The sequence below is a fragment of the Ptychodera flava genome, chromosome 2, assembly GCF_041260155.1.
Source record: "Ptychodera flava strain L36383 chromosome 2, AS_Pfla_20210202, whole genome shotgun sequence".
Classification (NCBI taxonomy): domain Eukaryota; kingdom Metazoa; phylum Hemichordata; class Enteropneusta; family Ptychoderidae; genus Ptychodera; species Ptychodera flava.
Genome location: NC_091929.1, coordinates 11,362,519 through 11,434,607, shown reverse-complemented (window position 1 = coordinate 11,434,607; position 72,089 = coordinate 11,362,519). Strand labels below are relative to the sequence as shown.

Here is a 72,089-nt window from a genome sequence, read left to right as displayed (position 1 = left end):
AGTATGTAAAGAAGAAGGTGTATTTCATTCATGTGACATGTGTCAATGGAGGGATATTTTATTAAGGTAGTACGAGCCTAGAAACTAAAAGACTTGAACTTTTCCTCAAACTTAAACACTCAACCGTACTCCTACAAAATCAAGAATGAAAATAGTCATATTGCAAAGTCTGGTACTCAAGAATAAATTACCTAACATATATCGATATTTGAAATTTAAAGTGGACGCCATTCGTGAATTAAATCTATGGGGATGCTAAAATTTTCGATTTTCGCAAAACTAGGAGTCGACAATTGTTTTTAGTCCAAGAGCTTCAAGAAGAGTCCCGACAAGCTATAGACCAGAAAAGTATTGTAAAAATTTGAGTCCAGATAGCTGTCCTCCAGGCAAATTCTCCCTTAAGGGCATGTTGTGAGTTTGAGATATGTAAACTTAGGGGCGGATCGCGCTCAAAGTATTATGACCTGACGTGTCAAAGCTCGCCGGTTTTTGACGTACGTCTGAGCTCTGAACTCACGCCGTTATCACAAATGTACTTTGCACTGCGGTATTTATAAACATAGTGCCCTTTGTATTTTCCTCGTACACATTGCACGTGAGAGATATTTTGTAGTCAGTATATACTAGTACCAACTATTCTTTTGGTACCGCCATTCTTGACTGACTGTTGCTCGTTAACACGTATGGCCGGTCGTTTCGTGCTCAACCGAAAGTTTCGGTGTCCAGCCGATAGTGAACAGCTTTGTAGCGATCGATGTGCCACCCTGGTGTCCAAACCTACATACTACTACGTACACTGCAAATATATTGCGATTTGTTAAATTGAAGCAGACGAATTTCTGGAATTCAAGTCTGTAGCGAGCAGGCGGTTTGACATTAAAACATGAGTTTGTTTGATTGAAGTGGCAAACTTGTAAACCATATGTAAGAAACGAAAACGGTATCAAGGCAAGTATATGTAACGCTGTCAGTCATATTTGATCTGAACAACAGCACGCTTAGCTGCGTGGGCGATGAAGCTGGTCTTGCTGTTAATGAGGCAAAGCTGTAGTTATCTGACAGATTTTTGCGAGGCATTTTGTAAAGTCAATTAATACACAAACATAATTAGCACCGAATGCAAGACGCCCCCTTGAATCTTGTACCTGATTGGTAGATCCCAGGCAGTGAATGTGAGAGGGCGTCTGTCGGACCCAATTCAGATCCACGGAGGTCACATCTGCGCCCATTGTGTTTCTTTCGTTTGTTCTGCCACTTTTAGGGGTTACAACTTTACACAATATTTCTGCTTCAGATTGTAAAAGAAAATGTTATAAAAGTTGTTTGATCTGTTTGTAACCATTTTATCTAGCCTTAAAACTATCTACTGTTGATTGACCAATCAGAGTGCTCAATTCAGGGTGTTTTATCTACTCATAAAGCCTTGGTCACCAAATTCCAGAAACGAATGACAGCGCCGTAGTAAAGTACTGTCCAATCAAAAGTGAACATGTCATATTCTGTAGACATCTGGTACGTTTTAATATTCAAATTTGGCAACACAGTGGAAACCAGCTGCAACACAAAATCTGCTGTGCCCTAGGGCATTTATATAATGTGCCCTAGGGCATTTATAGGATGTTCCATTACATTGGAAGGCTATTTCACAAATAAAAGTTTTAATTCATATCCTAAACATGTTACATTGACAAAGGGGATGGTTGACGTAAACACATTGAAAACGAAAATATATCAGTTAGGGGCGATAGTTTTTAAGTCGGATAAAACCCTCGTCCTCGGGCTCTTCTGGTATATAAAGTCCAACCCTACGATAAAATGTCTCGGCCTGCGGCCTCGACATTTTATCGTTGGGTTGGACTTTATATACCAGAAGAGCCCTCGTACTCGGGCTTTATCCTATACTAGGCTCTTCTTTCTGCAACAACGTTATGTAGTTTTTTTCTTTTTCAATAACACCCTCGTGTAAGTGCGAATGGAGATATGACTTTTAACTTGTGTCGCAGTTCGAAATAAGTGGATAAATAGATAGATAGATAAATAAATAAACAAACATATGATAAAATAAACAAACATATGATAAACAGATAAATAAATTAATAATTTAACATATAAATAATCTAACGGCATGGCTGACTAGCCAACGAATGTTCTTAGCAAAATGTAACAATCTACGGGTTTGCTGTGTGCTGCTGATTTGCTTCAACTTCCGAAATCTACAAGACTTCGTCGAGGTTCAACTCAAACCGTATGAACAACACTAGAAGAAAGATGACATGCGTTTTTGACTTTTCAGTTGGCAATTGGACAAGATAGAAAGGTTCGTAAAAGGTACACGTAAAAAAGTATACTTATTTCAAACACGATGCACTGTATGCCCCCGTCACTGAAAATATCTACGGTTTTGGGAGAGATATTTGGAGTCTCAAACTTTTCCAATAAATTCTATTATGATTTTCCACTTGCTAGGGCTCACTTTAAGAAACATTGTCACCATCTTAGTTTTTCGAAAATCATAGATTTAACTTAGAGATTAGGGGCATTTTCAATTTCAAATATTATCTGGTAATTTGTTTTTTCCTGCCAAATTTTGCACGGTGGCTCCTGATTTTTATTCTTATTTGTAAAGAGAATGATTAAAAGTTTTGTTGCGGAAGGTTTGAGCAAGAGTTGAAGTGTTTTACTTTCATACGAGGTGTGTGCTGCCTTAACTCGACTTTTTAACCTATTGATCAATATCTATATGCTTTAAACTTAACAAAACTTGATGCATTATGCACATACTGAAGAAGATCATCACTAATGACGTCATCCCCACAACCCTGATCCTAATTAGTGACAGGCCGCAACAAGCAAGTGGTCCTCATTAGTTGTAGGCATATTAGAGTATTTACATACGCCATTTATCTGTACACGAAATAAGCAATGCTCTACCACACATAATAATCCTACATCTTCAAAACAAGGTAAGTCCGTGCACCTCTATTGAAAGGCAAACCTCACGAAATGTACCAAACAGAGCAAACACTAATGAATGACTCAAATGATTTGGCCCTGAAAAGTCATCAACATTTTAAGAAAAGGTGAAGCATGACATATCGTAGGAGGGCATCTTAAGAAAAATGTGTCGATTGTGTCTACAGTTTGACAATCTATAAGTACCATGCTGATTATTGTAGAGTTTATAGGTCAACGAATCAATCTAAAGTGGCTGCTAATTCTGCTCCTTTCACATTAACAAGGACTTCTTGAACAGCCTTTCGTTTAGCATACCTTCTCGAATTAGGCATTTGGACAGTTATAATGCACAGTGTTTTTCACGGTACAAGTAATTAGGTACAGCTCTGAGAGGTTTTAATACTGGACAGAAATCATACAATAGGTTTGAAATCACGGTAAAGATCTCAACTATCTCGGCGAAGTTTATTCGCATGAAACATGTCAACTCATAAATAGAAAATCTGTGTGTACTCTTATAGTGAATATGTTGATTTGAATATAAGTTTATGAAAAATGAAGTTTTGTTCGCCTTTTTTCGCTCAAGTATTTTAGAAGGGTTGTGATATTTCCTACATGCTTTTTTGGGGGTCACCATTTTGGGAGCAACGATTAGAAATCAAGGAGAAAGGGGTTATTTGTCACTTTTGGCATTGTTTTCAAAATACGGTTAAATTTAAGAATAAATTATGAATCTTAATCTCGTTCCTTTAACTCAAGACAAAATGAACATTAACACCATAAATGGAGACGATCATAACTACAGTAATATCATCATAATGTCAGACAAATGTTGAAAGGTCTTGCTGTCATTTTAACTCCATTCTTGTACGAAATACATAATATGACACAACAAATGACCAGTCTTGGCTTGATAAACTATACATGTACAATGATTTTAATGGCTTGACCTTATAATGATTTAACCAAGCATGGGGTCTGATTAACAGCAACTTTCAATCACAAATATAATGGGTCTATATTATTACCAAAACTCATTTTGATACCGCTGCTCTGGTGCCAACTTCCTGACATGTATTAAATAGACAGCTTTCAAAGGATAGCTGTAGTTTTATTTTAGCCTTCCACATTTTGTACAGAAATTCAAGTCTTTAGCTTTGTAATGCTATGACTTTCCAGCCATCATATCGAGTCTCAGTTTCATTTAAGGTAGAATGCATCTTCGAGACGGTATTTTGACTCTCAATTTTTTACAATGCTTTTCTTATCTGCCACGTGGGGGGGGGGAGGGGTATTGAGCAGCTCATGGTGTTCGAAAAAAATCAATTGTACAGTCTTAATTTATGAAAATCGAAAATTTTTAGTTTTCTTTACAGTTAACAAAGGGTTGGTTGCAATTTTTTATTTCACATATCGGTAAATCTTGTGTAATTTGTTTCTCCGTTAAAAAATTGGCACGGTGACCCCATTTTTATTCTTGATTTTGAAAGAGAATGGTTTAAAGATTCCTTGGTCGACTTGAATGTGCTTTCTTAGCGTTGTATCGGCTCTCCTTACTTGTAATCAATAAATGCAAATGGGAATTACGATTGGGTAAAATGCTAAATTGATGTTGATTTTCTTGAATGCTAATTGCGACGTGAATGACGCAACCTCTACATGTACAAAGATAACACTGCACTGCGGTGGACTTCGCACTCAAGCCTTCAAACAAGTCAAAAGACTGTCCACTTTGTCTTACTGTATGACTAAGTTCTACGTTGATCCAGCTTAGATGAATAGCCTGTAGACTTTAACAGTTTGTACTTTATCCTTTGACTTAGTGAGTAGTGTTATTTTTTTAAATCATTTTATTTCTAAGGCAAACTGCTGAGTTCACGGTTTTTTCACGTTTTACTGTGCAAAAAATGACCAAAAATTACGGTGGCCCAAAACTACCTGTTCTCCGCATTCAAAGTCTGCGTCGCATTCAATTGTTTTTCTCTCACATATGTCTCCGCATTCAAAGTCTGCGTCGCATTCAATTGTTTTTCTCTCACATATGTCTCCGCATTCAAAGTCTGCGTCGCAATCAAATGTTTTTCTCTCACATAAGCTTATGTCTCCGCATTCAAAGTCTGCGTCGCAATCAAATGTTTTTCTCTCACATATGTCTCCGCATTCAAAGTCTGCGTCGCATTCAATTGTTTTTCTCTCACGTATGTCTCCGCATTCAAAGTCTGCATCGCAATCAAATGTTTTTCTCTCACATAAGCTTATGTCTCCGCATTCAAAGTCTGCGTCGCAATCAAATGTTTTTCTCTCACATATGTCTCCGCATTCAAAGTCTGCCTCGCAATCAAATGTTTTTCTCTCACATATGTCTCCGCATTCAAAGTCTGCGTCGCAATCAAATGTTTTTCTCTCACATATGTCTCCGCATTCCAAGTCTGCGTCGCATTCAATTGTTTTTCTCTCACATATGTCTCCGAGGTATGCCTCAGTGTACGTTATTCCGCGAAGCATAATTTCTATCGAACAGCGCTCTCAGACGGTCGCTATTGACAACGACGAACATTGTATCAAGTTATTTTCAATAGATTATCGATCGAAAATTTGTTTGGACGCCGCTTGTGCCAGGCGCTCGTGTGTTGAGGTCACGTCATAAACATTTCCACAATAACCCATATATTGACTTATACACTTAAATATCAACATTGAAGGTATCCGTTGGTAAGATCGCCATTTTATTGAGGGCAAGAGCAAAAATTCAGCGATCGGAAAAATAAAATAGAAAACTTGTTTTAGTTGCATTTTATTTTTCCGATCGCTGAATTTTTGCTCTTGCCCTCAATAAAATGGCGATCTTACAGCGTTTGCATATGCAGAATCAGGGTCTAATATTGACCCATTTTAATCGGTTAGCGTCTCTTAAATTATACAGACCAAATACCAGTCAGGTTGTTGTAATTTATACCAAATTTTGGCGAATATTAACTATGAAAATCCCAGTAAACTGCAAGAATAACACAGAACAGAGGCGAACGGGCGTAGAGTCTCCACTGTAATCGTGCAGTGAACGTTATCAATCGATATCCTTTTGTCCGAAATTGATACATTGTTGTCTCGCTCACTCGCGTGTAGTCCCCCGTTCACAATGGCGCCAAACTACGCCGAGGTGCGCCAAAATGTGCCGAAACGTACGTAAAAGTATCACCAAAACTAAAAAAATTGTCGTCGATTTAATTTCAGTACAGGAAACCAACGGATACCTTCAATGTTGATATTTAAGTGTATAAGTCAATATGTTATTGTGGAAATGTTTATGACGTGACCTCAACACACGAGCGCCCGGCACAAGCGGCGTCCAAACAAATTTTCGATCGATAATCTATTGAAAATAACTTGATACAATGTTCGTCGTTGTCAATAGCGACCGTCTGAGAGCGCTGTTCGATAGAAATTATGCTTCGCGGAATAACGTACACTGAGGCATACCTCGGAGACATATGTGAGAGAAAAACAATTGAATGCGACGCAGACTTGGAATGCGGAGACATATGTGAGAGAAAAACATTTGATTGCGACGCAGACTTTGAATGCGGAGACATATGTGAGAGAAAAACATTTGATTGCGACGCAGACTTTGAATGCGGAGACATATGTGAGAGAAAAACATTTGATTGCCACGCAGACTTTGAATGCGGAGACATAAGCTTATGTGAGAGAAAAACATTTGATTGCGACGCAGACTTTGAATGCGGAGACATATGTGAGAGAAAAACATTTGATTGCGACGCAGACTTTGAATGCGGAGACATAAGCTTATGTGAGAGAAAAACATTTGATTGCGACGCAGACTTTGAATGCGGAGACATATGTGAGAGAAAAACAATTGAATGCGACGCAGACTTTGAATGCGGAGACATATGTGAGAGAAAAACATTTGATTGCGACGCAGACTTTGAATGCGGAGACATAAGCTTATGTGAGAGAAAAACATTTGATTGCGACGCAGACTTTGAATGCGGAGACATATGTGAGAGAAAAACAATTGAATGCGACGCATGCAGACTTTGAATGCGGAGACATATGTGAGAGAAAAACAATTGAATGCGACGCAGACTTTGAATGCGGAGAACAGGTAGTTTTGGGCCACCGTAAAAAATGTTTAAGGCTTTCATTTTCTAGGACCGAATCACCTTAATACACACGAATTTGGGACCATTTTACAAATACAGTGATTTAGGAGTGACACTAGATATAAAGTCAACTTTTAAAGCACATGTCATTCCATTATAACCGATGGTTGAAGATTACTGGCATATCCCGGATTCGGTAAAAGGTTGGCTGTGCTTCTCATTGTTAACAAAACTTTTGTCAGAACGAATCTAGTGCGTTGAAATGTATCGATAAAGTGTATTCTGATAAGTGAAAAGCTGTTCAGCATAAATTTATGAAATATTTGCCCCAAGATTCATAACTCCGATTTGATGAGTATTCGCACAATGGTTTGTGTGTAAATTTTAAGTAACCAATACTGAAGGGGGCGCTGCACCCAACACAGCGTATTTTGCTCAAAATCACTTTTTTTGCAAATATTCATTCACTTTTAACTAATTTGTTGACCCAAGAATAAAAAATTGTTTGGGTTGACTTTTGAGCTTGTAAAGCAGTCATAAGCTACATCATAAATAAGTGTTATATGCGAATGTATGTAAATTTCAGTATTTCAATAAACTTTAACTCCCCTCTGGCTAGGTTAAATTTTCTGAAATTTTCACATTATGTCCTTCAAATAACAAAAAAACACTTTTTTTGTTTGGCAATGAAGTTCTTACATTATGTATCAGAGGCATTTTGATTTTCCTAGTAATGTTTTAATCACTTTTTGGAGTGTCATGTTAGAATGAGCATAAATAATGCAAAATAAAATAGTCTTTATTTCTACATATACTCTTCTTTCAAGTGAAATATTGAATTAGTACAGTTTTTTATTTAATTTTTTTTTTGCGTTGTTCTACTGGTGTTGATTTGAATACGCCTGACCTCCTTTGCGGACACTGTTTCAATTTTGGCAGAGTTTATTTATTTATGGTCACTTGATATTACCGCAAGACGATAGTTCACCTAGCATGTACCTGACAGTGTTGGCGACTGCGACTTTAGACAATATTTCTGGTCCCCGTATTGCCAACGGTTGAAAGCATACTATTATTGTAATATGCGTGATATTTTGTCCCCGTCGAAGTTTCTGTCAGTAACTGTCATGCTGTCATTTTCGTGCTCATAAAAATATATCTCTTTGACTTGTTTTCGTGAGCGTGTGTATATCTGGCTGTGTTTGTGTGTGTTTGTGGGGGGATTTTCAATATCGTATCAGTTACATCTAACAAAACTTTTCACAAGGACCAATACGAGTATTTTTCTCAATTTCAGACCTGTGAGTTACAAGGATACTAAAAGTATGGATATTATATTTCAAATGTTTGCTGGAAATCATTTCTGCGATCATCAACCTTCTTTTCAAGGTCTTGTTTAACATCACTGTGATTGTTCAATTATGGTAACCTTGATGTAATGACATTCACACCTGCAAGCTCTGGTTTACGTCTCTCTTTCACTCTAATCAGGTGTTTTTCTTATTCTATTCTACTTGAAGAAGTCTCTCTTTCTCCAGAGCCCCGTTTCCGCATCTCTTGTTATAAGGACAAGCATTGACTTAATAGCGAGAAAACTATTGGCATAGTACAAGACATACCGCTCACGCGCGATGATCATGAGGGATTAGAAAGATGGTAGCATATTGTCAATGACTAAGATCATGTCGACGATTAATTACACAGTAGTAGTTGGAAACACAATGACACACAAATATACGGAAATATAAAGAATTGTATCCACAGTAGAGAGGTGTTGCTTTTGGCAAGAATATTTCGTTAATATGATATACTTCGTATGAAAAAGCAAACAATGTTGTGGCCCAAGGGTTATTGTTTGATCTTACTAAATGTACACATGTAAGTGGAGATAAATTATTAAAGCTGCGTGATACCTTTCTCGAAATGTTAAATTGCTGGTGGCATGGCATGGCATTGTAGCATGTATAAATTCAATCAACCAACTTTGAAAAAAAATCATGAATGTCATATCACAACTCTGAAGAGAAGAACAGGAGGCGAGAAACACTCCTCGGTTCGGAAAACATATTTCACATTTAATTGCTGAAAAATAAATGACTGTATTTCGACAGGGGTTTTCAATTCATGAACTTCGATATGAAAAAAATGACTTATAAAACGTTCGTACCCATTGGATCATATCTCAAAACGAACTACGTAGTTATTTTCTTTAGTGCGGCAGACTGTGAAATATTTTACCCCTTATTGAGTATTTGAAGACTAAGGAAATTGGCAGCCATTTTATCGAACCATACAACACATTCAGATGCATGCATTCAAATGTCTGTAGTGAACTACATCGATCCCGCTCAAAGTATTATGACCAAACTTGTCAAAACTCGCCGGTTTTTGACGTACTTCTGAGGTTTAAACTCAAGCCGTTATCGTGAATGTACTTTGCACTGTCACGGTGGTATTTTATAAACATGGCGCCCATTATATATTCCTAGCTCAGATTGCACATATATAAAACAGATATTTTGTAGTCATTGTGTGCCAACTAGCCTTTTTCTACCACCATTCTTGACTAACAATCGCTCATTAACACGTGTGGCCGGCAATTTCATGCTCCACCAAAGATTTGTGTCCAACAGGTGCACCCCGAGCCCGCTTTAAGTGAACAGTTAGTCCGTTGGCTTGGGGCCACCATGCACCCCCTAAACCTACTACATGGTTATTTTTTGTTCTTGAGGCTCTGTTTTTGATTTGCATGCACCGCGAAAAAATGGGCAGGGGTAGGGGGTACTATATCCTTCCCTAAATTAAGTAACCTAGCATGAAATATCACAAGCCCTACATTTTTGGAAAGCTCAAATACTGTTCTTTATGAGAAACACCAACTTTAGCAAAATAAATTTGTGCACATGGAATAAAACAACTTTAAAATTAACTGCTTTGATAATTTTGAATTTTTTTACCAAAATACCATGTTACAATTGTGATTTACATTTTATGAAGCAAAATTTTGACAACTTTTTGTTTTTACATTATTTATTCCTACATATTTAATAAGGAAAAAAGTGTTAACATTAGATATTTAACAATGTAGTACTTCTATGGAGTCAATTTTGAATTTTGTATCGGTATGGGGTGCGCTAAAGCTAGGGGTAGGCGGTACAACATTCTTTCCTTGATGTGATAAGCTGGTTTAAAATGCCATATACTTTATCGTGTTAGAAAGCTTGGATACAGGTCTTTCTAAAATGCATAAGTTTATAGTAAAAGAAGTCATATGATTGCATGACTTTAAATAGATTTTTTCTGGTAATTCAGTATTTTTAACCAAAAGAAAATACGATAACTATGGTTTCCTTCCATTGAAGCGAATCAAACCGATTTATGGATGTTATTAACTTATTGTAATGTGCTGAAGAAGAAAATAAATGTCAAAATTGGGTATTTACCATGCAGTATTGTCTCTAGTCACTAAACTTGCCACAATTAATGCCGGATTCTGGGCACGATTCATTTATGCAGATGAGATTTTTAGGTAGCGAAGGTTAGCGGAGGGAATTTTACTATACTGGTATCACGGTTCATTTATGCAGATGAGATTTTTAGGTAGCGAAGGTTAGCGGAGGGAGTTTTACTATACTGGTATGTCGTGAATGAGCATTTTATTGGTATGCAATGGACTAATGCAAAGCTTTAAAAAGAAGACTTTAAAGGTGTCCACATAGTCATATTGTTATTTTCTTCTTAAAGTAAATAGAATGTATTTTTAAATACTTTTGACAAGACGTATTTGGAAAATTTTCTATGCCCCCTTGTCTTGCTGATACAACAAGCATCACTATCAATTTATAAGGCCGTGTGTTAGAGTGGGGGGTTAGGTGAACCGCCCACCCCTCATGGTCGCTTGATATTATCGCTAGACGATAGTTCACCTAGCATGTACCTGGCAGTGATGGCAACTGCGAATGTAGATAATATGTCTGGTCCCCGTATTGCCAACGGTTAAAAGCATACCATTTTAATATACGTGTTATTTTATTCTCATCGAACTTTCTTTCAGTAACTGTCATGCTGTCATTTTCGATACAGACGGGGGCTTTTCTATATCGTATAAAATATATCTAACAAAACTTTTCACAAGGACCAATACGAGTATTTTTCTCAATTTCAGACCTGTGAGTCACAAGGATACTAAAAGTATGGATATTATATTTCAAATGTTTGCTAAAAATCATTTCTGCGATCATCAAACTTCTTTTAAAGGTCTCATTGAACATCGCTGTGATTGTCAATTATGGTAACCTTGATGTAATGACATTCACACCTGCAAGCTCTGGTTTACTTCTCTTTTTCGCTCTTATCCGTTGTTTTTCTTCTCCTCTTCTACTGGAACTAGTCTCTCTTTCTTTCTCTTTCTCCAGAGCCCCGTTTCCGCATCTCTTGTTATAAGGACAAGCATTGACTTAATAGCGAGAAAACTATTAGCATGATACAAGACGTACTGCTCACGTGGGATGATCATGAGGGATTAGAAAAGTGGTAGCATATTGTCAATGACTCTATTCCTGTCGACGATTAATTACTCAGTAGCAGTTGGAAACACAATGAAATACAAATATACGGAAATATACAGATACATCGAGTACGTGTACAAGGAGTAAAATACACCTTCCGTGTAGTGTTGAAAATTTCGTCCAAGTCCCTCGCTCGACAGCTGAATATTGATGAAAGAGTTGCAGATACAATTCCCCCCCCCACATACATACATACATACATACATACATACATACATACATACATACATACATACATACATATGCTTTAAAATTTACAAAAATTGGTGCATTATGCACATACAGAAGAAGAACATCGATAATGACGTCATCCCTTCAACCCCGATTCCAATTAGTAACAGGCCGCAACAAGCAAGTGGTCCTCATTAATTGTATGCATATTAGAAAATGTATATACGCCATTTATCTGCACACGAAATGAGCAATGCTCTACCACAGATAATAATCCTATATCTTCACAAGTTAAGCCCATGCACCTCCGTTGAAATGCAGACTTCTCGAAATAAAACAGGGGGAGGGCTGGCGATTTGGGTGGGAAGGTCACAATTTATCAAGCAAGCATTCTTGGAGAGTCATGGTATTTCACACATTTGCGGGAGGTTCACCATATTTTGTGCAACTATAAGAAGGCAAGATGTGGCTGATATAGTGCTTCACCCGAAATATCAATAATATCGTAATACATGGGGTCTATCAGGCAAACTATTGACAATTTCAAAAAAAACAAGCTGTATTTGTACATTTGAATATGTTTGATAATATATTTAAATGTACCTCGCTAGAAGAGGGAAGTAAAGGTACAATTTTTACAATAAATTCGATTTTGTATGTCATCGAAAATGTTTATTCATTATACAAGGTGGTCTATGAGAGAACTACGAACATTTTTTAGATATAAAACTAGGTAAATCTGTGTATTAAACGATTGATTATTGATATTAATGCTATTGATTAGACTAGGGTGGTTACAAGTCCATGTATGTGCAAGAAATTTGATTATGGAACTTCACCTAAATGTTGATTCAATATACATAGTATTCTAAGGGAGAACTATGAACAATTTTTCCAATACAAAACTAACAATATCTGTGCATTTACAGACGTTTGAGAATTGATATACACTTTTCCCCTGTCCAACATGTTTTTGTCTTTACTTTTTGCACCTCTTCAAGTTGTTTAATGTAGGATACCACGGCATCTTATTTGCTAATGAAACTTGTTGATAATCTATATGTACGAATTTAAAAGAATCAGTGTATCTCGTGATTGATTTCCTATTCAGGAAATATCACATGGACAATCGAAGCTTTGGCCGTAAAATCAGCTTCTGTTAAAAGTGACCATCCTCCTCAAGACATGTTCATAAAAAGTGACCCTTCCCTTGGACAGTTTTCTAAAAAGTTACCCCAATGCCCCCGGCCTACCCACTTTAATTACTGAAAAACTCCCTTACGCATGACTGTGGATGAGGTGTGTTATAAAAGGAAAGAAGTAATATCATTAAGAAAATCATGGACGGTAATATCATTTATTGCATTTGATGGTGGACGATGGACAGTAAGCACATATTGACTGGCCATGAGGGCAACAGCATATGTCTTTAACCCCTAGGGCCTGTGAATCACTCCTAAAACAGATTGTTTCTCTCGGCCCTTAGCTTCGGAAAACAGTCTGTTTTTCGGGGTGACTCACAGTCCCTCGGGGTGCAGACGTATGCCTTTGCCCACATGGCCAGTCAATATGTGCATACTGACCACCGGCCACCAACAAATGCAACAAATGATATCACCGTCGATGATTTTCTCAATAGTTATACTTCTCTCCTCTCCTGTCATCTTTCTCTCAGATAACTCACCGCTTGTCACCGTTGGGGATGTTCCTGACTAAGTTTCTATATGCCAATAGATGACCGGTCGCACACATTGTGCTTGTAATACTGTTCAACATATTTTATCACTCATGGTGACAATAACATTATCGCCGATGTTCCTATCAAACGCAACTTCGCCATTTCTGACCGATGCATGTTTCTATTCTCTTCCGATAATCCATTTCACATGATATGTGAAAGAACACATGGACATTCATTTTTTCGAGAAATGATAAACGTGATGTCGTTTTTCTGCTGACCGTTTTGGCATGAGGTGTATCTTTATCAATCTGTTTTGACACGTTTGTGTTATGCAGATAATTTTAATGCATGCCCCAAACGCTTTTCTTGTATCTTTGGACAGCAGATATCGACACTAGATAACAGAAACGAGCAAAGAAATGGCGTGAGGCAGGTACGAAAAGTTAGTGACAATCTTTGCTTTGAATAGGTATTTGATTATGTATATCTGAGAGATATGGAAAAGGAAATGTCACTCGGCAAGAAAACGTCATAATTTTGAATCTTGATAAGATCGAGGAGTCATTCAAGGTAACGTACCGTGTGACTAGGCGTTGATTGGTTGAAGACAAGTTCAAACCATTCGCATAGATCTTAAAAATCAGCGTTCCTAAACCTCAAGATATCACTTTCCGGCAAGATTTTCACTGGCTGACATATTCCTATACCGAAAGAACACCGATAAGGCAGAAAAGTATTCATGGGTGTCGTCTTTCTAATCAACGGCGACAGCAACTAGAGTGCCTCGAGAATCATATCCATCGCATCGTTTTTTTTTAATATGGTAAGTTTGGATATTTGAGCTTTTGTACTCGTACCGAAATTAGTTTCAGTGTGTACCTTTTATGTTTCAAACTTTCATTTTAGGCTGTCCTTATTTGAGAGTGGGGATTTAGCCGAGCGGTTCTCTCTGTTGCCTCTCTGCTAAGCGACTGATGCCGTATGTTGTGGGTTCGAACCCGATTGAAAACTAGCCGTATTATTTAGAATATGAAAGTAACAACAGCATTTTTACATTCGTACTCACAGTCTTACATTTTTTTAAAGTTTTTGCTGTAGTTCTTTTACCGTTTCGTAGAGAAAGATCTTGATACCCATTCTCGCATTTTGGGTTCGCGTCCCTTAATATTAGCTTGGATTTCAAAATCTGATTTGTCGCATCTTTACCAACGCACGTCGGTCGCAACCATTGGTAATCCCCTGAACAGCTAAATAGTGTTCTCTAGTGAACGCATGTTATAGATAAAGGGTGGTCAACTTTTGCGTTCTCACTGCTCAGTGCTGTAGGAAACCAAATCTGCATCCATGGTATGTGAACCCCATGGTTGAGCTGAATCTGAAGAAAGACGGCAGGAGAAAGTTGCTGTAAAATTTCGTTGCTTAAAAATCGGTGTATGGCTGATATGTCGTCTGGTATCTATGGCCGATAGTCGCAACAGCATACCAATAACTGTAGCTTTTTAGGTACACGTACAGTGTTGGCTATGTAGAGGTTCTCCTATTTCAAACAGCGACGCAGTTATATGCAGCGCATGAAAACGCTTGAAATGCCTTCGCTCTTCAAAGTCTGCAAACGATTGATTCGGTAACACTTCGAAATTACCGTAAAGCATCTCCCGTTGTCTACCACGTGTTGTTTTCTGCCTTACAATCCTTTAATTCGTATAATAGTTTGAGTGGTACTGCTACGATCTGCGTTAGGTGTGGAAGACACGCAGTGTCCCTTGCAGGTTTGTGTTCATGAACTCGAGGTACAGAAAACATTTTAATTTCATGATGTTTGAGGGTATTTTACCTCTATGGCGTATTTCAGGTGTTACCATGGATAAAATAGGGATTATATTGTCAGTGCATTTGATAAGTCTTCCTGCCTTTGGCAACTGCCAGTCTTTTTGTGGTCTTGTCGATCACGCTACAATTACATTGCCCGCTATAATGACAGTATAAAGCTGAATGAAAAAATCCAGTGACACAAAAACTCTAATTATCAGATAACTCTATTGATTCGATCTTTCCTCTTTCTCTGGCCGATATAAACATAAGTACTTCTTCAACCAAGATAGGTGTTTCACAAAACTGCGAACTTAAAAGTATCAGGGCTGCCAAGGCGCCACATACATAAAGAGACGGTCGCGAAGGAATTATTTATTTATTCGTATTTGAAATCGAAATCTAGATAAACTCATAGTTTTATTACTTTTACCAACAAAATGAGCTTTATTCAATGTGGCTTTTGTATCAATGGGGATGCTCTTGCTCGGGCAAATAGTGACATGAGAATGGTATTTACTCACTTCAAACATCTGTTGCAGCTCCAGATTAATGACACTATCAGAAGGGCTTTCAAAAATGTTAGGGGTTATAAACGTATGTCTGCCAACTTTTATAAGATTTCAACTTTGAAGACTCTATGTATTAGCCTCGTTTGAAGCCATCTATAGTATTGTACTGCTATCTGGGCTCCTTGACAGAAAGTACACATTGATAAAATTGAACGTGTAAAGCAGAAATTTGAGAAGTTTTCTTTGTTTTAAAACCTAGCTGTTCCGATTATTATTGTATTTGTGATAGTTTTTAACTTCTGTCTCTCGTGGGGACGTGCCGATGTTTGGAAGTCTGTTTTATTCATAAAATCGGTAAGGGTCAAGAACTGTCCGTTTCTTCTTTCCAAATAATGTTTCAATCTGCCTAGAAAACAGCTACGACATCATACTAATTTTTGCGCTGCAGCAGGAGATTCCACTCATCGATTTATCCAATTCAGATTTAATCTTTCGTTGACTATTCTGTAAAGCCAGCTTCTTATTATAATTTATCCTATTTATTGAATATCGTTGATTATCTTGTCCATAGGGTAGTTTTATGTTTTACTGTCTTCTGTGTACTTTGTTCCGTCTTACCTTTTTGTATACACGATTTGATGATGCATGTTAATGTGAGTCTTGACCATCGGTTTACCTCAATAAATAAATAAATAAATAAATAAATAAATAAAAGGTGAATGAATGAATAAATAAGTAAATAAATAAATGAATAAATAAACAGTCACGAAGACATTTTCAGGGTCGATCATTGAAAAATGAAAAGGAAGACGGGAATAAACAAAAAAATAAAAAAGTAAGCATCTATATGGAATGTAACAAAATGGAAATTACAGTAATCAAAACGCATGGAGGGAAATAACAGAAATACAGCTAAAGTTACTCACAAGGAATAGGCACAACAACAAGAGAATGGAGTAGAAATTCACACAAAATAATTATTCCTGAGGAATGCCTTAAAATGTGATAAATTAATTGCCATTTTGGAAACTTGAAGGTAGACTGTTGAAATAGCATATCGCAAGATGAAAAACTATTTTCGGGCTTTATATGATTTGTATTGCGGCAGTGAAAATGTGAGTATTTCTTGTGGATTACCAGTCTGATGAGTTGGTTTTTAACCTTACTAGTCTGATGGGTTGGTTTGTAACCTTACCGGTCTGATGGGTTGGTATATAACCTTACAAGTCTGATGGGTTGATTTGTAACCTTACCAATCTGATGGGTTGATTTGTAATCTTCAAAGATGTTTTTCAAACACTAAAGAACAAAATCACCTTGGCGTCATTTCATGAGTAAGTTCTAAATATCTTATAGCAAGCATGGCCTCAACTCCGTGAATCATTTGTGTTCCAATGCAAGGAAGATAAAAATCGTGGTCCGGATATGATGAATTGATGACCAGCTCTCAAAAATATTCATGTAGAATATATATTCAACTAAATAAAGTCCTGGTTATTTGAAGGATTTACCCTTTCAATACCATTTTCGTAAATTTTGATGTCGGCTGGTCCAGCTTGTTTTTCTTTCTGATGACATCCCGAGAGCATTCATTGGGTTTTCTATAAATTGAAGAGTCAATTTGTTGACATCTTATCTCTCATGTACTTTTCCAAGTTCCAAGGAAACGATGTCAGAATCTAACTCATTGATTTCCTGAAGCAATGACAGCAATATTGTCAGCGTAAAAGGCAACTTTACATTCTTCATCATGGACGGAAGATCATTGATAAACATAATGAATGTTTATGTTTATTATGAATGTCTGGGTGTCCAAATGCAGCTTTCTGGTACAACTACAGACATGTTCTCCTTTGCAGAAAGAGAACTATTCACTAGCATTTAGAGTGGCCAGGGAGGTTATTCTGAAATCAATCTATTGCCCGGCCAGTTACACCGATGTGTTATAACTGTTTGAGTAGTAGCTAATGATTGGCAATAAGGAACGCATTTTTTAAATCAGTAAGCTAAATATTATCATAAATACATAGTTAAATCAATCAATCTGAATGGTTGATGTACTATGGTTTGGACAAGATTGATTCGCACTAAGAATATTTTGATGTGTAATAGTCATGTAACAGGCTATGAACCGTGTTTTTAAAAATTTGAAACAACAGGCAGTACAGATATGTGTCTAAAGTATAATTGTTGGTATCAAAAGTATTAAAGAGAAAGGCAAATTCCATTCAGCTGGCACTACACTTGTAACTGAAGACAAGTTAAAAATTATGATCATTGGTTAATCGAGAAAACTATTTTTCGCACTGAGGCACAAATATAAGTTACGAGTTGTCCATGCAGTTTCTCTATTTCTATTCCACATCAAAAGCAGTCAGTGTGGATTGAGGCTGGCCTTTTTATCTAGATATCTCGTATCCTTCTTTTACAGGACAAATCTCGGAATATGGTCAGTCGGTTGATTTCCCTAGTACTCTTTTACAGTGTTCTAGCGAATCCAATGGTAAACGTATGCGTTGAAGAGGAAACTTCCCGTCGACTGGATTCCTGCTTAAACGCATTACCCAATGCACCTGTTTGCAATTCGGTACCAAATTTCAATGACTCATTAACTACGCCTTACATGTGGAGATGCAACTGTGACCCAAGATGCGCATACTTCGGAGACTGTTGCTATGACTACCGAGAGGTGTGCATCAACGGATCTGACTTCCATTCTGTCGATTACAGCAGCGACACTGAAGATAAAGTCCACGTTTGTACCAGAGTGTCAACCGACTCAGTTAGAGGGGTTTGGATGAATCGCAAATGCCCCAAAACCTGGCTAGATGACAACGTCCGCGAAAAATGTGAGAATGTCGTCCCATTAGGTGAGTTAGAGTTTGTTACTATATATAACTTGATGTTCATAGAATGACGACCTTCATCCGGACTTATTCGTACTCAGTATGCCCTTAAGAAGCATATTGCAAAGATCGGAAATCAGCTACAAAAGAGCAGTTTCTAATTCCAATTCAATAAAAACAGTAGTGATAAATTTATCAGGAAATATAGGATGTAACTAGGGCAATTGTGTACAAAAAACGTACAAACTAAACAGGCTTCAGTCAAAACTTGAAATATGTTATTTGTCGAGTATTTGATATCTATAGCAAAGGGCACTCATCTTTACATGGTAGAATGTCATCGATAAGAGCGTTATTCATACGGTAAGCTAACGAGTTCATCATTATTCGTAATTATGGTATGACTGAGCAACTATTAAGCATCTTAAAATGAACATTTTGGCAGATTTATGCAACTAGCTGAATGAAGAGGCACATAAAAATAAAGTGAATGCACTACAGGTGCCTGTTGCGACAGATTAGGTGTACAACTTCAAAATTATAATAATTGCCAAAAATGCTTTGCCCCTTTATTTCGTTTACACTCACTCCAGCCAAAGACATCAAACTCTACCTATTTCAAACCATTACCGATTCACCAATTCAACTGAGAGTTAGATTTCATGAAAAGCCAATAAGCAGTTCTTGAGACATAAACAACAAAGCAATTGTTCACGATATTGGTTCATTGGCCCGACAGAACGATGCAGTCGATGTTGATCAACTCTTACTGATCCTGATCTGATATTGTCCATGGTGACTGAAACCTGGAGAAAGTTTAATAGTTTATTTAATTATATATTAACTTACCTTTATGCACTTATTTATTGTTTACCCCTTTATTATCGAATATATATTTTCACTTTTTACTTTGAATAAAATATCTTTTTCTGTAATTACTTAAGCATATAGGGCCGGAGACCTATAGAGCAAATAGATTTCATTATTAGAAAAAGGTTAACAGACTCATTCACTGTGACAAACATAAAATCACAGAAACCTTTCCGATCGACTATACTGGAGATTTCGTTTTTCCAATAGTAATTGCTGAAAGGTCTTCACATCATTTCAACAAACACTTGAGAGGCATTTCCTTCGACGGATTAACTATGGCAAGTTGTTGTAGTGTAGTGTTACAAAAACATTTGATTGGTTCAGATAATTTTTCTTCGACATCCACTAATTTGCACACTATTGCCTTCTTCTATGTCTCGGATAATCGTCAGTACGGTGTATCAATTTGAAATGTACATTTGGAATCATTTGATGTTGAAGGAGGATATATGGTCCCACGATGTCAAAAAATACTAGGTAGCGAAGACCTAGAAACGAATGAAAACGATCTACCTGTAATTTGCCAACGTTTGCTGCCAAGCATACCAAACAGACCATCATAACATATATAGCAAACAGCCATAGCTTTAAGCGGTTCTGCAAATGTAGAGCCTGACAATGCTAACCTCAAGTTGATTTATTTTTGTTTTACATTTAGATTTGTCTTTAAGAAGTATTCCTGTAACTTGGTCAGCAGGAAGTGACGTCTTTGCTAACATTTACTGCGCAGAATGCAACGGAATCAAACAAGCAGAAGTGGTGATGTGGAACACAACTGTCAACCTGCTTGAGTTACCTGATGACATTGTGAATTCTGACCTGAGTGACGATGAAGTTACGATGACACTAAAAGTAGGTCAGAAATTAGATGGTGTCCACGAAATCACTATGGAAGAAATTAGTAAGACATTTTGGCGTCCCTGTGTCTACAATATTACTGATTCATGCAAAACATCCCTCTACCATAACCAATCGGCATTGCAACGAGCGCAGCATATTTGCAAATCTTACTTTTCAGTCGTTTCGGTAAATGACTCGCCATTCGAGTTTGGTTTTGTAAGAGGCAAGACTTTTACTTTGTATAGGAATGTTCATTGTGCCATCTGTAACGTTAGAAACGTGCGCGGGGAACGCGTCTGTGGTGTGGATTTGAATGACTTAAAAGGACGTAAAGAAGTCTTTTCCCTGAGCCTGTTTTTTAACATTAATCCACATGGTTACATTTCGGTGTCAATGAGATCTAGCATAAAGGCCGAGCTGAATAAAGACATCTCTCATGATTTTCGCTGTGAATTTGGTGAGATATTTGATCCAATATCACAGCGTTGTACAAATATGTTCAACATGTCCGCTATTCACAGCCAAGACAACACAACATTCAATTCGACACTAAATACAAAACGAACACATATCGATGATGATACAATAGTAAAGTACTACCCAAAATGTCCAATTTCTGCCAAACAACTTCTGTTAAACAAAACTGATTTCCATGCAGATGAAGATACAATTATTTTCAAAGTAGGGGATGACTTGTTCCAAAGTCAAATATTTGAAATATTTGCAAATGGATCGATGGCATTCGTGTGTTTCCTTTCAAATGTTTCTTCTCACAAGTATGTAATATGGGTGACAATTTCATGTTCTTCACTGTCAATTATTTGTCTCGCAGTGCATGTGATTGTTTACTGTAGAAAACCTGCAAAGCAAAACTTCCCTGGCAAGCTGACGACCAATATGGTGATTTCTATGTTTCTTGCTCAGGTAATATTTTTGTCGAGTATGGGTCTTAATGAAATTTCTGTATTATGTTTCCCTTTGGCGGTTCTGTTACACTATGTATGGTTGGCCAATTTTGCGTGGATGGCAGTTGTTAGTTTTGATCTGTATCGAACTTTCCGATCCGTAAAGAAGGCTCTATCCGTAAATCAAAATGTCAAGTGGTTTGTTGGTTACTGTCTTTGCGGTTGGCTGCTACCTGGCTTTATTGTTGCAGTCTGTATTTTTCTTGATCTGAGCCAAGTATCAAAGTTTCGTGTCGGTTATGCTGAAGATGGAATATGTTGGATTCGTAGGCGTCTGGCACTCGTTCTATTTTTCATTTGCCCTGTGATCATGATTGTTGTGTTCAATACGTTTTGTTTTGCCATGACTACGTACTACATACGGACTGGTACAATAAAAACACCAAATTATGGATGGAGGAAATATACCTATGTGTGTGCAAAGGTTTTCGTCATCGCAGGCTGTACATGGATCCTTGCTCTCGTTGAAGTCTTCGTTGAAAACGAAGTAGTTAGTGTTATTTTCAACATTACCAACTCTCTTCAGGGGATGCTTGTATTTATGGCTTTTCATCTGAAAACCCCGTCATTGTGCAAAAATTAGCTTGAAGAAATGATATTAAATAAATATGACCACGTGATTAAATGACAAAGCCACACTCATTATAATATCGATGAACCTGTACCTCGTTTCTATTACATTTCAATCTGAAATATTCGTCATAAGCTCATATAACCATGCAAATGTTTCAAGGTAAAATTTGAAATGAACGTTTTGCTATTGCATAACTTGAAGTTCTTGTTGTTTCAAGATCCGCCGGAGAGTTAATCAAGGTAACGTTATTTTGATATTGCTGTTAAGCGTATTAACTTACATTGCAATCATGCCTATTGGCAAATCGGAAAACGTAACCTCGTCTACAACTTTACATACTGCATTCTATTCTATCTTTATTATTTTTAAAGGATGGCCTGACATAAATGTAGAATGCGCCTCGGGGACAGAGACGTCTTTTTGAACCTTCATTGTTTTCAATATTTTCTAGTCTGATGCTTGGGGGGAGGAAAATATTTATATATATTATATATGTGTTGCATTGCTATAATGTATTTTTCCATTGTACAGTTTACATTGTATTTAACAAGTATACCGAGTTGTAGCACATAGTATTGCATCACGTGGTTAGACAAATATCACTGACCTTATTTGCTTTAAACAAGGTGATACCGACAACTGAAAGTCATAAATTTGAAAATTAGTTTCAGTCTTTTTAGGAAAACTATATAGATTATCACTGAGATAGACATGTATTTGCAATCTTCTGTAATTCTTTGTGAATAAAATTGCTCCGTGTTATTCCTGCGTAAGTATGACGTATTAAATAAGATCAACATATTTAAACAATTGTTAAAAATCACGTTTTAATAGTTTAACAACTTTCATCATTTAATCATACGTTGCTCTCAATAAATTACAAGATCTTGCAGGCGTTACTTCAAGTTGTAAAGTTGTCGATAAGAAAAGGCAAACTGTTTAGATTATATAGCAGTTGGCTTTTTTCTGATTTCAGTGAGATGGAAATTTATTACGCTTTCCACTTTTTTGTAAATGTATATGATACGTATGATAAATAATTATGATTAATGAATTGTTTATTTAACCAGATAATGGTACAATTACAAACAATATTACAGCGAAAGTATGACTTTATCTGGTTGGACCATAGAAATAGTCCACAAGGACATGGCTCACTATCAGCTCATAACTGTAAACGATGATGCCATAAAGGGCTTAAGTAAGGACAAAAAATTACATATCGGGAGATAAAGAGAAAATAAATTACATTAGATAGATGAACAACTCAAGAAAAAAGATACATATTACTATGAGTTCATTAAGTAGCTTCTTAATTCCACTTTGAACCTTTGTCTATTCATTTTTTGCTTAAATGAAGAAGGTACAGAATTCCAATGTTTGATTGCTTCATTTTTAATGTTGTGTTGGGTAACTGTAAGCCTTGTTTTAGGAATACAATAATTTCTAAGCTCAACTGAATGTGCAGAGTACCCATGGTAAGGAAGTTCAAAACAATTGTTAATAGTGATTGGAAAACCGTTGTTTTTTGAAATCAAAAACAAAAAGGCAAGAAAAGTAATGACTTACTTTAAAACATCTTTACTTTAAAAATATGCAAGATGTTTAGTTGACGAAAGAGGGGATGTGAGTGGGCATGAAAATCAGAAAAAGTAATAAAGCGGACAATTTTCTTTTGTAGGCGGTGAATAGATTCAAGGAAAGTAGTGTATTTCCCCATATTTCTAGGCAGTAAGTTAAGTGTGGTAGAATGAAGGCATTGTAGAGTTTAAGTAGGATAAACTTTGGAACGAAATGTGAGACGTGAGATAAGTCCATCTTTGGGGGTTATTTTATTTATCACATTCTAAATGTGTGGTTTCCAGGAAAGGGAATTGTCAATTGTTACACCAAGATAACTAGCTTATGAAATTTCCTTTATCTGTGATGTCAAGGTGTAAATTACGGTGTAAAGTTCCACGTTTTGACATGTTTTTTCCTGCATTAACAGTTAATTTGTTCACCATGCACCAATCGTTGATTTTATGAAATTCACTATTTATATGGTTGAGATGTAATGTTTTAGAGTTTAAATATTTAAAATCATTAGTGTCATCAACAACAATTCTGAAATAGAAGTAGCTAGTAGAGTTATCAATGTAATTGATATATATATAAAAAAAGAGTTGGCTCTAGAATGGAACCTTTATGGAACTCCACATCGGTGTAGATCAACATATTTAGATAGATATTTTGATAGTTTGAGAACTTTATTTATTAAATAATCACTAAATGTGGTAGATTTATTCAAACTGTAAAGTTATCGATTTCAGTAAGTGGCATGTTCGACAAACTGAGGTGAAACATTTCAATAATGATCAAATACTTTTGTCTAACGTTTATTTCAAATTTTTGTAGGTGTTTGTAATGGTATACTAAATTCTCCGTGCTAGCTCTTTTCAAGAGAACGATTTCAATAATGACCTCTTCATCCAATGTTTAGTTTAAGTAGGCAAGAATTTGTCAAAGAGACAATGTTTTCGTCTTTGGAAATGGTGAAAGTCAATGTTAATTTCTTGTTTGTTTATGACTATTTTTCAAAATAGTATGAAACTTAAGTTTCTCTTTCCGCGAATATCGAAAAGATATCCATGAAAAGGTTACCAAGGAAACCTTAGGTGATTTTGAGGTTATATGATTACTCAATGTTTGTACTCGATCATGAAATAACATAACGTTTCTTTCTGGAAATGATAAGATAAAGTTTGAAACGTGATTGAAATGTGCATTACCGCACCAAAGGAAGCATGACAATTGGAACTTAGCTTTTCATATTGTTCGGTTCACAGGAGGAGGAAATTTGTTTAAAAAAAGCTAATGTGTAACGGAACTTTTTTCAAGCCTTTTTATGTTGTAAAAGTGTATGAATAAATTTGTTTGAAACCAAGAATTATCCTCAGATCTTTGTCTTCTTTCATTCTACTACATTCTTTAAAAATGTTTAGAATGTTATATCTGATGGAATTCTCGTAGTTGTACGCTTGGCAAAGGACATCGCATTTACAAAGAACAGTGTCATTGGATAATGTCCCAAGGTAGTATGGGCCTCAAATATGAAATACTAATTTACTCTTCCTTAACATTCCCCGACGAAAACGTCGGAGTAATCTCTAATCAACAAAATCAGCACTCACAGTGCACATTTTGGTGATGGAGTAACACATTATTTAACATTTACCAATACTGGAAGTTCAAAATGGCCGCCTTCTCTGTGTTACTCCATGGGAAAACAATTGATGTTAAAAATGAGCCGATGGAATCTTTACTTGCTCCAAGAACTTCAAATTGAGCACCCACAGTCAGCAGCAAAAAAAAAACTGTAATAAATTGAGTGTTCCCAAGGCGCATTCTATAGTAATCTAAACCCAGAGATTGGAGAACAAAGCAAAATTACCATGGCAACCATGGCAACGATAATAAGGAACCAGCTAGATAGATTTTAAGTAAAAAGTATTGAATGTAAGCTTCTGAATTCAGCAAATGACACACTTTTAGAAACGGAAAGACATAGTATATAAGGAAAGACAGTATTTAGGGAAAGATTGCTATTATCTATTCAATAGTATATGATCAACCACAACTATCGTGTCCTTATCAAATAGAAACAGATGTATAGAAACAGAATAAGGTAGTTTCTGTCGTTGGCTAGGTAAACATCATTAAATAGAACATGCAATGTTCCAGTTTCGACAATGTTTGCATCCGTCTTCTCCACTGTGATTCCCCATTTCATTTGAGCTGTTGTGCACATATGATGTCGGGGGTAACGGTTCTTTGCGTGAAGGCAAATTTGCCATTTTCAAAGGATTAACCTTAGGTTAAAAAAGAAAATGACGTTTATGAATAGCATTTCGTGTATTCAAGAGACCACAGTTGACGGACATGTCTCAATAATTCCCAAATACCACAACTTTGTAGAGGATGGTAGTACACTAGTTACACTGTATATTGTCACAATTAACAAATTCACCAAGCAAATGGATGTACTTACAATCAGGCAATATTGTGACTTATATGAAGTTGCAGTGTTTCTATAAACACTGGAAAAAACTCTCAGGGCAAAGGATAAAACTTATGTTACGCAAACAAACAGTTGATTTTGTAACTTGAGGCAGTAAGTGTCGATGAAATTGCAGTATTGCCTGTATTCAGTTGAAAACTTCTTTCTTGGCTTATTTATTAAATATATTGATGCATAAGGTGTTGCATTACTGAGATGACTGATATAAGCAAACTTCCCTTATCAAAAAATACTTTCTTTCTAGAGCAACAGTACAAGTATCGCCATCAAAAGTGATTGCATCAAAAGTTGGGAAAAGCAACTTTTGGGTGACTTGCAGTCCCCGGTAACACCGACTGTTTTAGTAGCCCTTTCAAACAGATGCTTTTTTCTTGTTGCCTATCACTAATTATATGACCACTATCCAGAGGTAACAAAAACAGACACCAAGATTGAACAAGTGATCTGGAGACCTGCGAACGTACCATCACTGTAACGTATAAAACGGAATTACAGCATTTACTTTTTATGGCTATCGTCCTGATCAGACATCTGCTGTCATTAGTCACAGTTTTCTCGAATTTTAATTCAAATTTTTAAACTAAACAACTTTTCGCGAACGATATTTCTGTCATAGAGATTTGAAGGGCTTCGAGGCAGGAGAATATTATGTTTGACTAAATAATGACATAAATTTGATTTTGCAGTTTTCTCTCCCTACTTATTCTGCTCCACTTGGCAGGAACTCAAAATATTGTTAAGCCCGCGAAGTGCATTGAATGCGCATGTGCTAAGGACCTGGCTGCGTTTTATCATGCGCACATCGCCCTGTTCACACTCAAAATTGACGTCGCCTTTACAGTGCCAATATAGTCTGGAGATTTAAGGTAGAGTTTTGAAATACTGAAAAGTTTTGCATAAATCAATATTGTAATTATCACCTGGGACCGCACATCGCTCTTCCTCTGTAGATTCATTTGTTAGGCCGATACGTTTTGGTATTGCCGTTGAGTTATACATTGGCACCTTAGAGATCAGCAAATGTAGCGTGTTGACGTAAATATTTCGCATGACGAAACAAAAGTAATAATTGTCCTATCCGTCGTTACATCTGTCGATCTTTTTGCCAAACTGTATCAGGCAGTCGGCCCAACTGTTCGTTAGCCTACAATCATGTTTTTGGGATTCACAAAATATCAGAGATACCGCATCGCCGTCAACCTCCTAGTACACATTGTTTTAGTTTCTTGCCAAATATATTTTATGCATATCACAAAATTCGAATCGGACCTGATTTCTCTCTCTTGATGACCACTTTTTCTCAATCCACCTGTTGGCTGTCAGAAGAACTGATGTCGTTCCTCATTAAGTTGTGTTGATCCGCGACATTCCTGTGGCTGATGTCTACCACCATCAAGACACTCATATGTATACTGTAATCCAATCAGGAACCAGACGACAGTGAGAAATAAAACGCAAAGTCGCAAGTGTGAGAATAGGCGTCTGTAAAGTGAGAAAAATGAGGGATCTATCACTAAATAATTTGTAGACACCTTTTTCGATTGTAAACGAGGTGTGTGTAAATTCATAAGGTGCCGAAACGAACAATTAATATATCTAAAATGTTCCAATTGTAGTCGTAGAAATGGCCGTCCGTATGTATACATGTCTGTATGTCAGTCAGTCAGTCTGTCTGTCTGTCTGTCTGTCTGTCTGTCTGTCTGTCTGTCTGTCGACGTCTGTCTGTCTATCTATCTGTCTGTCGGTCTGCATGCATGCATGCATGCATGCATGCATGTATGTATGTATGTATGTATGTATGTATGTATGTATGTATGTATGTATGTATGTATGTCGATAGGTCTAGGGAATTAGGTAGTTAGTTAGTTAGGTAGGTAGGTAGTTATAAACTTTCATCACATACTATACTGTATATTTTTGAATATACGTCAAATCGTTATGAATTGTCTGCAGTCTTTTACAAAATCGTCTCTTCTGACTTTTATTTCACACTTATCCTTTTCCTGCCCCGAATTCTGGTTTATATGGATCGCCTAGTATTGCGTAATATACAGCCACATCATGTCCGGACTCAAAACTAATGAATAGTGTTTATCATAGGCCAGGTGCACAGCCTGTACCAACGCATGCAGGGTATCGGTGCTGATCATATTGCCACGACTTTGAAAACAACTTTCAATCTTACCTTTGATTCTGGCTATGAAAATGTGCATATGTGATGTAGATTGTAGCGCAGCACGGCATGGTGTAACACTGGCCACGGCGAATCTTACACCTGTAATTGTAACAGATTGGAATTCGATAAGCATTGCCTCGTGCATGGACGATATGGGCTTTGGAGGAAAACTGATATTTAATAACATGATGGACGCGGAAGTAAAGTCGGTATACACAGTCGACAAAATTGCCGTACACATGCTACGACAGTTGGACACCCTATTTGCCTTTTAATTAATCATTATTATGAAATGACACTTCATGTTTCTGTTTCTGAGTAGGCTAATACACGTTCGGGGACTTTACATAACATTCCCCATTAAAACTGCATTTCTGTCATGGGTCAGCCTGTTCAGATCACGGCGTTATTGCGACAAAGATTCTAATATTAAATGCCTAATAAAATTACCTCAAATCAATTTTGTTACATTTTGCAAATTCAAGTCTTCAACAGTAAGAGTGATCATTTATAGTCAATTATGACGTCATCTCCCCACAACCCCGATTCTAATTAGTGACACGCATTAACAAACAGGTGGTTCTCGATAGCTTAATGGCTGCACATTAGAATATGTATATACGCCATTTATCTGTAGAAAGAATGCTCTACCGCACTTATAGTTCTATATCTACAAAGTTTAGCCATTGCATCTCGATTGAAAGGCAGACCTCTCGAAAGACAAAGGTGTCTTCATGTATAAACAGAGCAAACACTAATGAATGGTCCACGATCTGGCCATGAAAAGTGACAAAAATTTTAAGAAAAGGTGAAGCATGACATATCGTAGGACGTCTGAAAAATGTGTTGATTATACTGACAATCAGCTAACCAAATTTCGCAAGTGGCCGCTTCAACTTCCTGAGAAGGCGTTTTTGTAGGGTTTGTAGTATCAACAAAATAAAATCAATGGTTGCTAATTTTTCTCCTTTAACATAACAAGGACTTATTGAAGAGCGTTTCGTGTATCAAATGTTCATTTTGACAGCTAATGAGTATGATTGAAAGTTTGACAGGTTTTTCACATTACAAGTTAATTTGGTGCAGCAGCGTTGATCGGCTTTAATATACTAGACAAAAATCAAACACAAAGTTGCAGATCACGTGAAAAATCTCATCTTTTATCTTTGCTAGATGTGTTTGCATGAAGCACTGCAACTCATAATTAGACACTTTGTTTGTACTTTTAAAATTAATATGTAAATTTGAATATACGTTTATGAAAAATAATTGAAGACACTGCTTTTTACCGTTATGTTTATATATACAACACAAATTAAATTAAATACAAAATAATAATATCTGTAACATAGTTTCATGTATCCTGCAATCTTCAGACAGACACATGTGTAATATATATATATATATATATATATATATATATATATATATATATATATATATATATATATATATATATATTTATATATATATATATATATATATATATATATATATATATATATATATATATATATATATATATATATATATTTATAATTTTTTTTTGCTTGAAGTGGGAAGGAAAGGGTGCATTTGTGTACAAGAAATTAGACTAGAGCGGTTATAAGTTTATGTGTGTGCAAGAAATTTGAGTTCAGAATGTCATGGAAATGTTGATTCACTATACATGGTAGTCAATGAGGAAATTATGAATATTTTAATCCAACACAAAACTAGGTAAATCTGTGTATTTTTTTACGTTTCAGTATTGATATTAATGTTTCTAAATAGACTAGGGTGGTTACTAGTAAATGTGTGTTTTAAAAATTTGGTTTTGGAACTTCACCAAAATGTTGATTTACTATACATTGTAATCTATGAGAGAACATAATGAACATTCTTTCAATATTAACTAACAATATCTGAGCATTTATAGGATACCACACCTCGTTTGCCTGTGACACTTGTTGATAATATGTATGTATTTAAAAGAATCGGTGTATTTTGTCAAAAATTTCCTATTAAGGAAATATCACATAGATAATCGAAGGTTTTGCCGTTAATTCAGCTTCTGGTGAAAGTGACCCTCCCCTCAAGATAGGTTTATAAAAAGTGACCCTCCCCTCTGACAGTTTTCTAAAAAATGATCCTCCCCTATTCCCCGGCCAGCCCCATGTAATTACTGAAGGCGCCTTTATGAATGCGGACGAAGTGTGTTATAAAACACATATTGACTGGCCATGAGGTCAACAGCACATGTATTTAATCATTCGGGCCCGTTAGTAACCCCCACAACAGGTTGTTTTCCTCGGGCTTCAGCTTCGGAAAAAACGGTCAGTTTTTGGGATTGACTCACAGTCCCCCGGGGTGTAGATGTATGCTGTTGCCCTCATGGCCAGTCAATATGTGCATGCTGTCCACCGTCCACCACCAAATGCAACAAATGATATCACCGTTGATGATTTTCTAATCGATTTGACTACTTTCCATTCCTGTCATCTAAGTCTCTCAAATAACTCACAGCTTCTCATCGCTGGGGACTTTAATCTTCACTATGACGACTTTAACTGCTAATCCCCTAAAAATCGGGATGTTTTTGACTAAGTTTCTATATGCTAATTGGCAACAGGTTGTACACACGGTGCTTGTAATACTGTTCAACATATTTTATTACTCATGATGACAATAACATCATCGCCGATGTTCTTATCAAACGCATCTTTACCATTTCTTACCGATGCATGTTTCTGTTCTCCCTTAATAATCCCTTTCACGTGATATGTGCAAAAAAACCACGGAGATTTAATTTTTAAACCTGAAATAGTTTTATTTTCTGCTGACCAGTTTGGATGGGATTTAACGTTATCAATCTGTTGTGATACGACTGACGAAATTTCCACCACGTTTGTGTGATATTGATAATTTTAATGCCTCCAAACGCTCATCTTGTGTCTTTGTACAGCAGATATCGACGCTAGATAACAGAAACAAACAAAGAAATAGTGTTAAGCAGGTACGAAAAGTTTATGAAAAACTTTGCGTTGAATAGGTATTTGATTATGTATATCTGAGAGACTATGGAAAAGGAAATGGCACTCGGCGAGAACACGTCATAACTTTGAATCTTAATAACATCGAGGAGTCGTTCCAGATTACTTACCATGACTAGGCGTTGATTGGTTGAAGACACGTTCTAGCCATTAGCAGAGATCTTAAAAATCAGCGTTAAATGTAACAAGATTTCACTTTCCACAAGATTTTCACTGGGTGACATACTTCTTTACCGACAGAACACCGACACGGCAGAAGTATTGTTACGTGCAGAGAAAACGAAAAAAAGGGTGAACTCAGCAGTTAACGTTTAAACAAATTTATTACGAAAATAAACTAATTGCTAAGTCAGGGATAGAGTACAAGCTTTAAAAGTGTACAGACTACTTATCTCAACTGGGACGGCAAAGCTCCAGTCTCAGAGTTGTAACAGTCAGTTGGATGAATGAACAGTCCTTTGGCTTGCAGGCTTGAAGCTGCACAAAGTCCACAGTATAAATCCAGCGTTGGCAGTGAAGGTCTTGAAAAGTCTTGAGAATGACTACTGCTGGAGTTTAGTAACACACAAGAGACACGATCCCAAAAGTCTGACTGGAAGCTGAGCACGTCCCTTTTATAAAGGCATATAAGAACAATCTAGAACTTTTATTGACATGCTAATTACTGTTCTAAAATTATCTCCCTTACACAACTAATCAACTTTCCAGAACATTCCAAACATGACTAATTGAATTCAAGGTTGTGAGGTCATCAAGGGCAGTGACCTTGAGAATGTTCTAGACTAATTGAACTCAGGTCATGATGAGTGTGAGGGAAATGACCTACATAACACACCCCCTCTTCAAAAAAAGAAAATTTTTCAAAGAAAAATCTTTCTTTTACAAATGTAATCTTGAAAAGGATTTAAGTACTCAAATTTTGTTGTACTCTAAAGTAAAATTTCTTGAAAGTGAACAACAATAAAATTTCTTGAAAGTGAACAACAATAAACTCTAAATACGAGAGAGACAGTCTGCAATTAAATTGTCTCTGCCTTTGATATGTCTAATGTCAAGATTAAACTCCTGTAACATTAAACTCCATCTCAGCAATCTCTGATTTTTGCCTTTAAATTTCTGCAGAAAAACAAGAGGGTTGTGATCAATATAAACCACTATTGGCTGATTTGAAGAAGTAACATAAACTTCAAAATGCTGTAAAGCTAATATCAAAGATAAACACTCTTTTTCAATTGTAGAGTAGTTTCTCTGGGATTTGTTAAATTTGCGTGAAAAATAGCAAACAGGATGATCTATACCATGACTATCCTCTTGCAATAAAACAGCACCAGCAGCCGTATCACTAGCATCTACAGCTAATTTGAATGGCAAAGTGGTGCAGACAACACTGGGGCACTTTGCAGTATGGCTTTAAGTGTATGAAATGCCTGTTGGCATTGCTCTGACCAAACAAACTTTACTTTCTTTTTAAGTAAGTTAGTCAAAGGCTCAGTAATTGTGGAGAAATTTGGACAGAATTTTCTGTAGTAACCAGCCATACCGAGAAAGCGCATCAGTTGTCGTTTGCAGTTTGGTATGGGAAAACTTGAAATGGCACTGAATTTGGCATAAAGTATGCACGGCAAAGTCCGGTTATTTTTACTGAGTTCGATAAAGTCATTGTTCGGCAAATACTTGGCTTCCTCCTGGAGATATTCCGCTTTCGCAGGATTCAGTCCGTCTGGATGTTGTTCCACTGGATTACTGTCGCAGACATCTTCGTTGTGGTAGATGATGGTTGTCCTCGTTGGAACATCTTGAAACAGGTGTTTATATTCATGGAGCAGTTCTTTCACCTGTTGTTGTTGTTCTGGCTGGAGGTGTGCCAACTTTGTAGACTCCAGCTTCTCCAGGATTTCTGAGTTCTGAAGCTTGACCGAGCCCAGCTTTGAGTTTAGAGTATTTTCACTCAAGTCAGTTTCAGTATCACTATCTTCATAATGGCCAGAACTGACGGTACTGACAGGCTGAGTTATAGTAGGATTATCCCTATCCAAATATGGCTTAAGCATATTTATGTGACATAGCTGTTTTTGTTTTCGCCTGTCAGGTGTTATTATGATGTAATTTAAATCACTCAATTTCTTATCAATTAGGTATGGCCCAAAGTAACGAGCATGGAGTGGTTTGCCAGGAATTGGAAGTAGAACAAGAACTTTTTGACCTGGTTCAAACTTCCGTTTTGAGGTGCTTTTATCATATTTGGTTTTCATTGACTGCTGAGATGACTCAAGATTTTCTCTGGCTAATTCACATGCTTTAGAGAGTTTCGTACGAAAATCTGACACATATTGCAAAATATTCAGACAATCATCATCATCTGATAGGAATTTCTCTTTAACGAGCTTAAGTGGGCCACGGACTGTATGTCCAAATACAAGCTCAAATGGGCTAAAACCAAGAGACTCTTGAATTGACTCTCTAACAGCAAAGAGCAGAAAATGAATTCCTTCATCCCACTGCTTCTCTGTGTCAAAACAGTAGGTCCTAATCATGTTTTTCAAAGTTTGATGAAATCGCTCAAGAGCACCCTGACTTTCTGGATGATAGGCGGATGACCTATACTGTTTAATGCCTAGCTGATCCATTACTTGTTGAAAAATACCAGACATAAAGTTGGAGCCTTGATCGGACTGGACACATTTAGGGAGGCCAAATAAAGTGAAAAATTTGACTAAAGCTCTCACTATAGTCTTTGTCTTTATATTTCTCAGTGGTATGGCTTCTGGGAACCGAGTTGATGTACACATTATTGTCAGCATGTACTCATTTCCTGATCTTGTTTTTGGTAGGGGCCCAACACAGTCTATTAGTATCCTACTAAATGGTTCTTGAAATGCAGGAATTGGCTGTAAAGGGGCCTTGGAATGGTCTGATTTGGCTTTCCTACCTCTGACATGTGTGACAAGTTTTACAGAAATGTGTTACATCCTGCCTGAGATTAGGCCAATAAAAGTGACTGAGAATTTTATGATAAGTTTTCCTTACTCCCAAATGACCAGCCCAGGGCGTTTCATGGGCCAGGCGCAATATTTCAGCACGATAGGGCTTTGGAACCACAATTTGATGTTTTATAGCCCAGTCGTCATCAACCAAGACATCTGGAGGTCTCCATTTACGCATGAGAATACCAGATTTTGTATAATAGGAAACAGAGCTATCTGAAGTTTTATCTTCATCATCTACCCTGTCAAACAAACACAAAATATCTGGGTCTTTGTGTTGTTCTGCAATGAGATTTGATCTAGAAAATGTCTGACTTTGGTCAGCAGAAGTTTTACTGGAAGTTTCAAATCCACGAGGGATAACGGAATGCTCCGTGTCAAACACCTGACTGAGAAAGGTGTCATTTAAGTCAACATCTGTGACATTATTTTTGAGAGTATTTTGATTCTCAGAAGTTTTCTTTGACATGGCTCGAGTAATGGCACATGATGGGAAAAGGCCGGGAATGTCTTCCTCTATTGGCTCTGGATTTTGATCTAAACTAGGATTATCAGTCACAAGTGGATTAGTAATGACCTTGTCCCCAGCAAGGTCGTTTCCAAGAAGAAGGTGAATCCCTTCAAAAGGCAAAAAAGGCCTAATACCTAAGTCACAGGTCCAGAAACAAAGTCCGAAGACAAATAGACATTATGGAGAGGAACAGGAATGTAGTCATTACAATCTACCCTAATAAAATCTTTAATCTACTAAACTAAAAAACTAAAATCTAAATCTACTACTAACTAATACTACTAACTATAAAAAAAACTAACTATCTAATAAAAACTATAAACTACTATACTATCTACTACTAAAACTACTAACTAAACTAAAAATAAAACTACTAATCTAAAACTAAACTAAACTAATAAATCTAAAAATAAAAAAATCTAACTATCTAAATCTAATCTAATAACTAAAAAAAAAATCTAAAAACTAAAAACTACTAAAACAAAACTAACTAAAACTAAAATCTAAAACAAAAAACTACAACTAAAAAAAAACTAAAATACTAAAAAACAATCAAAAAAACTAAAAAACTAAAAAATCTACTAACTAAAAAACTAACTAACTAAAATCTAAACTAAAAAACAAAAAACTCTAAAAAAACTAAATCTAATCTACTAAAACTAAATCTAACTACTAAACTAATCTACTAAACTAACTAAAAAAATCTAAAAATCTAACTACAAAATCTAAAAACAAACCCCTTAATAAGAACTTTAGAACCTGAAAATGACTTTTCAGAAAACGGCAGGGATATCTGCCAAAAAAAGAGACTGGGAAGCCCCGGTATCTCTTAAAATTTTGACAGGGGTAGCGGAAGAGAAATCACTAGAAAGTGATATAAAACCATTTATGAATAAATGGTTCGAAAATACCCATAATGCTATCTTGTGAAGAATTGACCTTGACCTCATTAATTGGGGATAAGAGGGTTTAACCTCAGAAAATGTGTTGCACACATTATTAGACTCTAATTGAGTTGATGAAGAAATAAAGCCGGTTTGCTTAGATCCACTTTGACCACTTTGACCTTCACGTTTTCTTTTCAATTTGAAACACTCTGACATTAAATGGCCGTCTTTCTTACAATAATTACAAGAAAGTGTACCGAACTGTTTTTCAGAAGGAGATTGAGACTTGGGATCTGATGATGTGGGAGTGTTACTTGAACTCTGTGAACTGTTGTCATTTGATTTTCTACTGTCCTTTGAAAAATTCTTGGATGAAAAGGAGGAGTTAATTTACCTGCATTGTTTCTGTAGAAAAGGACTGGGATGGTTTGCTGAGAATGAAGATTTGTGGGTCAATGAATAATCATCGGCCAAACGTGCAGCAACCTCTAATGTATCTGCCTTTTGTTCATTGATAAACGTCTTGATGTCACTCCGGATGCACCTTTTAAATTCCTCAATCAAAACAAGTTGTCGTAATTTGTCATAATTCTGACTGACCTTTTCCGAAGAACACCAACGATCAAACAGTTGTTCTTTTGTTCGAGCAAATTCAACGTAAGTTTGATCTTTCACCTTCTCACAATCCTAAATTTCTGACGGTAAGCTTCAGGCACCAACTCATAACCCTTGAGAATTAATTCCTTCACAGAATCATAATCTGAAGCCTGCTCTACTGACAACTGAATGTAAATTTCTCTGGCTTTACCCACCAAAGCACTCTGCAAAAGCATAGACCAGGACTCCTTAGGCCAATTCAGACTCTGAGCAATTTTCTCAAAATGGAGAAAATATTTATCAACATCCTTTTCTTGGAAAGGGGAACTAACCTGAAATGCTTAGTGATGTCAAAATTGTCTGAAGGGAAGAATTTTCCTGACTTTCCAAGCTCTAAACGTCTCATTTCTAACTGCAGTCGGTGTTCTGCTAATTCTCTTTCCTTTTCTTTTTCCTCTCTTTCTTTCTCCCTTTGTCTTTCTTCATTTGCAATTCTTTTTCTTTCATTTCCAATTCCCTCTCTTTCTGTCTTCTTCTTCCATTTCTAATCTTTCCTGCCTTTCTTTTTCTTTCTGTCTTTCTTCCATTTGCAATTCTTTTCTTTCATTTGTAATTGCATTTGTATTTTTTCTTTTTCTAATGCCAATTTTTTAAGCTCCAAATCTGCCTGAATTTCTAATTCTAATTTTTTGAGTTCGAAGGAAGACTCAGGCTCATAATCTTTTAAGGCAGACTCTTCAAAATAGCCAGAATTAACTAAATGTTTTGCAATCTTGAATTGAATTTCTCGCTTGCGCATAGATCTTTTGACATCTACTTTAAGGAAATTTGCCAGTGCTATGAGGTTGTCTTTTCTGAGGGAATTAAATGTGTCCTGATCAAGGTCATCCATAAATTCGTCTGGCTTAAATTCCGCCATGATTAAATTTCGCTGAGTTCACAGTATATAGTAGTTTTGAAAAGGCTGTCAAAATGTTGTCAAACGGCTCAAAATATTCGTCTCCCGGACAAGCCCCCAATTTTGTTACGTGCAGAGAAAACGAAAAAAGGGTGAACTCAGCAGTTAACGTTTAAACAAAATTTATTACGAAAATAAAACTAATTGCTAAGTCAGGGATAGAGTACAAGCTTTAAAAGTGTACAGACTACTTATCTCAACTGGGACGGCAAAGCTCCAGTCTCAGAGTTGTAACAGTCAGTCGGATGAATGAACAGTCCTTTGGCTTGCAGGCTTGAAGCTGCACAAAGTCCACAGTATAAATCCAGCGTTGGCAGTGAAGGTCTTGAAAAGTCTTGAGAATGACTACTGCTGGAGTTTAGTAACACACAAGAGACACGATCCCAAAGTCTGACTGGAAGCTGAGCACGTCCCTTTTATAAAGGCATATAAGAACAATCTAGAACTTTTATTGACATGCTAATTACTGTTCTAAAATTATCTCCCTTACACAACTAATCAACTTTCCAGAACATTCCAAACATGACTAATTGAATTCAAGGTTGTGAGGTCATCAAGGGCAGTGACCTTGAGAATGTTCTAGACTAATTGAACTCGGTCATGATGAGTGTGGGGGAAATGACCTACACAGCAGAAGTATTCATGGATGTCGTTTTTCTAATCAACAGCGACAGCAACTAGCTGTGCCTCGAGAAGCGTATCCGTCGCATTGTAAAGTCAAATATGGTAAGTTTGGCTAATTGAGCTTTTCACTTATACGAAAGTAGTTTGAGTGTATAACTTTCATATTGCAAACTTTCATTTCCGGCTGTAGTGTGTGTATTTAGAATATGAAAGAAGCAACAGCATTAATCATTCGTGCTCAGAGTCTTAGGGCCTACATCTTTTTTCACGTTTTTGCTGTAGTTCTTTTGCCGTTTCGTTGAGACAGATCTTGATAGCCATTCTCGCATTTTGGGTTTGCGTCTCTAGATATTAGCATATCAATCGCATCCAGTGTGCGAAATTAACGTCGGTTCGACGGTCCGAGACCGACAGATTTCTCGTCGGGCCGAAAGTTTTTAGCAACATGTCGGTCCTTATGACCGACTGGAATTTGGAATAGATGATGAAAATTTCTCCGTCAAGACCTGTAACAGATCCAGATAATGACTAACTTTGAATCATATTGATTCAGACTTGAATGTCATGCACCTATCAATGTTTTCCACTGTGGCAGTGCGGGCAACAGGGGATATTGATCGCACTTCGTGTCCTGGTAGACGCGTTCAAACTATAAACGGTTCATAGAAGAGTTCAAGACAAAAACCTACTACGAGTACAGTGCTGTTGCCTAAACATATTTAGTTTTGAACACGGAGGTATTTTTTACCTCCATGGTTTTGAACTACGCCCAATACAAGGATAACATGTTACACGACAGCCCAATAGTGCTACCTGCAGTCGACAGTCAAGTTCACGTTTCGCTACGTTTGTTTCTGGACCGCTAGAACACGTTGCTTGCTCGTTGGTCTTCAACCAAAGTTCACAAAACCGACTGTTAGCACGATATATATCGTCGTGATAACAAGTGTACATTTTATAAAACAGCGGCCTTATCATAACAGTTTTGTCGAGTTGCACGATCCGTCCGTCGTGTATACTCTCAGAGACCGAGAGTAGGGCTTCAAATTGTTTCAATGTATACCGTTTTACGACAGGCATGCAAAATCTCACCGTCTCCTGGGCTTTACGCCTAAATATCGCACAAAATTACGTCTTTTAAGATTTTACGGTATCATTAACTGATCGTGTCGCCATCGTTTTCAGCAGTATAGAGTGTCTGTCAAACTTTTCAGAATCATTTTAAAAGGCGATGAGACCCAACAATCGCTCAGTCGAAACTTTTCAATCAGAAAATATGCATTCATTTCCGCGAGTGGCGACGTGTGCCATTCATGTTGTCTGCAATTTCTATAATCGAGAAAGAAGTTACGATACTTTTCCTTTTAATTAAAAGTATAACTTCACCTGTTTCTTCATGAATGCAACAGAGGCCACATTTAAGCACATTTATTTTTTTAAAAATTTTAAGCCATACGTCATATCAAAATTCATACCAAGTATATTCTTCCTTCTGCTTTACATTACAATTAAAAGAGACGTAGTGATCAATGTTTGCATAAAAAATTCATCACACACTCCTCTTACTCATGACCCTTTTTAGGGTACAAAGGTATTCACTCACTTCTCTACCACTCACGTTGGCTAATTTCAGAAGTGATTTTCAGCTCGCCAACCATTTTCAAATCACAATATCACATGCCCAGGTGTAGTGTACAATTTTACACAGCCATATAGAGAACATCATCTCCCATAGACTGTCATGAGAGACAAACTGTCTCGCTTTCATCACCAACACGTAGTCAGTGCATGAGCCTAGTGTATTCGCTGGCCCCTGGGTTTTGACATCATTTTATGGTCCGAAAGTGGGGGATTTGACATGGCTAGAAAAAAAGTCAAATTCTCCTGTTAGTCCCATAGCCCCCCCCCCCTCCGTGGTGGAAAACATTGATAAATGTGTGCGCATGACAGTGAGGAAAATGAGGGCTGTGATCTTTTTCAGATTCCAGATCATGTAGCTGAATGATGCATTCACTTACACTATTCTGCAATCTATGTGAACAATAGTCGTTTTGTATTGAAAAAAGGACAAGAAAAATTAAATATTACAACATTCAAAAGCATAGTATTAGTCGAGAGAGTGTTGACTTTAATGGTCGTTAACAACTGCATTTATTGAGGACCGGCAGTTTTCTGTAAGGACCTGAAGCTTTGGCTTGGTGCAGGCCCTTATGACCTGAAGCTATTTTCTCTTAATTTCGCACACTGCTCGCATCGTATTTTTAATAGTCGCGCCAGCGGCTTACTGACTACGCATGCGCTTATTCATAATATACTATGCGAGTAACCGGAAGTGTACCCTTCTTTCATGGGCGCCGCCATGTTTTTTTTTTGAGTACTCGTAAATAAACAAATACGAAACAAATTACTATTATATAACATGCCATTTATAAAATATACCTCTTTTATTAGCCAGTAAATGTTATTATGCACCTTGTCGCCGATACAAAATATCGTTTATGTAGATAAAGGGAGAAAACTGTCGTGCATATGAACGGGGGCATACGCAAAGAATGCTGGGATTTAATTTTAGAAAAGCGCCCCCTGTGTCAATAATTAGATTCAAAAATTGCCAGTTTTTAGACGGAACGCTGTAGTTTTCAGCACGAGGGACCGTGTTTTCAGCTTGCAAGTGGAAGATGGGCAGTGCGGTTACCATTGCAATGATAATGATTGCATAATACGTCCCTTGTTTAACGCAATAGGCTGTTATCATTGTAAAAATTGCCAATTTTTGTCAAAAATTTTTACACGTTACAGGAAATCTATACCTGCTCTGCTGCAGGGTTTGACGTCGTGTACGTACGTGAACTGCTTTCATCAGAGGGAAACTGGGCATAGTTGTCGTCATATAAACGTTTATGAAGTAACAATTTATGACATTTTATCATGAATCAATACAAATAACATTGCCAATCTTAACCCCTGGCGCGACACCAAGGGCTGAGCCCTATATAATATTATGGTAAGTTCGGACGTTTGAGCGTTCCACGCATTTGGAAGTAGTTACAGTGTGTAACTTTCATATTTCAAACTTCCACTTTCAGCTGTGTGTATTTATAATATAAAAGTGACAACAGCATTTTAAATTTGTACTCACAGTCTTACATTTTTTTATGTTTTGCTGTAGTTCTTTTACCGTTTCGTATAGACAGATCTCGCCATCCATTCTCGCATTTTGGGTTGGCCTCCCTATCGGTGTTATTAGCTTAGTTTCAAAGTCCGATTTGTCGTACCCCTACCAACGCACGTAGGTCACAACCATTTGGTTATCCCCTAAACAGTGTTCTCTTGTGAACACATGTTACAGATAAAGGGTCGTCAAGTTCTGTGTTCTCACTGCTCAGTGCTGTAGGAAACCAAATCTGCATCCATGGTATGTGAACTCCATGGTGGAGCTGAATCTGCAGAAAGACGGCAGGAGAATGATTCTGTAAAATTCCGTTGCTTAAAAAATGGTGTATGGCTGATATGTCGTCTGGTATCTATGGCCGATAGTCGCAACAGCATACCAAGAACTGCAGCTTTTCAGGTACACGTACAGTATAGTTTATGTAGAGGTTCTCCAATTTTAGATAGCGACGCAATCACATGCAGCGGATGAAAATGCTTGCAACGCTTGGCTCTTCAAAGTCCGCGAAAGATTGATTCGGTAACACTTCGAAATTAAAACATCCCCGGTCGTATTGTTTTCTGCTTTACAACTCTCTAATTCGTATAGTAGTGAGAGTGGTGATGCTTCGGACTGCGTTAGGCGTGGAAGGCATGCAACGTGTCTTGCAGGTTTGTGTTCATGAACTCAAGGTACAAAAAACTTTTACCTTTATGATGTTTCACGGTATTTTACCTCTATTGCGTGTTTCAGGCCTGACCCTAACCCTAACCTCCATGGAGGAAATAGGCATCTTGTCCACCACAGTACAATTGATAAAGTTTCCTATCCTAGGCGACGGCCAGTCTTCTTGTGGTCTGCTCGATAACGCCAGAATTACATTGCCTCAAAAGGACAGTACAAAGTGGAATAAATACCCAGTGACACTTAAACTCTCATTATTCGATAACTCTATTGATTCTATCATTCCTATTTCTCTGGTCGATGTAAACATAAGTTCTTCTTGAAACAAGACAGTTGATTCGCAAATCTGCAAACTTATAAAATATCAGGGTAACCACGGCGTCACGTACAGGAGACGATTGCAAAGGCATGCTTCATTTATTTATATTTGAAAACTACAACTAAATTTACACGAGTGTTATTACATTTACCAGCAAAATGAGTTTTATTCAATGTGACTTAATCGGAATGCTCTCGCTCTGCCTCGTGAGTTTTGGTTCCAGATTAATGACACTGTCAGAAGGACTTTGAAAATGTTAGGGTTTATAAAGCTTATGTCTACAACTTTTATAGCCAAGTTTGGAGTCATCTAAAGTATTAATTGTAGTGCTACTGCTCTCCTTAGCAGAAATACACACTGATAAAATTAAACATGTACAGGAGAAATCTGTGAAGTTTTTGTGCCTCATGGACAAATGTCCAGACTCTCAAATTTCTAAAATTCTTTTCTAATCTACCACTTTCACCTTCTTAGTTTTTTTCGAAAATCAAAAATTTAAGTTTCCCCGTAGGGTTAACACAGGAATGGTGCCCTTTTTAATTTCCAGTATCGCAAGATCTTGAGTAATTTGTTTCGCTAGTTCCAAACTTTGCACGTTTTTTATTGTAGATTTGGTAAGAAAATGGTTAAAAGTTTCATTTAGATAAGTTTGAGTAAAATTTTAAGTCTTTCACTTTCGAGGCACACACAACCTTAAAACCGGTGTACAATACAGCTGTTCCGATTATTATTGTTTTTGTGATAGATTGTAACTTCCGTTTCTCGTGCGGACACGCAAGCGTTTGGATGTTTGTTCTATTTATACAATTGGTAAGGGTCAAGATCTGTCCGTATCTTCTTGACAAGTTTAATTTCAATGTGCCTAGCAAACAGCTAAGACATCATGCCACCTTTTGCGTCTGTAACAGAAGAATTAACGTTAGAAAGCACTTTGTTTATTTTGAGGTGTAGAAGCAAGTTTATCGACGTCTGCTGCACTCTGTCTTTTGAGGTGTAGATGTAATTTTAATGACTTTTGCAAAGCAGATCCACCCATTGATTCGCCTAGTTCAGCTTCTATCTTTCGTAGACTGGCCTGTAAAGCCTGCTTTTAATATTTTTTGTATTGTCACTATAAGTTTATTCTTTTTGTTGAATATCGCTGCTTATTATGTCATTAGTATCGTTTTTTGTTTTCCTTTCTCCACTTCCCACTCTTTTTTGAGAGTGGGGATTTCGCCGAGTGGCTCTGTCTGTTGCCTCTCCGCTAGGCGACTGATGCCATATGTTGTGAGCTCGAGCCCGATTGAAAACTACCCGTATTTTCTACCCTGGGTTGATAGCTCTGCCGGTGGACAGAATTGTCCCCGAAACTGTCTTTCGCCCACTTTAAGCGATGTATTTATTGCTTCGCTTCGATGAAGTTTGTGTGTGCGATCTGTGATAGTGAGCGTACGTGCGTGAGTGCTTTACGAACTCCACAACGTGTGGAGCGGCGGAGTCAGAAAAATGTAACAACTTTATGAGGTTATCCCTCGATATCACCTCTTGGTGGGGTCGTATTGCGCGAGTGCGGTTGTGGGCCGCATCACACGAGTCGAAGACGAGTGTGATGCGGCCCACAACCGCACGAGCAGCAATACGACCCTACCAAGAGGTGATATCGAGGGATAACCTCTTTATCATATACCTATGCCCACGTTATTGAATGAATAATCTCGTATATTAAAATATGATACGTTTCACTGTGGTTTTTCTTGATGGACTACATTTGTTTGCGTCATCTTGCTAAGGCGGATTGATATACTAGCGTCTGACGTAATCTATCAGCTGGCTCATTGACAATTATTTTACGGTTGAGCAGAGAAATGCTTGAACTCTGTCATCAAACATGTAGGATATCTACCGAATCCGTACGGTACATGCAAGTGTTGTGTTTGGTATTATTTTCCAGAAAGCATTTACCATGAATACATGATATTTTTGAAAGTTGTGCTTTTGAATTTGCCGGTCCTCCGACATGTCCGATAGCACTTTTGCTTGTCGTCTGCGCGTCTGTGCTTATGCACGGACGGAACAGCTGCTGTGATCGATCTATCAGTGCCCGTACGGTGTGATGCTCTGCTCTTTATATAATTTGTTCAAATTGGTAGCACTACAGCAGGTTAATCCGATATCGACACATGTGTTTTATTTAGTTACCCCGCATTTCCCTATGCTTCAAAACCCTATAGGAATCAGTCAAACAGGCAGAGACATATGCATTGGAGATCGGACATGATATCGTAGTCAAAGTCAAATCAAAGACGGGCACCATGGTTTGCTTTGATTAGGGCGCCACCATGTAAGTAGTCCGGTATGCAAATCAACAGGCCGTATCAGGCTTTGTTATGTAAATCAACAGATCGTATCACTTTTTCATATGCAAATATTCAATTGAATGAAAGAAAGACGCGCTGATCATTCCTTTCATATGCAAATCAACAAGGCGTATCACTTTATTGACATGCAAATCAACATGATATAGTCTAGTCGGAAGGTAGGGTTCCCATGCACCCCATGGATGTATTTTTTTAACCTACATTTTTGTAATCCTTAGGGTCTATATTTAATGAATTTTGATGTTCCCAAAATCAAATCGTGTCCCATGGGGTTCATTTGGCGCCATCTTTGCCGCCATCTTGGCCGCCATCTTGGATTTCAACAATGGGGTAGGGGTCACGTATCTACCGCTCGACGGAAACAGAAACAATAAAATACTATAAACGTTACATTTTTAGAAAGCCAAGATCATGGCCTTTTCATTGATATATAACTTAATAGGGATTAATTAATATTCGAACGTCGATTAGACTTTATATCGGCCATTGGCCGTAAATCGTAAAATTTGCTAAATTTCACACACAATAATTAAGTTCCCGTTCCTCCAAACAATTTTTCATAAGGTATTTATATATTTTTTGGAAGAACTCAGTGCAATAAACAAGAAAAACAAGATTAAAAGTATGTGTCTTTAGATTTAGTGGGTGCATGAGCTTGTTTTCTAATTACGCGGTATTCCACAAATCTGTGTGTAACATAAGGGTAGGGGTAATGTTTCCCTTTCTGTTTCGAATCATGAATGATGAAACCATAAAAATGTTACATTTTTTGAAAGTGCTGCATCAGACCTTTCTAAAAATATATAGATTTATGGGGAAAAATTGCATATTCAAAAGTTACAAAGCTTAAACCTTTCGGTTTGTGTCGATTTTAAGTGATTTTTTAAGAACGAAATTACAACATATGGGGTAGGGGTAATGTTTCCCTTTCTTCCTCGAACCATGAATTACGAAACCATATAATGTTATACTGTTTGAAAGCCCTGAAGTGGGCCTTTCCAAACATGTATAGTTTTATTGGGAAAAGTCCATATTTTAAACTTACAAAGCTTATGCCTTTCAGTTTGTGTCAATTTTAAGTGATTTTTTAAGGACGAAATTACAACATATGGGGTAGGGGTAATGTTTCCCTTTCTGCCTCGAACCATGAATTATGAAACCATATAAATGTTATACCGTTTGAAAGCTCTGAAATGGGCCTTTCCAAACATGTATAGTTTTATTGGAAAAGTCCATATTTGAAAGTTACAAAGCTTAAACCTTTCAGTTTGTGTCAATTTTAAGTCATTTTTTTCAACAAAATTTTAATATAAGGGGTAGGGGTAATGTTTCCCGTTCTGCCTTGAACCATGAATTATGAAACCATATAAATGTTATACCGTTTGAAAGCTCTGAAATGGGCCTTTCCAAACATGTATAGTTTTATTGGGAAAAGTCCATATTTGAAAGTTACAAAGCTTATGCCTTTCAGTTTGTGTCAATTTTAAGTGATTTTTTAAACAAAATTATAATATAAGGGGTACGGGTAATGTTTCCCGTTCTGCCTTGAACCATGAATTATAAAACCATATAAATGTTATACTGTTTGAAAGCTCTGAAATTGGCCTTACCAAACATGTATAGTTTTATTGGCGAAAGTTGCATATTTGAAAGTTACAAAGCTTAAGCCTTTCAGTTTGTGTCAATTTTAAGTGATTTTTTTAAGGACGAAATTACAACATATGGGGTAGGGGTAATGTTTCCCTTTCTGCCTCAAACCATGAATTATGAAACCATATAAATGTTATACTGTTTGAAAGCTCTGAAATGGGCCTTTCCAAACATGTATAGTTTTATTGGAAAAAGTCCATATTTGAAAGTTACAAAGCTTTAACCTTTCAGTTTGTGTCAATTTTAAGTCATTTTTAAGAACGAAATTACAACATATGGGGTAGGGTACTGTTTCCCTTTCTGCCTCGAATTATGAATTATGAAACCATATAAATGTTACACTGTTTGAAAGCTCTGAAATGGGCCTTTCCAAACATGTATAGTTTTATTGGGAAAGTCCATATTTTAAGTTACAAAGCTTATGGCTTTAAGTTTTTGTCAATTTTAAGTGATTTTTTAAACAAAATTATAATATAAGGGGTAGGGGTAATGTTTCCCGTTCTGCCTTGTACCATGAATTATGAAACCATATAAATGTTATACTGTTTGAAAGCTCTGAAATGGGCCTTTCCAAACATGTATAGTTTCATTTGGGAAAGTTGCATATTTGAAAGTTACAAAGCTTAAGCCTTTCAGTTTGTGTCAATTTTAAGTGATTTTTTAAACAAAATTATAATATAAGGGGTAGGGGTAATGTTTCCCGTTCTGCCTTGTACCATGAATTATGAAACCATATAAATGTTATACTGTTTGAAAGCTCTGAAATGGGCCTTTCCAAACATGTATAGTTTCATTTGGGATAGTTGCATATTTGAAAGTTACAAAGCTTAAGCCTTTCAGTTTGTGTCAATTTTAAGTGATTTTTGAACAATATGCACAAAACAGTTAGTCCGTGGCCAGGTATCGAAATCATCCCCTCTAAGGCATTTTACCCACTATGATTTTCTGTTAGCTAGTATTCTCAGCTGTCATAATCTGCTTATTTTCCATTTAACTGATGGTGTGTGAGAGTGTAACGACTTGTTTGTGAAGGGCTGTCACGCCCTCAGTAGTAAATAGGAATGGGTTAGGGTAACATATTTACCGCTAGTCGGAAACAAAAACAAAAAAAACCCATAAACAATACATTCTTAGAAAGCCCAGATAATCCCCTTACCATTGGTATACAACTAAATGGGGATAAATCGATATTCAAACATCGATTAGATTTTATATCGGACATGGAATGTAAATTGTAAAATTTGCTTAATTTCAAACCCAATAATTAAGTTCATGTTCCTCCAAACAATTTTTACAATGTATTTATATATCATTTGAAAGAACTTAATGCAATAGAGAAGTAAAAAACATTAAAGGAGTGTATCTTCTTGAGACTTATGGGGTGCGTCGATTGTTTACCTAATATATGGTATGCCGTACATCCCTCTATAATATACATTTAAGGGATAGGGGTATGGGTAATGTTTCCTCTCTTACAAAACGCAGCGAATAAGGAAGCCACATAAATATCATATCTCTGAAACACTAACGCAGCTGTTTTTCCAACAAGATATGGCTTGATGGGGTAAACTCAAAAATTATGCAGTGACAATGCCTAAACTCAAAAGTTTGTGTTACTTTACTGACATTTACTTGTTAAAAGGAACATAGAAAAATACTCTATAGGCATTAAATAGCAATAAAAAGCTAAAATGGTGGTTAATAAAAGACGTTTTACTCATTTCAATAACTCAAATTAGGGAAAGAAAGTTAACAGCTATAATATGTCAAAAATTATATATTCCAAACCCACAAACACTAAATTGGATGTCATAGTCGTCACGCAAAGTTGATATGACAGCAGCAACAATCAATCCCTTTTCTTTAATTGAATCGCAAGAGATATATATTAAGCAATAAAGCACCACTTTGAAAGGATACCACACGGTTTCGACCGGTAAACAACATATACGCACGAACTTCAGTCGTGTGTATAAGGAGTGAAATGGTCAAAACCGAGCTCGAGTGGTGTACCCAACTTATAGCGGTTGTTTATCGCTATATTATATCAGTATATTGAAACTTGTGATGAAAATACAAACAATGTGAAAGAAACCCACTTTGGAGATAGGAATGGCAAACTTTACAGTATATCGTAAATACATGCACAGTCACGTGACCGTCTGGGCAAATCAGAGCTCACTATTAATAGTGTTACTTTTCATACCACACGGAACACGAAAGAATCTTTTATCGCTCTAAACCAATCACCATTAATCCACAATATAGCTTCTCCATACTAAGATAATATGGATCGACAACACTTTACCTTCCTTACCAGAAAACAAGAGATCATAACCAATTTGTCGAAATTATTTTACAACGCAGAACACTATATACTCCCAATGAGAATTACATTTTCGACTGGGTACTAAAATTCAATAGCAAAATAATTCTGGAACTAAAACCCGAAAAGCCAAATGTCACAGAACGCATTCAAATTACGCAACTAAATAGTAAACAGAAGGCGAACAAACACTCTCTACACCAAGCAATAAGAAGGCGAGACAAACCTCAGAAAATGACTAAAAAGGCTTATATTCCCATTGACACCTCAATGTTTAAAATGCCTTGTGAGTGAATCTATCATTAGTTTCTTATCATGGATGACATTTACCAATGTTAGACCCTGACGTCTTTGAAGCAAAGACCCTACAAACGGACGTTTTAGGGTCAATGCTTGAAGATACCACTCCCACCAGCATGATCGAATCAGAGAAGCTAGATTGATCTAACTTTCGAGCTAGATCAGCCACCAGCAGCTGAGAAAAAATAAGTCAACATAATCATCAGAGTCAAGCGAGCTAGACAACGGCTTCACACATTATACACCACAAAGAGGACATTCTTACACAATTCACAAAAAGCGTTCAAAAGCTTCGTTAAAGGCATTGTTCGCGATCCCAGGGACGGGCATGGCTGTTGCGTGGCAAATGCAAAATGTTAGTCACGCTGAATCAAGGTGTAATCAAGTAATAGCTTATTTATAGATTGGAAAATCCTAATCCTGATAGTAATGAGGTAATATAAACTTTGCCACTTCTTTGATTTGTATGTTTTACATTCCATGTTGTACTAGCCTGTACTATACATGAACAGTCAATACATCCGGCAAGTATTCCGTGCTGTTCTTTATAGTTAGGTCCCCGCAATCCGAGATAAGTCTTTCTATAGTGTGAACCATTCTCTTCGATTACTGTAATCTACTCCAATAAATTCCCATTTAACTCATTTGTATGATTACAGGGAAGCCTAAGCCTATCTCTTACAATCTAAGATTTGAGATATTTGACAACAATATGTATGCAATTTTCATATTTTTCATAGGCCTAAATAACACACAGTAGAAAGTCATACTCAATGTTTTGTCCAATTGAAAGTCAAATTTTCACCGAACAAGCAGAGGTGGCAATCTGTAAGCCAAACGAGAATTAATATTAGCAAAGATGGATATTAATTAAGCCTTTCCCATTTCCGATCCCAGTTACTCATACAACGGGGTATAAGCGAAAGCCAAGAGTATCGAATGTGTTGAAACCTAAGTGGCCCCTATTCAGTACCACGTAGCCTACAGGTACACCTTAAAGAATACTTACCAGGCCAAAATACCGAGTGTTGAATTCCTTCAAAAGTGGCAACACCTGGAAAGACACTGCGGCAACCAATATATCACCCTGATCTCTAAATATTTACCTCTACACCCAATAAAGCACCGGGACTCAAGACAGTTGTACATCACAAACTTAAGAGAGCGATCGAAGACACTCGCTACACAGAACGCAGGATGGAAGGCTGCAAAGACGATTCTTCAAATAGGCAAAAAAAGAGGCTAAAAACAACACAAACATTCACAGCAACGACGAGAGGTCGGGTTTTCTTCCTATACTACGGTACAAAGCCAAACCAAAGGGTCTTTCAAAGGCCACCGCACTTCCCTTAAAGCCCGGCTCGAAATGGACTGGGATCATGATTAGTGCCAAGTTTGGTTGGGCGTTTTGGGGCATGGCTCTGCATAATGAGTCTGTTGGTAACGGTTGCGATCGTTCGCATTATCTGCGGATCTGTTTGCTCTCAGATCACGCTCAGGCTCGGACTAATATAGATACGTACAGCCTTCGTTTCAAGGTTCGTTTCAGTCATGCCATGGTAAATACTCGAAATAAAAAGAAAGGAAAACTATCAACTTAATCAAACAAGAGTTTGCTTGAATGAATTTACCGAAGTTTCAGGCCATATCAACGTTCGTTATGTGAATGATTCAGCTGCTGACCGCCACGTACGTACGGAATATTGGCGCCATCTAAAGTCGAATAATTATCAAAAAAGTAAAAAGCTTATATCTGGGCTTTCTAAGAATGTATTATTTATGGTACTTTTTTGTTTTTGTTTCCGACTAGCGGTAAATATGTTACCCCTAACCCATTCCTATTTTACTACCGAGGGCGTGACAGCCCTTCACAAACAAGTCGTTACACTCTCACACACCATCAGTTAAGTGGAAAATAAGCAGATTATGACAGCTGAGAATACTAGCTAACAGAAAATCATAGTGGGTAAAATGCCTTAGAGGGGATGATTTCGATACCTGGTCAACGGACTAACTGTTTTGTGCATATTGTTCAAAAAATCACTTAAAATTGACACAAACTGAAAGGCTTAAGCTTTGTAACTTTCAAATATGCAACTTTCCCCAATAAAACTATACATGTTTGGTAAGGCCCATTTCAGAGCTTTCAAACAGTATAACATTTATATGGTTTCATAATTCATGGTTCAAGGCAGAACGGGAAACATTACCCCTACCCCTTATATTATAATTTTGTTTAAAAAATCACTTAAAATTGACACAAACTGAAAGGCATAAGCTTTGTAACTTTCAAATATGGACTTTTCCCAATAAAATTATACATGTTTGGAAAGGCCCATTTCAGAGCTTTCAAACGGTATAACATTTATATGGTTTCATAATTCATGGTTCAAGGCAGAACGGGAAACATTACCCTTACCCCTTATATTAAAATTTTGTTGAAAAAAATGACTTAAAATTGACACAAACTGAAAGGTTTAAGCTTTGTAACTTTCAAATATGGACTTTTTCCAATAAAACTATACATGTTTGGAAAGGCCCATTTCAGAGCTTTCAAACAGTATAACATTTATATGGTTTCGTAATTCATGGTTCGAGGCAGAAAGGGAAACATTACCCCTACCCCATATGTTGTAATTTCGTCCTTAAAAAAAATCACTTAAAATTTACACAAACTGAAAGGCATAAGCTTTGTAAGTTTAAAATATGGTTTTTTCCCAATAAAACTATACATGTTTGGAAAGGCCCATTTCAGAGCTTTCAAACAGTATAACATTTATATGGTTTCGTAATTCATGGTTCGAGGAAGAAAGGGAAACATTACCCCTACCCCATATGTTGTAATTTCGTTCTTAAAAAATCACTTAAAATCGACACAAACCGAAAGGTTTAAGCTTTGTAACTTTTGAATATGCAATTTTTCCCCATAAATCTATATATTTTTAGAAAGGTCTGATGCAGCACTTTCAAAAAATGTAACATTTTTATGGTTTCATCATTCATGATTCGAAACAGAAAGGGAAACATTACCCCTACCCCTTATGTTACACACGGATATGTGGCATACCGCGTAATAAGAAAACAAGCTCATGCACCCACTAAATCTCAAGACACATACTTTTAATCTTGTTTTTCTTGTTTATTGCACTGAGTTCTTCCAAAAAATATATAAATACCTTATGAAAAATTGTTTGGAGGAACGGGAACTTAATTATTGGGTGTGAAATTTAGCGAATTTTACGATTTACGGCCAATGGCCGATATAAAGTCTAATCGACGTTCGAATATTAATTAATCCCTATTAAGTTATATATCAATGAAAAGGCCATGATCTTGGCTTTCTAAAAATGTAACGTTTATAGTATTTATTGTTTCTGTTTCCGTCGAGCGGTAGATACGTGACCCCTACCCCATCGTTGAAATCCAAGATGGCGGCCAAGATGGCGGCAAAGATGGCGCCAAATGAACCCATGGGACACGATTTGATTTTGGGAACATCAAAATTCATTAAATATAGACCCTAAGGATTACAAAAATGTATGTTAAAAAAATACATCCATGGGGTGCATGGGAACCCTACCTTCCGACCCGACATGATAAATCATGTCACTGAACTCAGTACAGACACAATACAGGGCATAGGTATATGATAAAGCCGGTTATCGAACAACTCTTTTCTTATTCGCTAGGCGACTGATGCCGTATGTTGTGGGTTCGAACCGAATTGTAAACTAGCCATATTTCCTCTTTGTTTTGTTCCGTCTTACCTTTTTGTATATTTGATTTTTACGTTGCATGTTAATGTGACTCTCTAACGTTGGTTTACCCAAATAACGAAATGAATAAATTTGTTCTGTCAGTCATGAACAATGATTTCCAGAGACGACCGGTGAAAAATGTAAAGGAAAACAATAATAATCTACAAAATTAAAAGATCAACAATAATCAAAATGCACAGGGAAAAATAATAGAAATGCAACAAAAGTTATTGGCAAGGAATAAACATACAGACACAACAAGTATGGCGTACATATTCAGACAAAGTGATGATTCCCGATAAAAGCCTTAAAGGGACAGTCCACCAAAATATCAACCTGCCTTTAAAAGTAGAAGAAGATTATTTCTGTAACATTTATGATGAAACGATAAAAAACGTGGTATTTATTCTCCTGGAAATTAATGTTTTATTAACTGATGTGTATGACACCATTTTCATTACTGGTCTTTTTAAAACATGCGGGTAGACTGTTGAAATAGCATGCTGCACGACAAAAACGAATTTCAAATGATTTGTATGGCGGCAGAGTAAAATGTGGGCATTCCTTGTGGATTACCAGTCTGATGGGTTAGTTTGTAACCTTACCAGTCTGATGGGCTGGTTTGTAACCTTACCAGTCTGATGGGTTGGTTTGTAGCCTTACCGGTCTGATGGGTTGGTTTGTAACCTTCAAAGATGTTTTTCAAATAATAATGAACAAAATCACCTTGACTTGATTTCAAACACTAAGTCTTAAGTATCTTATAACAAGCATGGCCTTGACTCCGTGAATCATCTGTGCTCAAATTTAAGGAATAATTATAAACATTGTGGTCCGGATTTGACGAATTGATGACCAGTTCTCAAATATATCCATTAAGAGTAAATATTCATCTAAATAGAGTCCCGGTTATTTGAATGAATATATCCCCTCAATAACATTATCGTAAATTTTGACATCGCCGGGTAGACCAGCTTGTTTGACTTTATGATGAGACTCCAAGATCATCTTTTTGTTTTGTTTTTTATAAATTTAAAAGTCAATTTGTTGACATTTTATTTTCTATGTACTTTGCCAAATTCCAAGGAAACGATATCATAAGCACTCATTGATTTCCTGACGCAATGACAGAAATATTTTCAGCGTTAAAGGCAACTTTACCATTTTTCATCGTGGACGGAAGATCATTGTAAACATTACGAATGATAAGGTGTCCAAATGAAACTGTGTGGTACAACTAAAGACATCTTCTCCTTTACTACAGGAAGAGTCCTATTCACTAGTATTGAGAGTGGTCAGGGAGATTCTTCTGAAACCAATTTATTACCCTGCTGGTTACATCGATGTGCTATAACTGTTTGAGCAGTAGCTAATGATTGACAATATTGAACGCATTTTTAAATCAGTAAGCCTCTGATTCTAAATATTATCCTAAATACATAGTTAAATCAATCAATCAAAATGGTTGACGCACTATGGTTTGGACCAGACTGACTCGCACTAAGAATATTGTGATGAGTAAATAGTAATATAACAGGCTATAGACTGCGTTTTTGAAAATCTTTGAAACAACAGGAAATACAGATATGTATCTAAAGTATAATTGTTGTTATCAAAAGTATCAGAAGACTTAAGGGTGATCGAGCTACAAATTTTTTACCAACAATTCTCATTTTTTTTCTCTAACAATAAAACTTATATGTGAGGATGAGATTACGACAAAAAATCAATATGTCCCCAGATTAATTTGGCAGCTAGAAGAATGTGACTCCACTTTATCCCATTCGAATGACAGAAATTATGAATCTCCCGTAAGCGTTGCCCAACACGATATATTTACTTTCAGTTCCTTTCTTGAAATGCTGCACTTGTTTCATTTACATATGAACCACATTGAATAATAAATTAAATTTTTAGCTTTTTTCCGCTAAAATGTGCATAAGAATTATCACTTCACAGGCCTTCCAAAACAACGATTAAAGCTGTTGAAAAAATTACCAATAACCAAGCCTTAAGCATAATTTGTAGAATTATTTAGAATTCCAATCCAACAACTTTGTTTATTTTCACATTATTGTTCAGATATTTCATATAATATGCATTAAATATAAATGTGGGGTCCCCGGCCTATTTAAAATGCTACATCGCTTTACATCACCCTTCCTCTTATCTAAAAAAGGAAAAAAATCACAATTTGATAAGAAATATGTTCTTTTCATATTATGTCGTTGGGATTTCTAAATACTTTGTAAATATATCAAGATTCAATCATTTAAAACTTGCAACTCGAAGATAATATAATTATCATTCAATCATCACTAACATGGTCCGCTTGCATGCTAAAAGCTCTGAAAGTAAGTTGCATGAAGATAAGTTCCCATCAAAACCACGGTGTAATTTTTACAGTGAGCACAGTCCCGTACAGTGGACGCGCGTGTCGTAGAGTGCACGTTCTATCGTTTGCAGCTATGTAGATTAGATTACAGGTGACTGTACACCTTTAAGGTAGAACGCTACCATTCTATATAGGAAGCGCCCTCTTTTGTCCAGAAGATGTACATGTTCCTTTTAGACTACCTAACCTGGTGAGCGTGAATAACAGGACAAAATGGCAAAAAATCATGCTAGTGACCTTATAATATTTCTTTCAGAAGTTTTTATGAATCAAAACAACCGAAATTATATTTTTGCACTGAAAAATCGACAGTTATTTTTATTTTGAAAGATCAGTAGAGAATAATTAACAATTGTAGCTCTGACATAATATCAGTAAGCTAGAGGGTCAAATCTCAGGCCTAACAAAATTCACCTTTTTTCATCACTTTTTGCTGTTTAGTAAGAAAATTTGCGTGGTGACCCCAACTTTTTTTGCTTCTAAATCAAAGAACACTGTCTGTTTGATAGATATTGCTGTACTTTTTAACATTTTGAAAATTATTTTGTGCATTTATATGAAGTTTATGTTTTTAAGAAAGACTAATTTTACAATTAAATGATAAATTTAGGGTCTAATATTTAAATTTTAAGACAAGACATCACAAATTTTAGTTGATTGTCCTAATTCAGCTGTCCTGGCAATGCAAAAATGTGGTATGCACACTGGGATCTGTTAATCGTTTGCGATAAAATAAAGATTCTGCTGGTAAGTGAAAATTTCGAAAAATGGGAGATTTAGTGGTTTTCTGTCAATTTTTGCGTGTGTTTTTTCAAAAATTTTGCATGGGTACCCCATATTTTTTTCATATCTTTGCAATGTACACATAAAGATTATTTCAGAAAAGTCAACTTCAAGAATGTCCAACATTTTTGGGAATGGTAGCGTACCTCCTTAAGGTAGAACGCACCTCGGGGACAGACATTCGGACTCTCAAACTTTTACAATTCTCTTCTGATATACCACATGTGGGGGTTCATTTTAAAGCTCTTGGTGAAAGAAAACTTTTTACTGGCTTAGTTTTTCGAAATCCGAAACTTTTTATTTTCCTCTATAGAGTTTACACAGGGATGGCGGCCATTTTGAATTTCTAATATCAGTAAACCTTTGGTAATTTGTTTCTCTAGTACCAAAATTTGCGCGGTGACCCCCTATTTTTATTCTTTATTTTGAAAGAGAATGATTGAAAGATTCCTTGAGCAAAGTTAGAGCCAAAGTTTAAGTCTTTCACTTTCGAGGTGCATACTACCTTCAAGGTATACTCTCACCTGTTAAAACTTTTCCACAGTTACCATGGAAAGAGAAAATCTAACTAATCACAGATTTTAAACGGATGGCCGCTTTTTAAAAAAATGCCCTCACGTGGGCATTTTAATACAATGGAACGCCCCTTTGGCCATATATGGGCATATTTAGATTATAGGTGTCTGTATACCTTTAAAGAAAGGGGAAACGTTTGCCGATTTCCATTGAGCTCGCACTACACTTGTAACTGAAGACAAGTTAAAAATCATGGTCAGTGGTTACGTAAGAAAACTATTTGTCGTACCGAGGCAGAAATATAAGTTAATAGTAGTCCGTGCAGTTTCTGTATTTCGATTCCACGTCAAAAGCATCTAATGTGAATTGAATCTGGCCTTTTTATCTAGATATCTCGTATCCTTCTTTCACAGGACAAATCTCGGAATATAGTCAGTCCGTTGATTTTGCTAGTACTCTTTCATAGTGTTCTAGCGATTCCAATGGCAGACATATGCATTGAAGAAAGCTCGTCCCGTCGACTGGATTCCTGCTTAAACCCATTACCCAATGCACCTGTGTGTAATTCGGTACCAAATTTACATGGCTCATCAACTGCGCCTTACCAGTGGAGATGTAACTGTGACCCGAGATGCGCATACTTTGGAGACTGTTGCTATGACTACCGAGAGGTGTGCCACAACAGGTCTGACTTCGATTCTATCGATTACAGCAGCGACACTGAAGATAAAGTGCACGTTTGTACCAGAGTGTCAACCGACTCAGTTAGAGGGATTTGGATGAATCGGAAATGTCCCAAAACGTGGCTAGATGACAACGTCCGCGAAAAATGTGAGAATGTCATCCCCCTAGGTGAGATAGAGTTTGTTACTATAATTAAACTTGATGTTATATAATAACGACCTTCACCCAACCACTTCGGTATCAGTATGCCCTAATGAAGCATATTGCAAAAATCGGAAATCAGCTACAAAAGCTATAAACAATAAGATATAGATAGGGCAATTGAATACCAAAAACGTACAAACTAAACAGGCTTTAGTAAAAACTTGAAATATGTTATTTGTCGAGTATTTTGACATCTGTAACAAAGGTCACGCATCTTTATATGGTGGAATGTCATCGATAACAGCGTTATTCATATGGTAAGCTAACGAGTTCATCATTATTCGTAATTATGGTATGACTGAGCAACTATTAGGGATATTGAAATGAACATTATGCCAGTTTTTAGCAACTAGCTGCATGAAAAGGCACATAGAAATAAAGTGAGTGCACTACAGGTGCCTGTGGCGACAGATTAGGTGTACAACTTCAAAATAATTGGTAAAAATACTTTGACATTCAATTCGTGTAAACTCACTCCAACCAAAGACATCAAACTTATTCAAAACCACTACCAATTCACCGATTCAACTAAGAGTCAGATTTCATGAAAAGCTAATTAGCCGTTCTTGAGACATAGACAACAAAGCAATTCAATTAGCTCATTGGCCGGACAGAATTACCAGATTAGTAGTATGCAAGATGCTACTTATATTTCAGACATGATCACATCACTTTACACGACACAAAGTGGACGTTCGTGTTTTTTTGCAAACACGAGAAGTGAACGTGAAATGTTTCGGGTTTCTTGATCAAACTTTCTGCACGATGCAGTCTGTGTTGATCAACTGTTATTGATCCTGATCTGATATTGTCCATGGTGACTGAAACGTGGAGGAAGTTTAAGTTTATTTCATTATTTATTTACGTACTTTTATGCATTTATTTATTGTTTACCCTATTATTATCGAATATATATTTTCACTTCTTCCTTTGACTAAAATATCGTTTTCTGTAATTATTTATAAGCATATCAGGTCGGATGCCTACAGTGCAAATAAATTCTATTATTATAAAAAGGTTAAGAGAACAGTTCACTGTGACAGGCACACAATATCAGAAAATTTGTCAACCGATTATACTGGGGCTTTCGTTTTTCCAATAGTAATTGCTTAAAGATCTTCACATCATTTCCCCCAAAAAGCTCTTGAGAGGCATTTCCTTCGACAACATATCATTGGCAAGTTGTTATAATGTAGTGTTACACCATGTAATCCGAATCATGTGATTGATTCAGAATAATGTTATCAGACATCTACGAATTTGCACACTATGGTCTTATTTGTCTCTCGGAAAATCGTCAGTGCGGTGTATCAATTTTAAATGTACATTTGGAATCATTTGATATATAGTCCCATGTTGTCAAAAGTGATTTATAGCTCAGACGCCTCAAAACGAATGCAAACGATTAACCTGTAACTTGCCAACGTTTGCTACCAAGCATACCAAACAGACCATCAAAACATACATAGCCAACAGCCATAGTGTATTAATTTCAAATCTACCAAGTGATCATTTGATGTTGAAAGAGGACATATGATCCCATGGTGTCACAAATGCTTGGTAGAGAAGACTTAAAAGGAATGCAAACATCCTAACTGTAACTTGTCAACGTTTGCTACCAAGTATATCAAACGGATGCATCATAATATGTGTAGCAAAGAGTTATAGTTTGAAACCATTCTGCAAATTTAGAGCCGGATTTCTAACCTCATGTTGATATATTTTTTGTTTTGCATTTAGATTTGTCTTTAAGAAGTATTCCTGTAACTTGGTCGGCAGGAAGTGACGTCTTCGCAAACATTTACTGCGCAGAATGCAACGGAATCAAACACGCAGAAGTGATGATGTGGAACACAACTGTAAACCTACATGACATACCTGATGACATTGCGAATTCCGACCTGAGTAACGACCGAGTTACGATGATACTGAAAGTAGGTCAGAAATTAGATGGTAACCACAGAATAACTATGGAAGAAATCGGTCAGGCATTTGGGCGTCCCTGTATCTACAATATCACCGATTCATGCGAAATATCTCTCTACCACAACCAATCTGAATTTCAACGAGCGCAGAATATTTGCAAATCTTACTTTTCAGTCATTTCGTTATATGAATGGCCATTTCATTTTGGTTTTATAGCTGTTAAGATTTTAACTTTATATAAGAACGCTCACTGTGCCATCTGTAACGTTAAAGCGCCGCGCGGGGAACACGTCTGTGGTGTGGATATGAATGACTTAAATGGACGAAGTCTTAGAGAAGTCTTTTCCCTGAGCCTGTTTTTTAACATTAATCCACATGGTTACATTTTAGTGTCAATAAGATCTAGCAATACGGCCGAACTGAATAAAGACATCTCCCATGATTTCCGCTGTGAATTGGGTGAGATATTTGATCCAAGCTCTCAGCGTTGCACAAACATATTTAACGTGTCCGTTATTCACCGTCAAGGCAACACAACATTCAATTCGACACTAAATACAAAACGAACACATATCGATGACGATACAATAGTAGAGTACTACCCGAAATGTCCAATTTCTGCCAAACAACTTTTGTTAAACAAAACTGATTTCAATGTAGATGAAGACACAATTATTTTCAAAGTAGGGGATGACTTGGTACAAAGTCAAATATTTGAAATATTCGCAAATGGATCGATAGCATTCGTGTGTTTTCTTTCAAATGTTTCTTCGCACAAGTATGTAATATGGGTGACAATTTCATGTTCTTCACTGTCAATTATTTGTCTCGCAGTGCATGTGATTGTTTACTGTAGAAAACCTGCAAAGCAAAACTTCCCTGGCAAGTTGACGATCAATATGGTGATTTCTATGTTTCTTGCCCAGGTTTTATTTTTGTCGAGTATGGGTCTTAATGAAATTCCAGTATTATGTTTCCCTTTGGCTGTTCTGTTACACTATATATGGTTGGCCAATTTTGCGTGGATGGCAGTTGTCAGTTTTGATCTTTATCGAACTTTCCGATCGATAAAGAAGGCTCTATCCGTAAATCAAAATGTCAAGTGGTTTGTTTGTTACTGTCTTTCCGGTTGGCTGCTACCTGGCTTTATTGTTGCAGTTTGTATTTTTCTTGATCTGAGCCAAGTATCAAAGTTTCGTGTCGGTTATGCTGAAGATGGAATATGTTGGATTCGTAGGCGTCTGGCACTCGTCCTATTTTTCATTTGCCCTGTGATCATGATTGTTGTGTTCAATACGTTTTGTTTTGCCATGACTACGTACTACATACGGACTGGTACAATAAAAACACCAAATTATGGATGGAGGAAATATACCTTTGTGTGTGCAAAGGTTTTCATTATCGCAGGATGTACATGGAGCCTTGCTCTGGTTGAAGTCTTCGTTGAAAACGAAGTAGTCAGTGTTATTTTCAACATTACCAACTCCCTGCAGGGGATGCTTGTATTTGTGGCTTTTCATCTGAAAAACCCGTCATTGTGCAAAAATTAGCTTGAAGAAACGATATTAAATAATTATGACCACGTGATTAAATGACAAAGCGGCACTCTTTATAATATCAGTTAACCTGTATCTCGTTTCTATTTCATTTAAATCAGAAATGTTCGCCATAAGCTAATATAACCATGCAAATGTTTCAAGATAAAATTTAAAATGAACGTGTTGCTAATTGCATAACTTAAAAGTGCTGTTTGTTTCAAGATCCGTAGGAGAACAAATAAAAGTAATGTTATTTTGATATTGCTGTTAAGCCTATTAACTTACATTGCAATCATACCCATTGGCAAATCGAAAACGTAACATAGTCGACAACTTCACATATTGCATTCTATATCCATTATTTGTAAATTATAGCCTGACATTAAGGCACAGATCTTCGGACCTTCAATTTTTCCCAAACGTTTTTAGTCTGCTTGTGGAGGAGGAGGAGGAAAGAAAATTTTAAAGCTCTCAAAGTAAGAAGCCTTTTCATCGCCTGAGTTTTTTAAAAATCGAAAAGTTATTTATTTTTCCTGTTGAGGTAAGATAGAAATGGCAACTATTTTTGGTTAATGTTGGGTAATTTGTTTCTCTTTTTCCAAACTGTGGCCCCTTATTTTTATTCTTGATAGGGTTAGAGAATGGTTGAAAGTGTCATTTAGGAAAGGTTGAGAAAAAGTTAAAGTATTTCACTTGGTAAAGTTATGTACTTTATGAAGGTGTTGGACTGCTACAGTGTCTGGTTCCATTGTATAGTTTACACTGTATTGAACAAGTGTGCCGACTCCTAGCACATAGTATTGCATCAGGTGGTTAGACGAATCTCACTGACCTAACTTGCTTTAAGCAAGGTGATCCCGACCTTTAGTAATATATTTAACTTCAACTACAGGTCATAAAGTTGAAAACTTTAGTGTTAGTCTATTAAAGGAAACAGTGTAGATTATAAAGCAATCGATGATTGTTCCTTATGTCACTGAGATAGACATGTATTTGCAAACTCCTTAATTCTTTGTGAATGTATTTTCACTGTGTTATTCCTTGGTAAGTAAGATGTTTTAAATACGATCAACATATTTAGACATTTATTAAAAATTATGTTTTCATAGTTCGACAACTTTCTTCATCTAATTATATGTTGCACTCAATAAATCACTAGAGCTCGCAGGTATCTCGTCAAAGTTATAAAAATTGTCCATAAGTAAATGCAAGCTGTTTAGATTATAATGCAAGCTGTTTAGATTATAAAGCAATTAGCGGGTTTTTTTTCCGATTTCAGTGAAATGGGAATGCATTACAGTTTTATTTAGTTTTGTAAAAATATATGCTCCGTATAGTTCCTAAGTAAATATAAATTGCATTCTAGTCTATTCTTATTATTTGTAAATGGCCTGACATTAAGGTAAAATGTGTCTTGGGGACAAATACGTGATTTGGACATTCAATTTTTTTCAATATTTTCTAGTTTGATGCTTGTGGAGGGGAGGGGAGAAAATTTTAAAGCTCTCAGAGAAATAAACATTTTCACCGCCTTAGTGTTTTAAAAATCGAAAAGTTTTGTATTTTTCCTATTGAGGTAAGACAGAGATGGCAACTATTTTGAATGTCTAATATCTGTAGATGTTTGGTAATTTGTTCAAAGCTGTACCTCCTGATTTTTATTCTTGGTAGGGTCAGAGAATGGTTGAAAGTGTCATTTGGGAAAAGTTTGAGCAAAAGTCTAGGTCTTTCCCTTTCGAGGCGCATACTACCTTAAATTAAATTGTAAAGTAATGTATTTATGTACATGTGTTGCATTGTTACAATGTATTTTCCCATTGTATAGTTTACACTGTATTTAACTAGTATACCGAGTTGTAGCACATAGGATTGTATCACGTGGTTAGACGAATTTCACTGACCTTATTTGCTTTAAACAAGGTGATCCCGATTTCAACTACAAGTCATAAATTTGAAAATTAGTTTCAGTCTATTTAGGCAAACTGTATTGATCATAAAGCAATCGGCGAATGTTACTTACATCACTAAGATAGACATGCATATGCAAGTTTCCTTAATTCTTTGTGAATGTATTTTCACTGTATTATTTCTAAGTAAATAAGATGCATTAAATACGATTTACATATTTAGACATTTGTTAAAATGATTTTTCATAGTTCGACAACTTTCTTCATCTAATTATATGTTGCACTCAATAAATCACTAAACCTCACAGGCATCTCGTCAAAGTTATAAAGTTGTCAATAAGTAAATGCAAGCTGTTTAGATTATAAAGCAATTAGCGGTTTTTTTCTTATTTCAGTGAAATGGGAATACATTACTGTATAGTTCCTAAGTAAAGAAATGTATTCGGTATAGATCGACATATATAGATATATGTTTTGATTGTTCGACAACTTTGTCTATTTTAATAATGACTAAACTGTTAAGTTTTCGATTGAAGTAAAGGGAAAGATCAACAAATGGAGGTGAAACATTTCAAATAATCGAAAACTTTTATCTAACCTTAATTTCAGATTTCTGTAGGTGTTTGTAATGGTATACTAAATTCTTAGCGCTATATCTATTTCAGAGAAAGAGTTCAACGATGATTCCTTCATTCAATATTTAGCTTAAGTAAGATTTAACAAAAGAGAAAATGTTTTCGTCTTCGGAGATTGTAAAAATGAATGTTAGTCTTATGTTTGTCTGTGCCGATTTTGAAATAGAAGGAAAATTAAGTTTCTCCTTGTTGTGAATATCGAAAAAATATCCCTGAAAAGGTTGCAAAGGAAACGTTAGATGATTTTGAAGTCATATGATACCTTAAGGTTTGTACTTGATCATGAAATGACATAATGTTTCTTATCGAAATGAAAGCTAAAGTTTAAAAAGCGTAATTTTGAAATGTGCATTTCCGCATCAAAGGAAGCACAACCACTTTCGTATTTTTCGGTTCACAGGAAGAGGAAATTTGTTTCTGTTCATAAAAAAGCTAAAGTGTAATTGAACTTTTTCAAGCCTTTCCATGTTGTCAAAACCTGTATGAATAAAGCTGTTTGCAACCAAGACATTATCTTGAAATCTGTGTCTTATTCACTGTATTACATTCTACAAATATATTTAGAATGTTATGGCTGATGGAATTCTCGTGGTGGTATGGTTGGCAAAAGTACATCGCATTTACATCGCAAGAACAGGCTGAGTGTAACTTGATTATATCTTAAGATAGTACGGGATTCATAAATGAAATACTGAAACTTTTGCTAAAACATTCCTCAACGAAACCGTCAACTCTTCCGTAAACAAACGAAGAAAAAATCAGTAAACACAGTGCAAAATTTGAAGCCGGAGAAACATTATTTAACATGAACCGATTGGCCACGTTCTCTGTGTTTAACTCTATAGGGGGAAAATGACGTTAAATAAAAACTGAGCCTGTTGAAACTTCACTTGATCCAATAGCTTCAAAATGAGCCCCTACAGTCAGCAGCAAGAAAGGAGCTGTAAAAAAATTGTGTATTCCCAACGCGCATGCTCTCTTAATCTGAACTCAAAGATGGAACTACAGAGCAAGCTCACAATGGCAACCACGGCAACGGCGGAAAAGAACATGCTAGAAAGATTTTAGTCAGATGTATTAAACCTACGCTTCCGAATTCAGCAAATGACAACGTTTTAGAAGTTGAAGATTCATACAATTCTTAAAAAACGTTTAATTGTGTCAATACAAAGTTTAACTCTAGACTTCATACTCCATCTTCCACGCCCTGCAAAAGATATGCGAACTGATGAAAACAACGGAGAACACACAGGCTAGCTAAATTTCAAACAGTAACAAATAATGGTTCGATACTAAAGCCAGATAGATTTGCTGGTTGCAAAGAATTTTAGAGTAACACTTTTCAATGTCGTTTCTCCTACCCCAATGCAGTTTCGCCAAAAGCTGAGAACAGGGCTTTCACTTATCAACCTTATAATTTCTTCTATCGAACACATTGATAGAGGCAGAGTAACACTAGGATTTTCTTCTACTTCACCAAACCATCCAACGATAATGATCATTATATCCTTCACTTTACACCTAAATTTTCTGTATGACCACATGCTTAGCCTTGTTCTCTAGCATAAAGTCCAAAATATTTCACGCTTATGGTTGTAAGGTGAACGGTGATCTAATCCAAGTCGTCAAAAAACATTACAAATGCTTTTGCTTGTTAAGTACGGTCCTCGTTTTGCTGATTAAAGAACATCAGTATCTGTAAAGTATGCAATAATCAGACTTATTTTAGTACGACAATGGCTGAAAAATGAACGCTGTCTTACCATTTTTGATAATAACACTAGTCTAACAATCCACGAACAAGAGTGAACCACGGGTAAAGTTTCCCACGCCTAACATTTATGTAGGACAGAAACCATCTGCCAAATTGGAAACTCATTTAACAGAATTTACTGACCACACATCAACGCAATGGAAGTAGTGATCTTAAAGAACTCCTTATTAAAATCTAAACAGTACTACATACAACTGTTACATCATCAGTAACCATTAACAGTAGCCCATTTGATAAGTTCTACACCATCAATATGGCTACGTACTAAACCATCAAACTACATTAGCATATTTCTTATGATTAACGCAACCCTTCATTTGAGTTTAGCTAATCAAACGAGATTACAAGAGAAAGAAAAGCTGTCGAGAGTTATACATTCAGTGAAAAGATGTGTTGGTCTGCGCACCAACTAGCAGAGGTAAATCACTGACGTACTAAGTCGCTCCAAATTGTTTTAATTTTCATGGATTCGGACACGTAAGAGAACAGGAAAAAACTGTAAGTACTAAATGTCTCCCCACTTATTGCGCTGATACAGGAGCATGTCCAGAAAATGAACGAAAAGAGGACTGCAAGCTGAATAACCGGCGATGATTATCACATTTTACCATATCGGCCCAACAAACAACGCGGATATTTTCACGGTGATACAACAGAAGTCGCACTTAGTGATCGCACCCAACACTTCATCAACAACGCCATGTGAGTTTATGCATATCTCTGGGGACAGAGTCTACTTCCTGGCCTTTTTATACACCCCTAGTGATATGCAAAGTACAATGATGTCATTTTATGAATAATATATCAGTAAATACAAACGTCATCTCATTAATTATTTATAACAACTGATATCGTGCAAGAAACTACCCTGTATCTCGTTAATTCCAAGTACACATTCACAAATCACAGATTTGAATCAAGTCAAGAGAAGGATGCTATGGCCCATCCAATAATATATGATTCACCAGAACTATCGTGTCTCTTTCAAAATAAAGATAAATATGAAGAGAAACATAATAGTATAGTGTCTGTTGAAGGCGACATCGACAGGCTCTAACAAACTTCCAGTTTTGAGTATTTTGGCAGCCGTCTGAAAACAGCTGATTCGAGGTGTTGTACTTTGCACATATGATGTTAGAGGTGACGGTTCGTGGCATAGAGGCACATTTCCCCCTTCAAAGGCCATACCTTCGGCTGTGAAAGAGATGATAGCGTTTGGTGTATTGACGAGAAAACGTTTGATCGTGACGTCATAATACTACAACCATATATGGTGTGGAGGTACGAAAGTTACAATGTACAGTGAACTAATTCACCAAGCAAATAGATGTAACTTAACATCAGGCAAACATATGACTAATAGGAAGTTCCGGTGTTTACATATATTCACTAGAACAAAACTCTCAGGCTAAAGGATAAAATGTATATTACGTTAAGAAACAGTTGATTTTGTCACTTTAATTAGTACAAATCGAAGTAAGTGTAGTGCTGCCTGTATTCAGATAAAACTTTCCTGACTCACTCATTTAATAACTGTTTAACCCTTTTAGTGTTATAATATTTCCTAACGAAAACTTTGGTGCAAAATTTTGCCAATTTTCATGAATTTTTCTGTATTTTTTTTAAATACTAGTAATTTTGGACCACAACGACATCACATATCTGCTACAGTCTTTTATCAAATTTTAGCAAAAAACTTATAAAAATTGACTTGAATATATTTTATAAAGGTGACAAAAGTTGACTTTGGCGCTCAAAGAGTTAACATGCTGCAGCATGAGCAGCATGATAGATGACATCAACAAAGATTGCTGTTTGAAAAGACGGTCACGTGATTTATTGGACTTCTATATCTACCCTGCACTGAAACTATTTGGTAAATAATTTATAAGCAAAATCAAAATTATTTCATGATACGGAAAATTCATGGCATCAACATAGGTAAATCGCTTCATAAAAAATAACATTTGCGTGGAATTTTAAGTACAAAATATTCAAAGTTTAGTTTTGCAAGTAAACGCGTTTTAGAAATTGGAAATTTATATACGGAAGTGTTTTAGTCTTTTCTGTGGTTTTACTTATGATTGACCTATATAATAATGATATTATACATAAATACCAACGTCTTTACTTGTCTGTTGCATCAAGTTTCGGAATTTTGCAAAATTATCCAAATGATCAGAACTGAGATTGGAATAAAAGATGCAGTCTTCGTGCTGTGTCAATCGTTGAAAAGAGAAACTTCATGAAGTTATAGATGACTCGAAAATTGCATGTTTTCTTTCTAACAATAGCCCTTTCAAATTTCCAATAGTATATCACTAAAACTACGATCAGAGCGGACTTTCAGAACGTCATACTAACCTTTGCGATGTGTTGATTCACCTCTTCCTTTCACAGCTTTTAATTGTTCTTTCCGCTTCTTTTCCATGTGCAATGATTTATTCGTCTTCGACACCGCATTTTCATATCTCAAGCTAACGACAAATCATGAACTGAGTGTCGGTGTATAAACAGCCGACTAAGCCACATCTCTCGCACAACACGAGCATTACATTGAAAATATACGTACATATTGTATTATACAGAGCTGTTATAATATTTTCGTTTATACATTAAGAAGTCGGACGCAGTATGATGCAGGAATAGCAGCATGTTCCGATCAAAGAATCAGTTATTAGTACATTTTTATTAGTACCGTGGCATTTGGAACAATACTATGAGGATAGCTGTGAACAGAATGACTGCATTCACATTGCAAGAGAAGCAATGGTTAGGTCACTTGCAGTTCCCGACTGTTTTAGCAGCCCTTTCAAGCGGCCGCTTCCTTCTTGTTGACTATTCAAACATAACAGTTACCAAACGATACATCTGACCTCAGACACCAAGATTAATCAAACGTTTACGTGTAATTTCAGTATTCACATTTAATGGTAAATGTCCTAATATTAACCATTTGCCGCCATTAGTCACAGAGTTTTTGCTAACCTCTATTCACACTTTCAAAGTGAACAAACAAAATGGTTACCTCTTTCCGCAAACGATGTTGCTGACATCTGGATTTGAAGGACTTCGAGGCATTAGAATATTATACTTCATTGAATACTGAGATAGATTGTTGATGTTTTCCGAAAACATCAACAATCTATCTCAGTATTCAATGAAGTATAATATTCTAATGCCTCGAAGTCCTTCAAATCTCGTAGTCTTATTTTGACTTTGTCATAACTTCGCTGGCAACACCTTGAAGGAATTTAAAGCCTGCAAAGTACAGCGTACAGCCCCACTATTTCAATTGTGTTACACGTTGATGCCGTAGAGTTAAGTAAATGTGACGGTTTGACGTACATACTCCGCATGACGGAACATACGTCATAATTGTTCTCATGCTGAAAACATACCCGCTTCTTGGTCTGCCACTGGCCTGAAGCTTAACAAAGTAAAGTTCCTTGCATGAAACATCAAAGCAACCTATTGTTTCCTTGTCTGTGTTGTCTGTGTTACACTAACAAATTTCAATTTTGAACTTACCCGCTTTTGACCTTCTTCTTCTATGAGAGGAAGGCGTAGAATTGCTTACCACAGCCTTGCTGTATTCAATGTATGGCGAGAGTAACGCCTTTCTCATCCCTTTTCCACGTCGCGTCTCTTTCTTTATAGTCCCTTAGTTGAGATATAGGTCTGGTATCGTGATGCTTTCAGTAACTGAAGCTGACAAACCGAGTTGTCAGTTGTAAGCATCACTTCCGATCTTTATTACTAAACAGCAACGGTGGCGACTCAAAATCTTCTCTCTAATCTCTCTATCAGCCCTGTTCCACTCTTTGTCTAGAAAGTGTGCAACTTAAATCGTTCCAAAATACATATTATGACGAATGAATGACTTAGCATACATCTCTACCGCAAAATATTACAGGACAGAAAACATTGTCAAAACAGGATGAGATGATCTTTCAACGCCAAGCTTGAGTAAACGTCAACCTTCGGTCATTTCTAATAAGTTTAACATCTGTTCAAACAATACATCACTCGACGCAAGACAATCAGTTACTTCAAGATTGGGAAGTTAACTGTTTTACAGGATCACGGGAAGCTACCGTCTGTTGGTAGTGTCAAGGGAACAAGGACAGAAACGCGGTGTAGTCTTTGAGGTTACTATCGGTGAAGTAAATCATAAGTCAATGTTAAACGTCAGAAATCTTAAGCTTTGGAAGGGATAAGCATGTCTTTACGCTATTCCTTAGTCAAGATAACGTAACCCTTTTTTGAACCACTCTTTTTTTGGAGTGGAGATTTAGCCGAGCGGTTCTCTCTGTGGCCTCTCCGCTAGGCGACTGATGCCGTAGTATGTTGTGGGTTCGAACCCGATTGAAAACTAGTCGTATTTTCTACCCTGGGTTGGTAGCTCTGCTGGTGGACAGAATTGTCCCCGAGGTTATCGTTCGCCCAGTTAAAGCGATGAAATCGTTTCTTCGCTTCGATAAAGTTTGTATGTGCGATGTGTGATAGTGAGCATGCGTGAGTGAGTGCTTCACGAACTCTACAACGTGTGGAGCGGTCTCAGTCAGAAAAAAAATGTAACAACTTAGCCGGCTATTGAACCTCTTTTTTGGGCGTGGAGATTTAGCCGAGCGGTTCTCTGTGGCCTCTCCGCTAGGCGACTGATACCGTATGTTGTGGGTTCGAACCCCATTGAAAACTAGTCGTATTTCATACATTTTACCCACCTTCCAATTCCCAACATACGCTCATAATATTACACCTTTTATGAATAGTAATCTATGATAATTTGAGAAATTTTCGATTTGATTAGATAAACTTATATTAGTTAAAGTTTATTATAGAGATTTTACGTATTTCAAAGATAGGTTAGCTAATTATCTCCTTTTTATTTTCATTTACTTTTTCACAAAATATAATTTGAATTAGAGTTTGTATTTTACAAGTTGATTAGGTTTAGAAAATGTTTGGAGTGAGAAGATGCAGCACCACCTGCACATGTATTTTCAGTATATTTAGAATTCTATGTTTTAAGTGGATTACGAGTGTCCGCTTTCTTTTTAAACAAGTTTTTATTTAGGTCATCAAAATAATTTACAATCTAAATAGTGGAAGGGTACATATATTTCCATTACAAAAACTGCAATGCAATGATAATAATAAATGTCAGTCAAGAAGTCTCTTAGACTATATGCATATCAAAAAAATAATAGAATAAGATTTTCCAAATACATATACTAAATTCACTGTATTGTTGTTGTAGGAATAAGACTTTTAGATTACACCTAATTTCTTGTAATGTTAAGTCAATTTGTTCTTTTTGACCTCTATACAGGATTGTACTTTCTGTATCTTTGTAGTAATGTTTTGAAAATCAAATGATATGGTTTCTGATTTTCAAGCTTTACCAGATAAACATGACGTTTGGCAATCAAAATTAGAAAAGTAACCAATGTGGAGAGGTTTTTATCTCTAATTAGTATTTGTCTTGCACTAGGAAAAACATTTAGACCAACTTTACTACCCCTTAATATGAGAAAACCATCCCGTGTCCCCTTTCTTCGTACAGCATTATTCGTTTGACCAGCGAGGGCGCTGTTTATTAAAAAGATAGGAGAGTGTAACGCCTTCGTCATCCTAGGCCGGTAGCTCAAGTCAGAAACAATACACTTTCAAAGATTGGGATTTTTGGATTATCTGAGCTATGAGCGTAGTTTAAAGATAAGTGGAATCACTGCACACAATAAACTGTTTGTGTGTACGTCTATGTCGTTACATACCCAACCTAGACTGGCTATATAGAGAGAGTGGCCGGTCACTCATATTTATATGCTCACTGTCACCAGGACAGATTGCAAGATTTGAGATACTGTCAAACGGAAGAACGATATTATGCATATCACTGTTCGTTGAGGAAACGCCACTCAAAAGTAAATTCTGAATGAGGTTTGATAAAACCGGATCTTAGTTTATTTTCTTTAGTAAAACCAGAGAGGTCAGATGAACAGAATAGCTATTGCAAATGAAACATGAGGAAATGTGCTACTGTCTACCGTTGCAGTTTAGAGTGCTTGTGCAAATTGAGAGAAGACAAACCTGGTAAAATGAGGAAATGCTCTACTATCTATCGTGGCAGTTAAGGTAGAATGCACCTCGGGGACAGACATTCGGACTCTCAAACTTTTACAATTCTCTTCTGATACACCACATATGGGGATTCATTTTAAAGCTCTTGATGAAAGAAAACTTTTCATCGGCTTAGTTTTTCGAAATTCGAAAATTTTTATTTTTCTCCATAGAGTTAACACAGGGATGGCGGCCATTTTGAATTTCTAATATCGGTAAATCTTGGGTTAATTTGTTTCTCTAATACCAAAATTTGCATGGTGACCCCTATCTTTAATCTTGATTTTGAAAGAGAATGATTGAACGATTCCTTGAGAAAAGTGTGAGCAAAAGTTTAAGTCTTTCACTTTCGAGGTGCATACTACCTTAATAGTGTGTAAATTGTGAAAAGAGGAACATGATTACATGAGGAAATTTTCCCACTATCTATCGTGGCAGTTTAGATTGCTTGTGCAAATAGTGAAAAGACGAAGCTGATAAAATGAAAGATAATTGGAACTAATTTTGGAGAATTGAATGTTGCAATATTACAATTTACTCATAAAAACAAGTGCATTGCTCAGAGACGAAGGCAGATGAGCTTATATTTGCAGATTGAACCGACATTCGTTTACTTTCCAATTATCCCGAATTGGTTCCAATCATGTTATGAGGAAATATTCTACCACCTACCGTAACATTTAGATTGCTTGTGCAAATAGAGAAAAGACGAAGCTGACAAAATGAGGAAATGTTCTACGACCTATCGTGAGTTTAGAGTGCTTGTGCAAATTATGAAAGACGAAGCTGATAAACTGAGTAAATGTTCTACGACCTACCGTGGCAGTTTAGAGTGCTTGAGCTAATCATGAAAAGCCGAAGCTTATAAAATGAGGAACTGTTCTACGACCTACCGTGGCAGTTTAGATTGATTGAGCAAATAATGAAAACAAGAACATGATTTTCAGGATATGCCCCTATGACCTACTTTTGCAACTCACACTGCTTGTACGACTTGTGAAAACACGAATCGTATTAAATGAGAACGTGATAAACTACTATTTGTAATTATTCGAATATTTTGCTAAATCAGGGTCCCCGTTTTCCCTTCTTGATTCAATAATTGACGTTTGCATCAGCACATTTCGTTTGGGCAATATTATTTAAGATTATTTTTGAATATGGTATATGGTATAGCTCGTTGATATGGGCATTGCGTGGTACTGCCACTGTAGTCTAACCAAGGCTACCAGGTGTCTTCAAATAAATAACGTCTTATCTTGCCCTCTTTTCAAACGTTTTAAGGCAAAGGCCACACAGGACATTCATT

At 36.5% G+C, this 72,089-nt stretch overlaps 1 long non-coding RNA gene across 1 annotated transcript; it reads left to right on the top strand.

Annotated features, from left to right (window-relative positions):
- The first annotated feature begins 37,745 nt into the window (after window positions 1–37,745).
- On the top strand, window positions 37,746–61,564 carry LOC139147182 (uncharacterized). Its single transcript, XR_011555665.1, has 3 exons — window positions 37,746–37,846; window positions 56,400–56,838; window positions 58,615–61,564. It is a non-coding gene; the product is annotated as an uncharacterized lncRNA (long non-coding RNA).
- Window positions 61,565–72,089: the final 10,525 nt, after the last annotated feature.